Here is a 61,924-nt window from a genome sequence, read left to right on the forward strand (position 1 = left end):
CTCCCCTTTAATCTCTGTCTCCCCTCCTTTCCTCTATCCTCCCCTTTAATCTCTGTCTCCCTCCATTCCTCTATCCTCTCTGGCTCCTTTCTCTCCTCTCTCTGGCTCCTTTCTCTCCTCTCTCTGGCTCCTTTCTCTCCTCTCTCTGGCTCCTTTCTCTCCTCTCTCTGGCTCCTTTCTCTCCTCGCTCTGGCTCCTTTCTCTCCTCTCTGGCTCCTTTCTCTCCTCTCTCTGGCTCCTTTCTCTCCTCTCTCTGGCTCCTTTCTCTCCTCTCTCTGGCTCCTTTCTCTCCTCTCTCGGTCTCCTTTCTCGGTCTCCTTTTCTCTGTCTCCTTTCTCTCCTCTCTGTCTCCTTTCTCTCCTCTCTCTGTCTCCTTTCTCTCCTCTCTCTGTCTCCTTTCTCTCCTCTCTCTGTCCCCTTTCTCTCCTCTCTCTGTCTCCTTTCTCTCCTCTCTCTGTCTCCTTTCTCTCCTCTCTTCTCCTTTCTCTCCTCTCTCTGCCCTCCTCTCTCTGTCCCCTTTCTCTCCTCTCTCTGTCTCCTTTCTCTCCTCTCTGTCTCCTTTCTCTCCTCTCTGTCCCTTTCTCTGTCTCCTTTCTCTCCTCTCTGTCTCCTTTCTCTCCTCTCTGTCTCCTTTCTCTCCTCTCTCTGTCTCCTTTCTCTCCTCTCTCTGTCTCCTTTCTCTCCATCTCCTCAGCTATGTAGGCCTGTCTTACCAATTCAATAATATTGGGGCTTGTTCCAACATTGAAGCCGACGCGGTTTCAGGAGACCATTCTGTCGTCATAACGACACATTATTATTTGGTAGATCAGTCAGTTCAGTAACAATTTACCCAAAATGCATCACACAATGGCATGATCTGGAACACAAGCCCTCTTTAAGAGTTGTGGTTAAGACACACACATCACACGCACTTAGCAGCCTTCGATTACCCGGAACACATCACACACACAAACACGTTTCCCTGAAGAGACTAAGATAGAACAGAACAAACAGCCGGTGACAGACCACATGAAAACACAGTTTTGTTCTCTCTCTCTCTCTGCTGTGATGTACAGTTCTCTATCCTCCTCGTCTCTCTCTCTGCTGTGATGTACAGTTCTCTATCCTCCTCGTCTCTCTCTCTCTGCTGTGATGTACAGTTCTCTATCCTCCTCGTCTCTCTCTCTCTGCTGTGATGTACAGTTCTCTATCCTCCTAGTCTCTCTCTCTCTGCTGTGATGTACAGTTCTCTATCCTCCTAGTCTCTCTCTCTGCTGTGATGTACAGTTCTCTATCCTCCTGTCTCTCTCTCTCTCTGCTGTGATGTACAGTTCTCTATCCTCCTCGTCTCTCTCTCTGCTGTGATGTACAGTTCTCTATCCTCCTCGTCTCTCTCTCTCTGCTGTGATGTACAGTTCTCTATCCTCCTAGTCTCTCTCTCTCTGCTGTGATGTACAGTTCTCTATCCTCCTAGTCTCTCTCTCTCTCTACTGTGATGTACAGTTCTCTCTATCCTCCTAGTCTCTCTCTCTCTCTCTGCTGTGATGTACAGTTCTCTATCCTCCTCGTCTCTCTCTCTACTGTGATGTACAGTTCTCTATCCTCCTAGTCTCTCTCTCTGCTGTGATGTACAGTTCTCTATCCTCCTAGTCTCTCTCTCTGCTGTGATGTACAGTTCTCTATCCTCCTCGTCTCTCTCTCTGCTGTGATGTACAGTTCTCTATCCTCCTCGTACAGTTCTCTATCCTCCTCTCTCTCTCTGCTGTGATGTACAGTTCTCTATCCTCCTAGTCTCTCTCTCTCTGCTGTGATGTACAGTTCTCTATCCTCCTAGTCTCTCTCTCTGCTGTGATGTACAGTTCTCTATCCTCCTAGTCTCTCTGCTCTCTGCTGTGATGTACAGTTCTCTATCCTCCTCGTCTCTCTCTCTACTGTGATGTACAGTTCTCTATCCTCCTAGTCTCTCTGCTCTCTGCTGTGATGTACAGTTCTCTATCCTCCTAGTCTCTCTCTCTCTGCTGTGATGTACAGTTCTCTATCCTCCTCGTCTCTCTCTCTGCTGTGATGTACAGTTCTCTATCCTCCTCGTCTCTCTCTCTGCTGTGATGTACAGTTCTCTATCCTCCTCGTCTCTCTCTCTCTGCTGTGATGTACAGTTCTCTATCCTCCTAGTCTCTCTCTCTGCTGTGATGTACAGTTCTCTATCCTCCTAGTCTCTCTCTGCTGTGATGTACAGTTCTCTATCCCTCCTCCCTCTCTCTCTCTCTCTGCTGTGATGTACAGTTCTCTATCCTCCTCGTCTCTCTCTCTGCTGTGATGTACAGTTCTATCCTATCCTCCTCAGTTCTCTATCTCTCTCTGCTCTCTGCTGTGATGTACAGTTCTCTATCCTCCTCGTCTTAATGTATCTTTTCTCTGTGTACGTGTGTGAGAGACAATCCCAGTCTAACAGGTCTCTTCTTGTCACTCTGTAGCTCCGTGGTGGACGTCTCCCTCCCTCCCTCACCTCCTCTCTTTCCTGTCTTCTAGGCCACGCTGCGGAGAAAGAGAGACAGGCAGAGAGATGGAGAGACAGAGACATATTTGCATCTTATTGAAAGAAGTTGAACCAAAACATCCCTTAGAGCTAGCTAGGTATTCTAACCATGTTGACGTCTCTGAAACATCCCTTATAGAGCTAGCTAGGTATTCTAACCAAGCTGTGTCTCTGAAACATCCCTTATAGAGCTAGCTAGGTATTCTAACCAAGTTGACGTCTCTAAAACATCCCTTATAGAGCTAGCTAGGTATTCTAACCAAGTTGACGTCTCTGAAACATCCCTTATAGAGCTAGCTAGGTATTCTAACCAAGTTGACGTCTCTGAAACATCCCTTATAGAGCTAGCTAGGTATTCTAACCAAGTTGACGTCTCTGAAACATCCCTTATAGAGCTAGCTAGGTATTCTAACCATGTTGACGTCTCTGAAACATCCCTTATAGAGCTAGCTAGGTATTCTAACCATGTTGACGTCTCTGAAACATCCCTTATAGAGCTAGCTAGGTATTCTAACCAAGTTGACGTCTCTAAAACATCCCTTATAGAGCTAGCTAGGTATTCTAACCAAGTTGACGTCTCTGAAACATCCCTTATAGAGCTAGCTAGGTATTCTAACCATGTTGACGTCTCTGAAACATCCCTTATAGAGCTAGCTAGGTATTCTAACCAAGTTGACGTCTCTGAAACATCCCTTATAGAGCTAGCTAGGTATTCTAACCATGTTGACGTCTCTGAAACATCCCTTAGAGCTAGCTAGGTATTCTAACCAAGTTGACGTCTCTGAAACATCCCTTATAGAGCTAGCTAGGTATTCTAACCATGTTGACGTCTCTGAAACATCCCTTATAGAGCTAGCTAGGTATTCTAACCAAGTTGACGCCTCTGAAACATCCCTTATAGAGCTAGCTAGGTATTCTAACCAAGTTGACGTCTCTAAAACATCCCTTATAGAGCTAGCTAGGTATTCTAACCAAGTTGACGTCTCTGAAACATCCCTTATAGAGCTAGCTAGGTATTCTAACCAAGCTGTGTCTCTGAAACATCCCTTATAGAGCTAGCTAGGTATTCTAACCAAGTTGACGTCTCTGAAACATCCCTTATAGAGCTAGCTAGGTATTCTAACCAAGCTGTGTCTCTGAAACATCCCTTATAGAGCTAGGTATTCAAAACGTTTCATGTTTGGAATGGTAACTTCAACGTTGAAAACAGAACAAACATGTTTCCCATTGAAAATACCAGAAAGCAAGTTAACAGCACATCTCTTCTGAGGAAACATAACCGATTGGACCAGCGGTTTGTTTACAGCTCTCTCATGTACACACATGAATACACACAGGCGCAAACACACCCACACGCTTCCACACACACTCTTGAGAAACAATCTACATTCACATCTAGAACACAATGTCATTCAAATAACCAACAGGTCAGCAGGTCTAATAACCAACAGGTCAGCAGGTCAAATAACCAACAGGTCTAATAACCAACAGGTCAACAGGTCTAATAACCAACAGGTCAACAGGTCTAATAACCAACAGGTCTAATAACCAACAAGTCTAATAACCAACAGGTGAACAGGTCTAATAACCAACAGGTCAACAGGTCTAATAACCAACAGGTCGAATAACCAACAGGTCTAATAACCAACAGGTCTAATAACCAAGAGGTCAACAGGTCTAATAACCAACAGGTCAACAGGTCTAATAACCAACAGGTCAACATGTCTAATACCCAACAGGTCAACAGGTCTAATAACCAACAGGTCAACAGGTCTAATAACCAACAGGTCAACAGGTCTAATAACCAATAGGTCAACAGGTCTAAAAACCAACAGGTCAACATGTCTAATAACCAACAGGTCAACAGGTCTAATAACCAACAGGTCAACAGGTCTAATAACCAACAGGTCTAATAACCAACAGGTCTAAAATAACCAACAGGTCAGCAGGTCTAACAACCAACAGGTCTAATAACCAACAGGTCAACAGGTCTAATAACCAACAGGTCTAATATAACCAACAGGTCAACAGGTCTAATAACCAACAGGTCTAATAACCAACAGGTCTAATATAACAGGTCAACAGGTCTAATAACCAACAGGTCAACAGGTCTAATAACCAACAGGTCAACAGGTCTAATAACCAACAGGTCTAATAACCAACAGGTCAACAGGTCTAATAACCAACAGGTCAACAGGTCTAATAACCAACAGGTCAACAGGTCAACAGGTCTAATATAACCAACAGGTCTAATAACCAACAGGTCAACAAGTCTAATAACCAACAGGTCAACAAGTCTAATAACCAACAGGTCAACAGGTCTAATAACCAACAGGTCAACAGGTATAATAACCAACAGGTCTAATAACCAACAGGTCAACAAGTCTAATAACCAACAGGTCTAATAACCAACAGGTCAACAAGTCTAATAACCAACAGGTCAACAGGTCTAATAACCAACAGGTCAACAGGTCTAATAACCAACAGGTCTAATAACCAACAGGTCAGCAGGTCTAATAACCAACAGGTCAACAGGTCTAATAACCAACAGGTAACCAACAGGTCTAATAACCAACAGGTCAACAGGTCTAATAACCAACAGGTCTAATAACCAACAGGTCTAATAACCAACGGGTCAACAGGTCTAATAACCAACAGGTCAACAGGTCTAATAACCAACAGGTCAACAGGTCTAATAACCAACAGGTCAAGTCAACAGGTCTAATAACCAACAACAGGTCTAATAACCAACAGGTCAACAGGTCTAATAACCAACAGGTCAACAGGTCTAATAACCAACAGGTCAACAGGTCTAATAACCAACAGGTCAACAGGTCTAATAACCAACAGGTCTAATAACCAACAGGTCAACAGGTCTAATAACCAACAGGTCAACAGGTCTAATAACCAACAGGTCAACAGGTCTAATAACCAACAGGTCTAATAACCAACGGGTCAACAGGTCTAATAACCAACAGGTCAACAGGTCTAATAACCAACAGGTCTAATAACCAACAGGTCTAATAACCAACAGGTCAACAGGTCTAATAACCAACAGGTAACCAATAGGTCAACAGGTCAACAGGTCTAATAACCAACAGGTCAACAGGTCTAATAACCAACAGGTCAACAGGTCTAATAACCAACAGGTCTAATAACCAACAGGTCAACAGGTCTAATAACCAACAGGTCAACAACCAACAGGTCAACAGGTCTAATAACCAACAGGTCAACAGGTCTAATAACCAACAGGTCTAATAACCAACAGGTCTAATAACCAACAGGTCTAATAACCAACAGGTCAACAGGTCTAATAACCAACAGGTCACAGGTCTAATAACCAACAGGTCAACAGGTCTAATAACCAACAGGTCAACAGGTCTAATAACCAACAGGTCAACAGGTCTAATAACCAACAGGTCAACAGGTCTAATAACCAACAGGTCAACAGGTCTAAAAACCAACAGGTCAACATGTCTAATAACCAACAGGTCAACAGGTCTAATAACCAACAGGTCAACAGGTCTAATAACCAACAGGTAACCAACAGGTAACCAACTAATAACCAACAGGTCAACAGGTCTAATAACCAACAGGTCAACAGGTCTAATAACCAACAGGTCAACAGGTCTAATAACCAACAGGTCTAATATAACCAACAGGTCAACAGGCTAACAACCAACAGGTCTAATAACCAACAGGTCTAATATAACCAACAGGTCTAATAACCAACAGGTCAACAGGTCTAATAACCAACAGGTCAACAGGTCTAATAACCAACAGGTCTAATAACCAACAGGTCAACAGGTCTAATAACCAACAGGTCAACAGGTCTAATAACCAACAGGTCAACACCTAACAACCAACAGGTCTACCTAACAACCAACAGGTCTAATAACCAACAGGTAACCAACAGGTCAAAAAACCAACAGGTCAACAGGTCTAATAACCAACAGGTCAACAGGTCTAATAACCAACAGGTCAACAGGTCTAATAAACAGGTCAACAGTCTAATAACCAACAGGTCAACAGGTCTAACAACCAACAGGTCAACAGGTCTAATAACCAACAGGTCAACAGGTCTAATAACCAACAGGTCAACAGGTCTAACACACCACAGTACAACAGGTCTAATAACCAACAGTACTACGAATAACCAACACAGTACTACAGGTTTAACCATCAGGTCCACAGATCTAATAACAACAGGTCAACAGGTACCTAACAACCACAGTACTACAGGTAACACACCACAGGTACTACCTAACCAGCAGTTCAACAGGTCTAATAACCAACAGTCTAACAGGTCAGTACTATGGTTTAACACACCACAGTACTACAGGTTTAACACACCACAGTACTACCTAACACACCACAGTACTACCTAACACACCACAGTACTTAACACACCACAGTACTACCTAACACACCACAGTACTACCTAACACACCACCTAACACACCACAGTACTACCTAACACACCACCACACTACCTAACACACCACAGTTTAACACACCACAGTACTACCTAACACACCACAGTACTACCTAACACACCACAGTACTACCTAACACACCACTACTACCTAACACACCACAGTACTACCTAACACACCACAGTACTACCTAACACACCACAGTACTACCTAACACACCACAGTACTACCTAACACACCACAGTACTACCTAACACACCACAGTACTTAACACACCACAGTACTACCTAACACACCACAACCTAACACACCACAGTACTACACTAACACACCACAGTACTACCTAACACACCACAGTACACAGGTTTAACACACCACAGTACTACCTAACACACCACAGTACTACCTAACACACCACAGTACTACCTAACACACCACAGAACTACCTAACACACCACAGAACTACCTAACACACCACAGAACTACCTAACACACCACAGTACTACAGGTTTAACACACCACAGTACTACCTAACACACCACAGTACTACCTAACACACCACAGTACTACCAGGTACTACCTAACACACCACAGTACTACCTAACACACCACAGTACTAACACACAGGTTTAACACACCACAGTACTACCTAACACACCACAGTACTACCTAACACACCACAGTACTAACACACAGGTTTAACACACCACAGTACAGTACAGTACAGGTTTAACACACCACAGTACTACAGGTTTAACACACCACAGTACTACCTAACACACCACAGTACTACACACCACAGTACTTAACACACCACAGTACTACCTAAACACACCACAGTACTACCTAACACACCACAGTACTACCTAACACACCACAGTACTACCTAACACACCACAGTACTACCAGGTTTAACACACCACAGTACTACCTAACACACCACAGTACTACAGGTTTAACACACCACAGTACTACAGGTTTAACACACCACAGTACTACCTAACACACCACAGTACTACCTAACACACCACAGAACTACCTAACACACCACAGTACTACAGGTTTAACACACCACAGTACTACAGGTTTAACACACCACAGTACTACCTAACACACCACAGTACTACCTAACACACCACAGTACTACTAACAACCACACCACCTAACACACCACAGTACTACCTAACACACCACAGTACTAACACACCACAGTACTTTAACACACCACAGTACTACCTAACACACTACAGTACTACCTAACACACCACAGTACTACCTAAACACACCACAGTACAGTACTACAGGTTTAACACCACAGTACAGTACACCACAGTACTACCTAACACACCACAGTACTACAGGTTTAACACACCACAGTACTACCTAACACCACAGTACTACCTAACACACCACAGTACTACCTAACACACCACAGTACTACCTAACACACCACAGTACTACCTAACACACCACAGTACTACCTAACACACCACAGTACTACAGGTTTAACACACCACAGTACTACTTAACACACCACAGTACTACAGGTTTAACACACCACAGTACTACCTAACACACCACAGTACTACCTAACACACCACAGTACTACCTAAACACCACAACCACCACAGTACTACCTAACACACCACAGTACTACAGGTTTAACACACCACAGTAACACACCACAGTACTACAGGTTTAACACACCACAGTACTACCTAACACACCACAGTACTACCTAACACACCACAGTACTACAGGTTTAACACACCACAGTACTACAGGTTTAACACACCACAGTACTACAGGTTTAACACACCACAGTACTACCTAACACACCACAGTACAGGTTTAACACACCACAGTACTACCTAACACACCACAGTACTACCTAACACACCACAGTACTACCTAACACACCACAGTACTACCTAACACACCACAGTACTACCTAACACACCACAGTACTACCTAACACACCACAGTACTACAGGTTTAACACACCACAGTACTACAGGTTTAACACACCACAGTACTACAGGTTTAACACACCACAGAACTACCTAACACACCACAGTACTACAGGTTTAACACACCACAGTACTACCTAACACACCACAGTACTACCTAACACACCACAGTACTACCTAACACACCACAGTACTACCTAACACACCACAGTACTACAGGTTTAACACACCACAGTACTACCTAACACACCACAGTACTACCTAACACACCACAGTACAACAGGTCCAAGTCAGTAGAATCATTTATTACAGATGTTTAATTCATTTCTTTGTTGGAAATGTAACATTAATTACAGGTTTAAAAGCTGATAGCATTTACAGAGCATACAAACTTACTGAAACACTAGAGCCAGACTTTACTAAGCAGGGAGCATATTTACACTATAGGCTGAGAGAGAGGGGGAGGGGAGAGAGAGGGAGGGGGAGAGAGGGAGGGGGAGGGAGGAGGGGAGGGAGAGAGAGAGAGGGAGGGGGAGGGAGGGAGGGGGAGGGAGGGGGGAGGGGAGGAGGGGGGAGGGAGAGAGAGAAGGGAGAGGGGGAGGGGGAGGGAGAGAGAGGGAGAGAGGGGGGGGGGGGAGAGAGGGAGGGGAGGGAGGGGGAGAGAGAGGGGGGGGGGAGAGGGGGAGGGAGAGAGAGGGAGAGGGAGAGGGGAGAGAGGGGAGAGGGGAGGGAGGGGGAGGGAGAGAGAGGGAGGGGAGAGAGAGGAGGGAGAGGGAGGGGGGGAGGAGGGGAGAGAGAGGAGAGGAGGAGAGGGAGAGAGGAGGGAGAGAGAGGGAGGGAGTGGGAGAGGAGGAGAGAGAGAGAGAGAGTGGGAGAGGAGAGAGAGAGGAGAGAGAGAGAGAGAGAGAGAGAGAGAGAGAGAGAGAGAGAGTGAGAGAGAGAGAGAGAGAGAGAGAGAGAGAGAGAAGGAGAGAGAGAGAGAGAGTGAGTGGGAGAGTGAGAGAGTGAGAGAGAGAGTGAGAGTGTGAGAGTGGGAGAGTGAGAGAGAGAGTGAGTGGGAGAGTGAGAGACAGAGAGACAGAGAGAGAGGAGAGAGAGAGAGAGAAAGGGGAGATGAAGGGAGGACAACAGTTTCAGTGTGATCTTTGCTCCAGTCGTTAAACAGAATCACAACTTATTGATCTGTTTATCTTTTTATTACTGATTACATGTCTCCCCCCCCTCTCCTATCGATTACCTCTTTAGATTCCTGCAGCTAGATAAGGGTCAGCACATCGACAGGTAAGAGGACGACAGGTGAAGTGGCACCTCGACACTGAGGTCAGTTTAGAGTTGGAGCTGAAGACTCTACGCTGATCCTAGATCTGTGCCTAAAGGGAAACGTCTAAATGACATTCAGCCCCACTGCTGGTGCTCACCCACTGAGGCATAGCAGGGAAAAACAACCTACCCACTGATTCAGACTCTCTGATGGTTGAGGACAGGACTGGGGGTTTAGTAACCTAATCCTATCAGGACTGGGAGACTGGGGGTTTAGTAACCTAATCCTATCAGGACTGGGAGGGGGTTTAGTAACCTAATCCTATCAGGACTGGGACTGGGAGGGGGTTTAGTAACCTAATCCTATCAGGACTGGGAGGGTGGGGGGGTTTAGTAACCTAATCCTATCAGGACTGGGAGGGGGGTTTAGTAACCTAACCTATCAGGACTGGGAGGGGGGTTTAGCAACCCTATCAGGACTGGGAGGGTGGGGTGGGGTTTAGTAACCTAATCCTATCAGGACTAACCTAATCCCATCAGGACTGGGACTGGGGGGGTTTAGTAACCTAATCCTATCAGGACTGGGAGGACTGGGGGGTTAGTAACCTAATCCTATCAGGACTGGGACTGGGGGGGGTTAGTAACCTAATCCTATCAGGACTGGGAGGGGGTTTAATAACCTAATCCCATCAGGACTGGGAGGGGGGGGGGTTAGGGGGGTAACCTATTCCCATCAGGACTGGGAGGGGGGGGAAGCCAGAGAGCTGGTCAAAACAACTGGAAAGGGAGGGGTGATTTTAGAGAGGCGGGACTACTCTCCTATCCTATCACACAGGGTGTGGGTGTGTCCTCTTTAATCAGGGTGTTTCTGTGGGTGTGTCCTCTTTAATCAGGGTGTTTCTGTGGGTGTGTCCTCTAATCAGGGTGTTTCTGTGGGTGTGTCCTCTAATCAGGGTGTTTCTGTGGGCGTGTCCTCTTTAATCAGGGTGTTTCTGTGGGCGTGTCCTCTTTAATCAGGGTGTTTCTGTGGGCGTGTCCTCTTTAATCAGGGTGTTTCTGTGGGTGTGTCCTCTTTAATCAGGGTGTTTCTGTGGGCGTGTCCTCTTTCGCAGGTGTGTTTTCCTCTCCCGTGGGTGTGTCCTGACCAGTCTCCTCCCCTTCTGATGCAGCTGAAAGGGGTGTGTCTCCCTCAGAAGAAAGGGGTGTCTCCCCTCAGAAGAAAGGGGTGTGTCTCCCTCAGAAGAAAGGGGCGTGTCTTGCTCAGTGGGCGTTCCCATCTCTGCTTCAGCTGTCTCTTGAATTGTTGTTTCGGTTTCAGTCTCCTCCTCCTCTTCCTCCATCGCCGACCCTTCCACTTCCTCCTTTGGCTCCTCCCCTTCTCTCTTCTCTAGCCCCTCCTCCTCCTCCTCCTCCTCCTCCTCTCTGATAGCCGTATCAGTGCCGAGGTGTGTGTGTGAGCCGAGTGCGTGCAGGTGGTCAGCCGGGGGCAGCAGGGTCAGTGACTCGACGCTCAGAGAGTCTGTGTTGTCGTCGGTCAGTAGAGAGATGTTAGGCTGGGAGGCAGGGGTGAGGCTGGGGGCGAGGACAGACGGGACAGGGGAACAAGACCCGGTTAACTCTCCTCCTCTTCCTCCTGCCTCTCCACCGGAGACCGAAGAAGGAGGGGTGTGCTCCAAGAACGTCTCCTCATCTGAGGAGGAAGAGGGGTTAATGTTAGCTCAACCAGTTAGCTGCAGCTACAGACGACCGCTATCTAAGCCTAGCATCTAGAGCTAACGATCGCTACAGACGGCCGCTATCTAAGCCTAGCATCTAGAGCTAACGATCGCTACCGACGGCCGCTATCTAAGCCTAGCATCTAGAGCTAACGATCGCTACCGACGACCGCTATCTAAGCCTAGCATCTAGAGCTAACGATCGCTACCGACGACCGCTATCTAAGCCTAGCATCTAGAGCTAAGAGCTAAGCCTAGCATCTAGACGATCGCTATCTAAGCTATCTAAGCATCTAGAGCTAACGATCGCTACCGACGACCGCTATCTAAGCCTAGCATCTAGAGCTAACGATCGCTACCGACGACCGCTATCTAAGCCTAGCATCTAGAGCTAACGATAGCTACCGACGAGCCGCTATCTAAGCCTAGCATCTAGAGCTAACGATCGCTACCCGACGCTATCTAAGCTAGCATCTAGAAGCCTAGCATCTAGCAGAGCTAACGATAGCTACCGACGACCGCTATCTAAGCCTAGCATCTAGAGCTAACGATAGCTACCGACGACCGCTATCTAAGCCTAGCATCTAGAGCTAACGATAGCTACCGACGACCGCTATCTAAGCCTAGCATCTAGAGCTAACGATAGCTACCGACGACCGCTATCTAAGCCTAGCATCTAGAGCTAACGATAGCTACCGACGACCGCTATCTAAGCCTAGCATCTAGAGCTAACGATAGCTAGCCTAGCATCTAGAGACGACCGCTATCTAAGCCTAGCATCTAGAGCTAACGATAGCTACAGACGACCGCTATCTAAGCCTAGCATCTCTAGAGCTAACGATAGCTAGAGCTAACGAGCTACAGACGACCGCTATCTAAGCCTAGCATCTAGAGCTAACGATAGCTACAGACGACCGCTATCTAAGCCTAGCATCTAGAGCTAACGATAGCTACAGACGACCGCTATCTAAGCCTAGCATCTAGAGCTAACGTAGCTGACCGCTATCTGTGCATCTAGAGCTAACGATAGCTACAGTTACCTATCTAAGCCTAGCATCTAGAGCTAACGATAGCTACAGACGACCGCTATCTAAGCCTAGCATCTAGAGCTAACGATAGCTACAGGGCTATCTAAGCCTAGCATCTAGAGTACTGGTGTGTGTGTGTGCTATTACCTAGCATCTAGGGCTGTTGGCTGATATAGTACTGCATCTAGAGTGTGTGTGTGTTACCTGTAGGGCTGTTGGCTGATATAGTACTGAGTGTGTGTGTGTGTGTTACCTGTAGGGCTGTTGGCTGATATAGTACTGGTGTGTGTGTGTGTTACCTGTAGGGCTGTTGGCTGATATAGTAGTTACCTGTAGGGCTGTTGGCTGATATAGTACTGTGTGTGTGTGTGTGTTACCTGTAGGGCTGTTGGCTGATATAGTACTGTGTGTGTGTGTGTGTTACCTGTAGGGCTGTTGGCTGATATAGTACTGGTGTGTGTGTGTGTTACCTGTAGGGCTGTTGGCTGATATAGTACTGGTGTGTGTGTGTGTTACCTGTAGGGCTGTTGGCTGATATAGTACTGGTGTGTGTGTGTGTGTGTTACCTGTAGGGCTGTTGGCTGATATAGTACTGGTGTGTGTGTGTGTGTGTGTTACCTGTAGGGCTGTTGGCTGATATAGTACTGGTGTGTGTGTGTGTGTGTGTGTTACCTGTAGGGCTGTTGGCTGATATAGTACTGTGTGTGTGTGTGTGTGTGTTACCTGTAGGGCTGTTGGCTGATATAGTACTGTGTGTGTGTGTGTGTTACCTGTAGGGCTGTTGGCTGATATAGTACTGGTGTGTGTGTGTGTTACCTGTAGGGCTGTTGGCTGATATAGTACTGTGTGTGTGTGTGTGTGTTACCTGTAGGGCTGTTGGCTGATATAGTACTGGTGTGTGTGTGTGTGTTACCTGTAGGGCTGTTGGCTGATATAGTACTGTGTGTGTGTGTGTTACCTGTAGGGCTGTTGGCTGATATAGTACTGGTGTGTGTGTGTTACCTGTAGGGCTGTTGGCTGATATAGTACTGTGTGTGTGTGTGTGTGTTACCTGTAGGGCTGTTGGCTGATATAGTACTGGTGTGTGTGTGTGTGTTACCTGTAGGGCTGTTGGCTGATATAGTACTGGTGTGTGTGTTACCTGTAGGGCTGTTGGCTGATATAGTACTGGTGTGTGTGTGTGTGTGTGTTACCTGTAGGGCTGTTGGCTGATATCGTACTGGTGTGTGTGTGTGTGTGTGTGTGTGTGTTACCTGTAGGGCTGTTGGCTGATATCGTACTGGTGTGTGTGTGTGTGTGTGTTACCTGTAGGGCTGTTGGCTGATATAGTACTGGTGTGTGTTACCTGTAGGGCTGTTGGCTGATATAGTACTGGTGTGTGTGTGTGTTACCTGTAGGGCTGTTGGCTGATATCGTACTGGTGTGTGTGTGTGTGTGTTACCTGTAGGGCTGTTGGCTGATATCGTACTGGTGTGTGTGTGTGTGTTACCTGTAGGGCTGTTGGCTGATATCGTACTGGTGTGTGTGTGTGTGTGTTACCTGTAGGGCTGTTGGCTGATATCGTACTGGTGTGTGTGTGTGTGTGTTACCTGTAGGGCTGTTGGCTGATATAGTACTGGTGTGTGTGTGTGTGTGTGTGTTACCTGTAGGGCTGTTGGCTGATATCGTATTGGTGTGTGTGTGTGTGTGTGTGTGTGTGTGTGTGTGTGTGTGTGTGTGTTACCTGTAGGGCTGTTGGCTGATATCGTACTGGTGTGTGTGTGTGTGTGTTACCTGTAGGGCTGTTGGCTGATATCGTACTGGCTGTAACAGAGTCACATCGTCCGGTGCTGCCTGAGGAGGGTGGGGAGGGGGAGGAGAGGGGTGACGGGCTGTGCTGAGAGACACAGTGGGCCACCTGCAAACCCTGCAACACAACACACACACACACACACACACACACACACACACACACACACACACATACGTGTAATTGTGTAATATTTTTTCAGAATAACAATTAGATTGTGTTGGTATGTCAATAAACACACGGATGCAGGACACACTGAGGTAAACAGAACAACACATTCCTGAGTGCTAGACACTTAAGTCTCTCTGTCTCTGTCCCAGTCTCTCTCTGGGTGCTAGACACTTAAGTCTCTCTGTCTCTGTCCCAGTCTCTCTCTCTCCTCTCTCTGTCTCTCTCTCTGTCCCAGTCTCTCTCTCTCCCTCTCTCTGTCTCTGTCCCAGTCTCTCTCTCCCTCTCCCAGTCTCTCTCTCCCTCTCTCTGTCTCTGGGTGCCCAGTCTCTGTCCCAGTCTCTCTGCCTCTCCCAGTGCTAGACACTTAAGTCTCTGCCTCTGTCCCAGTCTCTCTCTGGGTGCTAGACACTTAAGTCTCTCTGTCTCTGTCCCAGTCTCTCTCTGGGTGCTAGACTCTTAAGTCTCTCTGTCTCTGTCCCAGTCTCTCTGTCTCTGTCCCAGTCTCTCTCTCTGTCCCAGTCTCTCTCTCCCTCTCTCTGTCTCTGTCCCAGTCTCTCTCTCTCCCTCTCTCTGTCTCTGTCCCAGTCTCTCTCTCCCTCTCCCAGTCTCTCTCTCTCTCTCTCTCTCTGGGTGCTAGACACTTAAGTCTCTCCCAGTCTCTCTGCCTCTGTCTGTCTGTCCCAGTCTCTCTGCCTCTGTCCCAGTCTCCCTGTCCCAGTCTCTCTGTCTCTGTCCCAGTCTCTCTGGGTGCTCTCTGTCCCAGTCTCTCTCTGTCTCTCTCTGCTCTGTCCCAGTCTCTCTGTCTCTCTCCTCTCTGTCTCTGTCTCTCTGTCCCAGTCTCTCTGTCTCTGTCTCTCTCTCTCTGTCTCTCTCTCTGTCCCAGTCTCTCTCTCTGGGTGCCCTCACTCTGTCTCTGTCCCAGTCTCTCTCCCAGTCTCTCTGCCTCTGTCCCAGTCTCTGCCTCTGTCTCAGTCTCTCTCTCTCTGTCCCAGTCTCTCTCTGTCCCAGTCTCTCTGTCTCTGTCCCAGTCTCTCTGTCTCTGTCCCAGTCTCTGTCTCTGTCCCAGTCTCTCTGTCTCTGTGGGTGCAGTCACTCTGTCTCTGTCTCTGTCTCTCTCTCTCTGGGTGCTAGACACGTAACAGTCTCTGTCTCTGTCTGTCTCTCTGTCTCTAGACCTCCCTCTCCCTGTCTCTCAGTCTCTGTCCCAGTCTCTCTCTCTGGGTGCTAGACACTAAACAGTCTCTCTGTCTCTCTCTGGGTGCTAGACACTAAACAGTCTCTCTCTCTCTCTCTGGGTGCTAGACACTAAACAGTCTCTCTCTCTCTGGGTGCTAGACACTAAACAGTCTCTCTCTCTCTCTCTCTCTGGGTGCTAGACACTAAACAGTCTCTCTCTCTCTCTCTGGGTGCTAGACACTAAACAGTCTCTCTCTCTCTGGGTGCTAGACACTAAACAGTCTCTCTCTCTCTGGGTGCTAGACACTAAACAGTCTCTCTCTCTCTCTGGGTGCTAGACACTAAACAGTCTCTCTCTCTCTCTGGGTGCTAGACACTAAACAGTCTCTCTCTCTCTCTGGGTGCTAGACACTAAACAGTCTCTCTCTCTCTGGGTGCTAGACACTAAACAGTCTCTCTCTCTCTCTGGGTGCTAGACACTAAACAGTCTCTCTCTCTCTCTCTGGGTGCTAGACACTAAACAGTCTCTCTCTCTCTCTGGGTGCTAGACACTAAACAGTCTCTCTCTCTCTCTGGGTGCTAGACACTAAACAGTCTCTCTCTCTCTGGGTGCTAGACACTAAACAGTCTCTCTCTCTCTCTGGGTGCTAGACACTAAACAGTCTCTCTCTCTCTGGGTGCTAGACACTAAACAGTCTCTCTCTCTCTGGGTGCTAGACACTAAACAGTCTCTCTCTCTCTGGGTGCTAGACACTAAACAGTCTCTCTCTGTGTGTGTGTGCTAGACACTAAACATCCAACCTACAGAACGACATTACCCAGTGTGTGTTACACCCAGCTTTATTCTGAAATCGATTAAATAAAACAGGTTTTTTTTGTTGTTGAAATGTTTGGAAATGTATAAAAAAAAACACAGAAATAGCTGTTTTACATAAGTATTCAGACCCTTTGCGATCAGACTCGAAATTGAACTCAGGTGCTTCCTGTTTCCATTGATCATCCTTGAGATGTTTCTACAACTTGATTGGAGTCCACCTGTGGTAAATTCAACTGATTGGACAGGATTTGGAAAGGCAAGATTGAACTCTGTGGCCTGAATGCCAAGCGTCATGTCTGGAGGAAACCTGGTACCATCCCTACGGTGAAGCATGGTGGTGGCAGCATCATGTCTGGAGGAAACCTGGCACCATCCCTACGGTGAAGCATGGTGGTGGCAGCATCATGTCTGGAGGAAACCTGGTACCATCCCTACGGTGAAGCATGGTGGTGGCAGCATCATGTCTGGAGGAAACCTGGCACCATCCCTACGGTGAAGCATGGTGGTGGCAGCATCATGTCTGAAACCTGGTACCATCCCTACAGTGAAGCATGGTGGTGGCAGCATCATGTCTGGAGGAAACCTGGCACCATCCCTACGGTGAAGCATGGTGGTGGCAGCATCATGTCTGGAGGAAACCTGGTACCATCCCTACGGTGAAGCATGGTGGTGGCAGCATCATGTCTGGAGGAAACCTGGCACCATCCCTATGGTGAAGCATGGTGGTGGCAGCATCATGTCTGGAGGAAACCTGGTACCATCCCTACGGTGAAGCATGGTGGTGGCAGCGTCATGTCTGGAGGAAACCTGGTACCATCCCTACGGTGAAGCATGGTGGTGGCAGCATCATGTCTGGAGGAAACCTGGTACCATCCCTACGGTGAAGCATGGTGGTGGCAGCATCATGTATGGAGGAAACCTGGTACCATCCCTACGGTGAAGCATGGTGGTGGCAGCATCATGTCTGAGGAAACCTGGCACCATCCCTACGGTGAAGCATGGTGGTGGCAGCATCATGTCTGGAGGAAACCTGGCAACATCCCTACGGTGAAGCATGGTGGTGGCAGCATCATGTCTGGAGGAAACCTGGCAACATCCCTATGGTGAAGCATGGTGGTGGCAGCATCATGTCTGGAGGAAACCTGGCACCATCCCTATGGTGAAGCATGGTGGTGGCAGCATCATGCTGTGGGGATGTTTTTTCAGCGGCAGGGACTGGGAGACTAGTCAGGATCGAGGGAAAGATGAACGGAGCAAAGTACAGAGAGATCCTTGATGAAAACCTGTTCCAGAGCCCTCAGGATATCAGACTGGGGCATAGCACACAGCCAAGACAACGCAGGAGTGGCTTCGGAACAAGTCTCTAAATGTCCATGAATGACTCAGCCAGAGTCCGGACTTTAACTTGTTCGAACATCTCTGGAGAGACTTGAGAATAGCCGTGCAGCGACGCACCCCATCCAACCTGACAGAGCTTGAGAGGATCTGCAGAGAAGAATGGGAGAAACTCCCCAAATACAGGTGTGCCAAGCTTGTAGGGTGAAACCCAAGATGACTCAAGGCTGTAATCGCTGCCAAAGGTGCTTCAACAAAGTACTGAGTAAAGGGTCTGAATACTACTGAGTAAAGGGTCTGAATACTACTGAAGGGTCTGAATACTACTGAGTAAAGGGTCTGAATACTACTGAGTAAAGGGTCTGAATACTACTGAGTAAAGGGTCTGAATACTACTGAGTAAAGGGTCTGAATACTACTGAGTAAAGGGTCTGAATACTACTGAGTGAAGGGTCTGAATACTACTGAGTAAAGGGTCTGAATACTACTGAGTAAAGGGTCTGAATACTACTGAGTAAAGGGTCTGAATACTAAACTGAGTAAAGGGTCTGAATACTACTGAGTAAAGGGTCTGAATACTACTGAGTGAGTAAAGGGTCTGAATACTACTGAGTGAAGGGTCTGAATACTACTGAGTGAAGGGTCTGAATACTACTGAGTGAAGGGTCTGAATACTACTGAGTAAAGGGTCTGAATACTACTGAGTAAAGGGTCTGAATACTACTGAGTAAAGGGTCTGAATACTACTGAGTAAAGGGTCTGAATACTACTGAGTAAAGGGTCTGAATACTACTGAGTAAAGGGTCTGAATACTACTGAGTAAAGGGTCTGAATACTACTGAGTAAAGGGTCTGAATACTACTGAGTAAAGGGTCTGAATACTACTGAGTAAAGGGTCTGAATACTACTGAGTAAAGGGTCTGAATACTACTGAGTAAAGGGTCTGAATACTACTGAGTAAAGGGTCTGAATACTACTGAGTAAAGGGTCTGAATACTACTGAGTAAAGGGTCTGAATACTACTGAGTAAAGGGTCTGAATACTACTGAGTAAAGGGTCTGAATACTACTGAGTAAAGGGTCTGAATACTACTGAGTAAAGGGTCTGAATACTACTGAGTAAAGGGTCTGAATACTTATGTAACTGTGATATTTCAGATATTTTTATTGATTATACATTTGCAAAAATTAAAATGTTTTTTCCTTCATCATTATGGGGTATTGTGATGTCATTATGGGGTATTGTGATGTCATTATGGGGTATTGTGATGTCATTACGGGGTATTGTGATGTCATTATGGGGTATTGTGATGTCATTATGGGGTATTGTGATGTGTGTAGGTTGATGAGGGGGGAAAAAAACGATTGAATCCATTTTAGAATAAGGCTGTAACGTAACAAGATGTGGAGAAGGAGTCTGAATACACTGTCCAGCCTACACAGATTAAGAGGAAATTCCACCACTTAGTTACATAGCAACCAACCCCATTCTAGGACACTAAAACTCCTTCTGTTACAGCTGAAATGATACCAACCCCATTCTAGGACACTAAACTCCTTCTGTTACAGCTGAAATGATACCAACCCCATTCTAGGACACTAAAACTCCTTCTGTTACAGCTGAAATGATACCAACCCCATTCTAGGACACTAAAACTCCTTCTGTTACAGCTGAAATGATACCAACCCCATTCTAGGACACTAAAACTCCTTCTGTTACAGCTGAAATGATACCAACCCCATTCTAGGACACTAAAACTCCTTCTGTTACAGCTGAAATGATACCAACCCCATTCTAGGACACTAAAACTCCTTCTGTTACAGCTGAAATGATACCAACCCCATTCTAGGACACTAAAACTCCTTCTGTTACAGCTGAAATGATACCAACCCCATTCTAGGACACACTAAACCCCTTCTGTTACAGCTGAAATGATACCAACCCCATTCTAGGACACTAAAACTCCTTCTGTTAAAGCTGAAATGATACCAACCCCATTCTAGGACACTAAAACTCCTTCTGTTACAGCTGAAATGATACCAACCCCATTCTAGGACACTAAAACTCCTTCTGTTACAGCTGAAATGATACCAACCCCATTCTAGGACACTAAAACTCCTTCTGTTACAGCTGAAATGATACCAACCCCATTCTAGGACACTAAAACTCCTTCTGTTACAGCTGAAATGATACCGACACACTAAACCCCTTCTGTTACAGCTGAAATGATACCAACCCCATTCTAGGACACTAAAACTCCTTCTGTTACAGCTGAAATGATACCAACCCCATTCTAGGACACTAAAACTCCTTCTGTTACAGCTGAAATGATACCAACCCCATTCTAGGACACTAAAACTCCTTCTGTTACAGCTGAAATGATACCAACCCCATTCTAGGACACTAAACCCCTTCTGTTACAGCTGAAATGATACCAACCCCATTCTAGGACACTAAAACTCCTTCTGTTACAGCTGAAATGATACCAACCCCATTCTAGGACACTAAAACTCCTTCTGTTACAGCTGAAATGATACCGACCCCATTCTAGGACACTAAAACTCCTTCTGTTACAGCTGAAATGATACCGACCCCATTATAGGACACTAAAACTCCTTCTGTTACAGCTGAAATGATACCAACCCCATTCTAGGACACTAAAACCCCTTCTGTTACAGCTGAAATGATACCAACCCCATTCTAGGACACTAAAACTCCTTCTGTTACAGCTGAAATGATACCAACCCCATTCTAGGACACTAAAACCCCTTCTGTTAAAGCTGAAATGATACCGACACACTAAACCCCTTCTGTTACAGCTGAAATGATACCAACCCCATTCTAGGACACTAAAACTCCTTCTGTTAAAGCTGAAATGATACCAACCCCATTCTAGGACACTAAAACTCCTTCTGTTACAGCTGAAATGATACCAACCCCATTCTAGGACACTAAAACTCCTTCTGTTACAGCTGAAATGATACCAACCCCATTCTAGGACACACTAAACCCCTTCTGTTACAGCTGAAATGATACCAACCCCATTCTAGGACACTAAAACTCCTTCTGTTACAGCTGAAATGATACCAACCCCATTCTAGGACACTAAAACTCCTTCTGTTACAGCTGAAATGATACCAACCCCATTCTAGGACACTAAAACTCCTTCTGTTACAGCTGAAATGATACCAACCCCATTCTAGGACACTAAAACTCCTTCTGTTACAGCTGAAATGATACCAACCCCATTCTAGGACACTAAACCCCTTCTGTTACAGCTGAAATGATACCAACCCCATTCTAGGACACTAAAACTCCTTCTGTTACAGCTGAAATGATACCAACCCCATTCTAGGACACTAAAACTCCTTCTGTTACAGCTGAAATGATACCGACCCCATTCTAGGACACTAAAACTCCTTCTGTTACAGCTGAAATGATACCGACCCCATTATAGGACACTAAAACTCCTTCTGTTACAGCTGAAATGAAACCAACCCCATTCTAGGACACTAAAACCCCTTCTGTTACAGCTGAAATGATACCAACCCCATTCTAGGACACTAAAACTCCTTCTGTTACAGCTGAAATGATACCAACCCCATTCTAGGACACTAAAACCCCTTCTGTTAAAGCTGAAATGATACCGACACACTAAACCCCTTCTGTTACAGCTGAAATGATACCAACCCCATTCTAGGACACGAAAACTCCTTCTGTTACAGCTGAAATGATACCAACCCCATTCTAGGACACTAAACCCCTTCTGTTAAAGCTGAAATGATACCGACACACTAAACTCCTTCTGTTACAGCTGAAATGATACCAACCCCATTCTAGGACACTAAACCCCTTCTGTTACAGCTGAAATGATACCGACACACTAAACTCCTTCTGTTACAGCTGAAATGATACCAACCCCATTCTAGGACACTAAACCCCTTCTGTTACAGCTGAAATGATACCAACCCCATTCTAGGACACACTAAACCCCTTCTGTTAAAGCTGAAATGATACCGACACACTAAACTCCTTCTGTTAAAGCTGAAATGATACCAACCCCATTCTAGGACACTAAACCCCTTCTGTTACAGCTGAAATGATACCAACCCCATTCTAGGACACTAAACCCCTTCTGTTAAAGCTGAAATGATACCGACCCCATTCTAGGACACACTAAACCCCTTCTGTTAAAGCTGAAATGATACCAACCCCATTCTAGGACACTAAACTCCTTCTGTTACAGCTGAAATGATACCAACCCCATTCTAGGACACTAAACCCCTTCTGTTAAAGCTGAAATGATACCAACCCCATTCTAGGACACTAAACCCCTTCTGTTAAAGCTGAAATGATACCAACCCCATTCTAGGATACTAAACCTCTTCTGTTAAAGCTGAAATGATACCAACCCCATTCTAGGACACTAAACCCCTTCTGTTACAGCTGAAATGATACCGACACACTAAACCCCTTCTGTTAAAGCTGAAATGATACCAACCCCATTCTAGGACACTAAACCCCTTCTGTTACAGCTGAAATGATACCAACCCCATTCTAGGACACTAAACCCCTTCTGTTACAGCTGAAATGATACCGACACACTAAACCCCTTCTGTTAAAGCTGAAATGATACCAACCCCATTCTAGGACACTAAACCCCTTCTGTTACAGCTGAAATGATACCAACCCCATTCTAGGACACTAAACCCCTTCTGTTAAAGCTGAAATGATACCAACCCCATTCTAGGACACTAAACCCCTTCTGTTACAGCTGAAATGATACCAACCCCATTCTAGGACACTAAACCCCTTCTGTTAAAGCTGAAATGATACCAACCCCATTCTAGGACACACTAAACCCCTTCTGTTACAGCTGAAATGATACCAACCCCATTCTAGGACACACTAAACCCCTTCTGTTACAGCTGAAATGATACCAACCCCATTCTAGGACACACTAAACCCCTTCTGTTACAGCTGAAATGATACCAACCCCATTCTAGGACACTAAACCCCTTCTGTTAAAGCTGAAATGATACCAACCCCATTCTAGGACACACTAAACTCCTTCTGTTAAAGCTGAAATGATACCAACCCCATTCTAGGACACTAAACCCCTTCTGTTACAGCTGAAATGATACCAACCCCATTCTAGGACACTAAACCCCTTCTGTTAAAGCTGAAATGATACCGACCCCATTCTAGGACACTAAACCCCTTCTGTTACAGCTGAAATGATACCAACCCCATTCTAGGACACTAAACCCCTTCTGTTACAGCTGAAATGATACCGACACACTAAACCCCTTCTGTTAAAGCTGAAATGATACCAACCCCATTCTAGGACACTAAACCCCTTCTGTTACAGCTGAAATGATACCAACCCCATTCTAGGACACTAAACCCCTTCTGTTACAGCTGAAATGATACCAACCCCATTCTAGGACACTAAACCCCTTCTGTTACAGCTGAAATGATACCAACCCCATTCTAGGACACTAAAACTCCTTCTGTTACAGCTGAAATGATACCAACCCCATTCTAGGACACTAAAACTCCTTCTGTTACAGCTGAAATGATACCAACCCCATTCTAGGACACTAAAACTCCTTCTGTTACAGCTGAAATGATACCAACCCCATTCTAGGACACTAAAACTCCTTCTGTTACAGCTGAAATGATACCAACCCCATTCTAGGACACTAAAACTCCTTCTGTTACAGCTGAAATGATACCAACCCCATTCTAGGACACTAAAACTCCTTCTGTTACAGCTGAAATGATACCAACCCCATTCTAGGACACTAAACCCCTTCTGTTACAGCTGAAATGATACCAACCCCATTCTAGGACACTAAAACTCCTTCTGTTACAGCTGAAATGATACCAACCCCATTCTAGGACACTAAAACTCCTTCTGTTACAGCTGAAATGATACCGACCCCATTCTAGGACACTAAAACTCCTTCTGTTACAGCTGAAATGATACCGACCCCATTATAGGACACTAAAACTCCTTCTGTTACAGCTGAAATGATACCAACCCCATTCTAGGACACTAAAACCCCTTCTGTTACAGCTGAAATGATACCAACCCCATTCTAGGACACTAAAACTCCTTCTGTTACAGCTGAAATGATACCAACCCCATTCTAGGACACTAAAACCCCTTCTGTTAAAGCTGAAATGATACCGACACACTAAACCCCTTCTGTTACAGCTGAAATGATACCAACCCCATTCTAGGACACTAAAACTCCTTCTGTTAAAGCTGAAATGATACCAACCCCATTCTAGGACACTAAAACTCCTTCTGTTACAGCTGAAATGATACCAACCCCATTCTAGGACACTAAAACTCCTTCTGTTACAGCTGAAATGATACCAACCCCATTCTAGGACACTAAAACTCCTTCTGTTACAGCTGAAATGATACCAACCCCATTCTAGGACACACTAAACCCCTTCTGTTACAGCTGAAATGATACCAACCCCATTCTAGGACACTAAAACTCCTTCTGTTACAGCTGAAATGATACCAACCCCATTCTAGGACACTAAAACTCCTTCTGTTACAGCTGAAATGATACCAACCCCATTCTAGGACACTAAAACTCCTTCTGTTACAGCTGAAATGATACCAACCCCATTCTAGGACACTAAAACTCCTTCTGTTACAGCTGAAATGATACCAACCCCATTCTAGGACACTAAACCCCTTCTGTTACAGCTGAAATGATACCAACCCCATTCTAGGACACTAAAACTCCTTCTGTTACAGCTGAAATGATACCAACCCCATTCTAGGACACTAAAACTCCTTCTGTTACAGCTGAAATGATACCGACCCCATTCTAGGACACTAAAACTCCTTCTGTTACAGCTGAAATGATACCGACCCCATTATAGGACACTAAAACTCCTTCTGTTACAGCTGAAATGATACCAACCCCATTCTAGGACACTAAAACCCCTTCTGTTACAGCTGAAATGATACCAACCCCATTCTAGGACACTAAAACTCCTTCTGTTACAGCTGAAATGATACCAACCCCATTCTAGGACACTAAAACCCCTTCTGTTAAAGCTGAAATGATACCGACACACTAAACCCCTTCTGTTACAGCTGAAATGATACCAACCCCATTCTAGGACACGAAAACTCCTTCTGTTACAGCTGAAATGATACCAACCCCATTCTAGGACACTAAACCCCTTCTGTTAAAGCTGAAATGATACCGACACACTAAACTCCTTCTGTTACAGCTGAAATGATACCAACCCCATTCTAGGACACTAAACCCCTTCTGTTACAGCTGAAATGATACCGACACACTAAACTCCTTCTGTTACAGCTGAAATGATACCAACCCCATTCTAGGACACTAAACCCCTTCTGTTACAGCTGAAATGATACCAACCCCATTCTAGGACACACTAAACCCCTTCTGTTAAAGCTGAAATGATACCGACACACTAAACTCCTTCTGTTAAAGCTGAAATGATACCAACCCCATTCTAGGACACTAAACCCCTTCTGTTACAGCTGAAATGATACCAACCCCATTCTAGGACACTAAACCCCTTCTGTTAAAGCTGAAATGATACCGACCCCATTCTAGGACACACTAAACCCCTTCTGTTAAAGCTGAAATGATACCAACCCCATTCTAGGACACTAAACTCCTTCTGTTACAGCTGAAATGATACCAACCCCATTCTAGGACACTAAACCCCTTCTGTTAAAGCTGAAATGATACCAACCCCATTCTAGGACACTAAACCCCTTCTGTTAAAGCTGAAATGATACCAACCCCATTCTAGGATACTAAACCTCTTCTGTTAAAGCTGAAATAATACCAACCCCATTCTAGGACACTAAACCCCTTCTGTTACAGCTGAAATGATACCGACACACTAAACCCCTTCTGTTAAAGCTGAAATGATACCAACCCCATTCTAGGACACTAAACCCCTTCTGTTACAGCTGAAATGATACCAACCCCATTCTAGGACACTAAACCCCTTCTGTTACAGCTGAAATGATACCGACACACTAAACCCCTTCTGTTAAAGCTGAAATGATACCAACCCCATTCTAGGACACTAAACCCCTTCTGTTACAGCTGAAATGATACCAACCCCATTCTAGGACACTAAACCCCTTCTGTTAAAGCTGAAATGATACCAACCCCATTCTAGGACACTAAACCCCTTCTGTTACAGCTGAAATGATACCAACCCCATTCTAGGACACTAAACCCCTTCTGTTAAAGCTGAAATGATACCAACCCCATTCTAGGACACACTAAACCCCTTCTGTTACAGCTGAAATGATACCAACCCCATTCTAGGACACACTAAACCCCTTCTGTTACAGCTGAAATGATACCAACCCCATTCTAGGACACACTAAACCCCTTCTGTTACAGCTGAAATGATACCAACCCCATTCTAGGACACTAAACCCCTTCTGTTAAAGCTGAAATGATACCAACCCCATTCTAGGACACACTAAACTCCTTCTGTTAAAGCTGAAATGATACCAACCCCATTCTAGGACACTAAACCCCTTCTGTTACAGCTGAAATGATACCAACCCCATTCTAGGACACTAAACCCCTTCTGTTAAAGCTGAAATGATACCGACCCCATTCTAGGACACTAAACCCCTTCTGTTACAGCTGAAATGATACCAACCCCATTCTAGGACACTAAACCCCTTCTGTTACAGCTGAAATGATACCGACACACTAAACCCCTTCTGTTAAAGCTGAAATGATACCAACCCCATTCTAGGACACTAAACCCCTTCTGTTACAGCTGAAATGATACCAACCCCATTCTAGGACACTAAACCCCTTCTGTTACAGCTGAAATGATACCAACCCCATTCTAGGACACTAAACCCCTTCTGTTACAGCTGAAATGATACCAACCCCATTCTAGGACACTAAACCCCTTCTGTTACAGCTGAAATGATACCAACCCCATTCTAGGACACTAAACCCCTTCTGTTACAGCTGAAATGATACCAACCCCATTCTAGGACACTAAACCCCTTCTGTTACAGCTGAAATGATACCGACACACTAAACCCCTTCTGTTAAAGCTGAAATGATACCAACCCCATTCTAGGACACACTAAACCCCTTCTGTTAAAGCTGAAATGATACCAACCCCATTCTAGGACACTAAACCCCTTCTGTTACAGCTGAAATGATACCAACCCCATTCTAGGACACTAAACCCCTTCTGTTAAAGCTGAAATGATACCAACCCCATTCTAGGACACTAAACCCCTTCTGTTACAGCTGAAATGATACCAACCCCATTCTAGGACACTAAACCCCTTCTGTTAAAGCTGAAATGATACCAACCCCATTCTAGGACACTAAACTCCTTCTGTTACAGCTGAAATGATACCAACCCCATTCTAGGACACACTAAACTCCTTCTGTTAAAGCTGAAATGATACCAACCCAATTCTAGGACACTAAACTCCTTCTGTTACAGCTGAAATGATACCAACCCCATTCTAGGACACTAAAACTCCTTCTGTTAAAGCTGAAATGATACCAACCCCATTCTAGGACACTAAACCCCTTCTGTTACAGCTGAAATGATACCAACCCCATTCTAGGACACACTAAACCTCTTCGAGCTGAACATACACCTGGTGTGTTTGTTGGGGTTCGTTTCCTTGTTCCTTGTCAATCAATGGCTCATTGGTGAAATTAGCATTTAGACAATATCTTTAAGTAAATAATTTAATCATCATTTATAAACGCAATTGAAGACAACAGGAACATAACGCAACGTTTCCCAGTAAGTTCCAAAAAATAGAAAAAGCTCTCAAGTTGCTTTTATTAAACCCGAAGTCCAGCCCTTGTGATGTCACTGCATACCTCATTACCTTCTACTCATCAGACCAAGCCCATGCATACACAGCTATATAAAGTTGACTTATAGTGGAATGTCTGATGTCTCTTATCTCTTACACTCCCCTGTAGAGTTCTGTCTTCACAGTGACACAGAGAGTTTCTTTATAAGAGGCAGAGAGACTGGAAAACAACAGTGCAACAATATTAAACCTCTATAATGAATATATATATATATATTGTTAATCTGTAGTCTAGGACCCTATAAATATAAGGGGGAGGGGTCTTATAACCCCTCCCCTTCTATTAATACAACATAAGCATAATCAATTATTCTAATAAATCAAACATTTGGTTCAGCCCCTATCATGACCCCTAGGTGAACCCCTGACATGCTTCTGTACATTATTGTGTGTAACAGGAAGTGAATGTACAGTAGGTAGGTGTGTAACAGGAAGTGAATGTACAGTAGGTAGGGGTGTAACAGGAAGTGAATGTACAGTAGGTAGGTGTGTAACAGGAAGTGAATGTACAGTAGGTGTGTAACAGGAAGTGTGTATTACCTGGAACTTTGTCAACGGAGGCGAACACAGATCTCTGTGCGGTGGGGTCGTTGGGCGCTCGACGCGATTGGTCGTAGAAGCGGAAAGGGAGTTGACCTCCGGCAGCAGTGTTTCCTGTCTGGCCGAAGCCCAGAACCTCTGACGAACTGGGCTGGACAGGAAGGTCTAGTAACGCTAGAACACATAGAGATGTTAGAGAGGGAGGTGTGTCCTCTGAGTGGCTTTCTCTCTCTGTCTCTCTCTCTCCTGGTGTGTCTCCCTGTCAAATCTCTCTCTCTATGGGTGTCTCCCTGTCTCTCTCTCCAGTATGTCTCAATCTTTCTCTCTCCCCCTCCACCTCGCTCTCTCTGTCTCCGAGTCTCTCTCTCTCCACCTGCTATCCTCTGTGTCTCTCTCCCTACCTGCTATCCTCTGTGTCTCTCTCTCTCTCTACCTGCTATCCTCTGTGTCTCTCTCTCTCTCTACCTGCTATCCTCTGTGTCTCTCTCTCTCTCTACCTGCTATCCTCTGTGTCTCTCTCTCTCTCTACCTGCTATCCTCTGTGTCTCTCTCTCTCTCTACCTGCTATCCTCTGTGTCCTCTCTCTCTCTCTCTCTCTACCTGCTATCCTCTGTGTCTCTCTCTCTCTCTACCTGCTATCCTCTGTGTCTCTCTCTCTCTACCTGCTATCCTCTGTCTCTCTCTCTACCTGCTATCCTCTGTGTCTCTCTCTCTACCTGCTATCCTCTGTGTGTCTCTCCTACCTGCTATCCTCTGTGTCTCTCTCTACCTGCTATCCTCTGTGTCTCTCTCTCTCTACCTGCTATCCTCTGTCTCTCTCTCTCTACCTGCTATCCTCTGTGTCTCTCTCTCTACCTGCTATCCTCTGTGTGTCTCTCCCTACCTGCTATCCTCTGTGTCTCTCTCTACCTGCTATCCTCTGTGTCTCTCTCTCTACCTGCTATCCTCTGTGTCTCTCTCTCTACCTGCTATACCTGCTCTGTCTCTCTCTCTCTACCTGCTATCCTCTGTCTCTCTCTCTACCTGCTATCCTCTCTCTCTCTCTCTCTACCTGCTATCCTCTGTGTCTCTCTCTTTACCTGCTATCCTCTGTGTCTCTCTCTACCTGCTATCCCCTGTGTCTCTCTCTACCTGCTATCCCCTGTGTCTCTCTCTACCTGCTATCCTCTGTGTCTCTCTCTCTACCTGCTATCCTCTGTGTCTCTCTCTCTACCTGCTATCCTCTGTGTCTCTCTCTCTACCTGCTATCCTCTGTGTCTCTCTCTCTACCTGCTATCCTCTGTGTCTCTCTCTCTCTACCTGCTATCCTCTGTGTCTCTCTCTTTACCTGCTATCCTCTGTGTCTCTCTCTCTACCTGCTATCCTCTGTCTCTCTCTACCTGCTATCCTCTCTCTCTCTCTACCTGCTATCTCTCTCTCTCTTTACCTGCTATCCTCTGTGCCTCTCTCTTTACCTGCTATCCTCTGTGTCTCTCTCTACCTGCTATCCTCTGTGTCTCTCTCTACCTGCTATCCTGTGTCTCTCTCTCTACCTGCTATCCTCTGTCTCTCTCTCTACCTGCTATCCTCTGTGTCTCTCTCTACCTGCTATCCTGTGTCTCTCTCTCTACCTGCTATCCTCTGTGTCTCTCTCTCTACCTGCTATCCTCTGTGTCTCTCTCTACCTGCTATCCTCTCTCTCTCTCTACCTGCTATCCTCTGTCTCTCTCTCTACCTGCTATTCTCTCTCTCTCTCTACCTGCTATCCTCTGTGTCTCTCTCTTTACCTGCTATCCTCTGTGTCTCTCTCTACCTGCTATCCCGGTGTCTCTCCCTACCTGCTATCCTCTGTGTCTCTCTCTACCTGCTATCCTCTGTGTCTCTCTCTCTACCTGCTATCCTCTGTGTCTCTCTCTCTACCTGCTATCCTCTGTCTCTCTCTCTCTACCTGCTATCCTCTGTCTCTCTCTCTCTACCTGCTATCCTCTGTCTCTCTCTCTACCTGCTATCCTCTCTCTCTCTCTACCTGCTATCCTCTCTCTCTCTCTACCTGCTATCCTCTGTGTCTCTCTCTTTACCTGCTATCCTCTGTGTCTCTCTCTACCTGCTATCCCGGTGTCTCTCCCTACCTGCTATCCTCTGTGTCTCTCTCTCTACCTGCTATCCTCTGTGTATCTCTCTACCTGCTATCCTCTGTGTCTCTCTCTCTACCTGCTATCCTCTGTGTCTCTCTCTCTACCTGCTATCCTCTGTCTCTCTCTCTCTCTACCTGCTATCCTCTGTCTCTCTCTCTACCTGCTATCCTCTCTCTCTCTCTCTACCTGCTATCCTCTCTCTCTCTCTACCTGCTATCCTCTGTGTCTCTCTCTTTACCTGCTATCCTCTGTGTCTCTCTCTTTACCTGCTATCCTCTGTGTCTCTCCCTACCTGCTATCCTCTGTGTCTCTCTCTACCTGCTATCCTGTGTCTCTCTCTCTACCTGCTATCCTCTGTGTGTCTCTCTCTACCTGCTATCCTCTGTGTGTCTCTCTCTACCTGCTATCCTCTGTGTCTCTCTCTACCTGCTATCCTCTGTCTCTCTCTCTACCTGCTATCCTCTGTGTCTCTCTCTACCTGCTATCCTCTGTCTCTCTCTCCCCGTGTCTCTGTCTCTCTCTCTACCTGCTATCCTCTGTGTCTCTCTCTCTACCTGCTATCCTCTGTGTCTCTCTCTACCTGCTATCCTCTGTGTCTCTCTCTACCTGCTATCCTCTGTGTCTCTCTCTACCTGCTATCCTCTGTGTCTCTCTCTCTACCTGCTATCCCCTGTCTCTCTCTCTACCTGCTATCCTCTGTGTCTCTCTCTCTACCTGCTATCCTCTGTGCCTCTCTACCTGCTATCCTCTGTGTCTTCATACGTCTGGCCTGTATCCTGCCCTTGGCCAGGCGTTGCTTAGCGATGATGCAGCGGATGTGGTCGGCGAATATGAAGTTTGCCTGCAGGATGGGGAGGGGCTTGGCGTGGGGGTTGGACGAGGGTTTGTGGATGATAATGTTTAAAGCTCTGCTGTCATCCTCTACCCCAGACACCTGCATGTCCTGGGGGGGGAAGAGAGAGAGAGAGAGACGGTGTTACAGTCTTGTAATGCCAGGTGCAATGGAGAGAGAGAGAGAGATAGTTAAAACACTGTATATATATAATATGCTTGTTTATTTTATCTTTTGTACTTTAACCATTTGTACATTGTTACAACACTGTATATATATATATATATATAATATGACATATGTAATGTCTTTATTGTTTTGAAACTTCTGTATGTGTAATGTTTACTGTTCATTTTGATTGTTTTTCACTTCATATATTATCTACCTCACTTGCTTTGGCAATGTTAACAAATGTTTCCCATGCCAGACGGGGAGGGAGGGAGAGAGAGACGGGGAGGGAGGGAGAGAGAGACGGGGAGGGAGGGAGAGAGAGACGGGGAGGGAGGGAGAGAGAGACGGGGAGGGAGGGAGAGAGAGACGGGGAGGGAGGGAGAGAGAGACGGGGAGGGAGGGAGAGAGAGACGGGAGGGAGGGAGGGAGAGACGGGGGAGGGAGAGAGAGACGGGGAGGGAGGGGAGAGAGAGAGACGGGGAGGGAGGGAGGGAGAGACGGGGAGGGGAGAGAGACGGGGAGGGAGGGAGAGACGGGGAGGGAGGGAGGGAGAGACGGGGAGGGATGGAGAGAGAGACGGGGAGGGAGGGAGAGAGACGGGGAGGGAGGGAGAGAGAGACGGGGAGGGAGGGAGAGAGAGACGGGGAGGGAGGGAGGGAGAGACGGGGAGGGAGGGAGAGAGAGACGGGGAGGGAGGGAGAGAGAGACGGGGAGGGAGGGAGAGAGAGACGGGGAGGGAGGGAGAGAGAGGGGGGAGGGAGGGAGAGAGACGGGGGGAGGAGGGAGAGAGACGGGGAGGGAGGGAGAGAGAGACGGGGAGGGAGGGAGAGAGAGACGGGGAGGGAGGGAGAGAGACGGGGAGGGAGGGAGAGAGAGACGGGGAGGGAGGGAGAGAGAGACGGGGAGGGAGGGAGAGAGAGACGGGGAGGGAGGGAGAGAGAGACGGGGAGGGAGGGAGAGACGGGGAGGGAGAGAGAGACGGGGGGAGGGAGGGAGAGACGGGGAGGGAGAGAGAGACGGGGAGGGAGGGAGAGAGAGAGAGACGGGGAGGGAGGGAGGGAGAGACGGGGAGGGAGAGAGAGAGAGACGGGGAGGGAGGGAGGGAGAGACGGGGAGGGAGAGAGAGAGAGACGGGGAGGGAGGGAGAGAGAGACGGGGAGGGAGAGAGAGACGGGGAGGGAGGGGAGAGAGATGGGGAGGGAGGGAGAGAGAGACGGGGAGGGAGAGAGAGAGAGAGGGGAGGGAGGGAGAGAGAGACGGGGAGGGAGGGAGAGAGAGACGGGGAGGGAGGGAGAGAGAGACGGGGAGGGAGGGAGAGAGAGACGGGGAGGGAGAGAGAGAGAGACGGGGAGGAGAGAGAGACGGGGAGGGAGAGAGAGACGGGGAGGGAGAGAGAGAGACGGGGAGGGATGGAGAGAGACGGGGAGGGAGGGAGAGAGAGACGGGGAGGGAGAGAGAGAGAGACGGGGAGGGAGAGAGAGAGAGACGGGGAGGAGAGAGAGAGAGACGGGGAGGGAGAGAGAGAGAGACGGGGAGGGAGAGAGAGAGAGACGGGGAGGGAGAGAGAGAGAGACGGGGGGGAGGGAGGGAGAGAGAGACGGGGAGGGAGGGAGAGAGAGACGGGGAGGGAGGGAGAGAGAGACGGGGAGGGAGAGAGAGAGAGACGGGGGGGAGGGAGAGAGAGAGAGACGGGGAGGGATGGGAGAGAGAGACGGGGAGGGAGGGAGAGAGAGACGGGGAGGGAGGGAGAGAGAGACGGGGAGGGAGGGAGAGAGAGACGGGGAGGGAGAGAGAGACGGGGAGGGAGAGAGAGACGGGGAGGGAGAGAGAGACGGGGAGGGAGGGAGAGAGAGACGGGGAGGGAGGGAGAGAGAGATGGGGAGGGAGGGAGAGAGAGACGGGGGGAGGGAGAGAGAGACGGGGAGGGAGGGAGAGAGAGACGGGGAGGGGAGAGAGAGACGGGGAGGGAGAGAGAGACGGGGAGGGAGGGAGAGAGAGACGGGGAGGGAGGGAGAGAGAGATGGGGAGGGAGGGAGAGAGAGATGGGGAGGGAGACAGAGATGGGGAGGGAGGGGAGAGAGAGACGGGGAGGGAGGGGAGAGAGAGATGGGGAGGGAGGGAGAGAGAGAGAGCGGGGGGGGGAGGGAGAGAGAGAGAGACGGGGGAGGGAGGGAGAGAGAGACGGGGAGGGAGGGAGAGAGAGACAGGGAGGGAGAACACCTAGTAGTCTTACCTGTAACAGACCAGCGAACTTGACCACTCCCCAGCCCAACCGTTTAGTTTCAGGTTCAACCAGACTCATCTGGTAAACATCCACCGCCAGGAACCGTTGAGCCTGACCTCCTTCCTTACTGACCACCATACAGGCTATCAGATCACTGTTATCTACAGAGAGAGAGACCACAACACAACCATACAGGCTATCAGATCACTGTTATCTACAGAGAGACCACAACACAACCACACAGGCTATCAGATCACTGTTATCTACAGAGAGACCACAACACAACCACACAGGCTATCAGATCACTGTTATCTACAGAGAGACCACAACACAACCACACAGGCTATCAGATCACTGTTATCTACAGAGAGACCACAACACAACCACACAGGCTATCAGATCACTGTTATCTACAGAGAGACCACAACACAACCACACAGGCTATCAGATCACTGTTATCTACAGAGAGAGAGACCACAACACAACCATACAGGCTATCAGATCACTGTTATCTACAGAGAGACCACAACACAACCACACAGGCTATCAGATCACTGTTATCTACAGAGAGAGAGACCACAACACAACCACACAGGCTATCAGATCACTGTTATCTACAGAGAGAGACCACAACACAACCATACAGGCTATCAGATCACTGTTATCTACAGAGAGACCACAACACAACCACACAGGCTATCAGATCACTGTTATCTACAGAGAGACCACAACACAACCACACAGGCTATCAGATCACTGTTATCTACAGAGAGAGAGACCACAACACAACCATACAGGCTATCAGATCACTGTTATCTACAGAGAGACCACAACACAACCATACAGGCTATCAGATCACTGTTATCTACAGAGAGACCACAACACAACCATACAGGCTATCAGATCACTGTTATCTACAGAGAAAGAGAGACCACAACACAACCACACAGGCTATCAGATCACTGTTATCTACAGAGAGACCACAACACAACCATACAGGCTATCAGATCACTGTTATCTACAGAGAGACCACAACACAACCACACAGGCTATCAGATCACTGTTATCTACAGAGAGACCACAACACAACCACACAGGCTATCAGATCACTGTTATCTACAGAGAAAGAGAGAGACCACAACACAACCACACAGGCTATCAGATCACTGTTATCTACAGAGAGACCACAACACAACCACACAGGCTATCAGATCACTGTTATCTACAGAGAGACCACAACACAACCATACAGGCTATCAGATCACTGTTATCTACAGAGAGACCACAACACAACCACACAGGCTATCTACAGAGAGACCACAACACAACCATACAGGCTATCAGATCACTGTTATCTACAGAGAGACCACAACACAACCATACAGGCTATCAGATCACTGTTATCTACAGAGAGACCACAACACAACCATACAGGCTATCAGATCACTGTTATCTACAGAGAGACCACAACACAACCATACAGGCTATCAGATCACTGTTATCTACAGAGAGACCACAACACAACCATACAGGCTATCAGATCACTGTTATCTACAGAGAAAGAGAGACCACAACACAACCACACAGGCTATCAGATCACTGTTATCTACAGAGAGACCACAACACAACCACAAAGGCTATCAGATCACTGTTATCTACAGAGAGAGAGACCACAACACAACCACACAGGCTATCAGATCACTGTTATCTACAGAGAGACCACAACACAACCACACAGGCTATCAGATCACTGTTATCTACAGAGAAAGAGAGACCACAACAACCACACAGGCTATCAGATCACTGTTATCTACAGAGAGACCACAACACAACCACACAGGCTATCAGATCACTGTTATCTACAGAGAGAGAGACCACAACACAACCACACAGGCTATCAGATCACTGTTATCTACAGAGAGACCACAACACAACCACACAGGCTATCTACAGAGAGACCACAACACAACCACACAGGCTATCAGATCACTGTTATCTACAGAGAGACCACAACACAACCACACAGGCTATCAGATCACTGTTATCTACAGAGAGACCACAACACAAACATACAGGCTATCAGATCACTGTTAACTACAGAGAGACCACAACACAACCACACAGGCTATCAGATCACTGTTATCTACAGAGAGAGAGACCACAACACAACCATACAGGCTATCAGATCACTGTTATCTACAGAGAGAGAGACCACAACACAACCACACAGGCTATCAGATCACTGTTATCTACAGAGAGACCACAACACAACCACACAGGCTATCAGATCACTGTTATCTACAGAGAGACCACAACACAACCATACAGGCTATCAGATCACTGTTATCTACAGAGAGACCACAACACAACCACACAGGCTATCAGATCACTGTTATCTACAGAGAGACCACAACACAACCACACAGGCTATCAGATCACTTATCTACAGAGAGACCACAACACAACCATACAGGCTATCAGATCACTGTTATCTACAGAGAGACCACAACACAACCATACAGGCTATCAGATCACTGTTATCTACAGAGAGACCACAACACAACCACACAGGCTATCAGATCACTGTTATCTACAGAGAGACCACAACACAACCACACAGGCTATCAGATCACTGTTATCTACAGAGAGACCACAACACAACCATACAGGCTATCAGATCACTGTTATCTACAGAGAGACCACAACACAACCACACAGGCTATCAGATCACTGTTATCTACAGAGAGACCACAACACAACCACACAGGCTATCAGATCACTGTTATCTACAGAGAGAGAGAGAGACCACAACAACCACACAGGCTATCAGATCACTGTTATCTACAGAGAGACCACAACACAACCACACAGGCTATCAGATCACTGTTATCTACAGAGAGACCACAACACAACCACACAGGCTATCAGATCACTGTTATCTACAGAGAGAGAGAGAGACCACAACACAACCACACAGGCTATCTACAGAGAGACCACAACACAACCACACAGGCTATCAGATCACTGTTATCTACAGAGAGAGAGAGACCACAACACAACCATACAGGCTATCAGATCACTGTTATCTACAGAGAGAGAGACCACAACACAACCACACAGGCTATCAGATCACTGTTATCTACAGAGAAAGAGAGAGACCACAACAACCACAACCCAACATAACCACAACGTTCTCACTAGGATTGTGATTACGTAGCTTGTCCCGCTGCATTATAATGAACGCACAGACAGGAAGTCTCTTTCTGGATCAGGAAGTCTGCTAAATGACACAACACGTCTGACTCACCAACCTTACAGACTAATCAGGATAATGTTTCCGAACAAAACACATAAAACAACCACGTATCTGCTAAATGAGGAGTATTAATCCACCACGTTAGACAGTAGAGACTAATATTATAATGAGTATTAATCCACCACGTTAGACAGTAGAGACTAATATTATAATGAGGAGTATTAATCCACCACGTTAGACAGTAGAGACTAATATTATAATGAGTATTAATCCACCACGTTAGACAGTAGAGACTAATATTATAATGAGGAGTATTAATCCACCACGTTAGACAGTAGAGACTAATATTATAATGAGGAGTATTAATCCACCACATTAGACAGTAGAGACTAATATTATAATGAGGAGTATTAATCCACCACGTTAGACAGTAGAGACTAATATTATAATGAGGAGTATTAATCCACCACGTTAGACAGTAGAGACTAATATTATAATGAGGAGTATTAATCCACCACGTTAGACAGTAGAGACTAATATTATAATGAGGAGTATTAATCCACCACGTTAGACAGTAGAGACTAATATTATAATGAGGAGTATTAATCCACCACGTTAGACAGTAGAGACATCTTTATAATGAGGAGTATCAATCCACCACGTTAGACAGTAGAGACTAATATTATAATGAGGAGTATTAATCCACCACGTTAGACAGAGACTAATATTATAATGAGGAGTATTAATCCACCACGTTAGACAGTAGAGACTAATATTATAATGAGGAGTATTAATCCACCACGTTAGACAGTAGAGACTAATATTATAATGAGGAGTATTAATCCACCACGTTAGACAGTAGAGACTAATATTATAATGAGGAGTATTAATCCACCACGTTAGACAGTAGAGACTAATATTATAATGGGGAGTATTAATCCACCACGTTAGACAGTAGAGACTAATATTATAATGAGGAGTATTAATCCACCACAGTAGAGTTAGACACGTTAGAGACTAATATTATAATGAGAGTATTAATCCACCACGTTAGACAGTAGAGACTAATATTATAATGAGGAGTATTAATCCACCACGTTAGACAGTAGAGACTAATATTATAATGAGGAGTATTAATCCACCACGTTAGACAGTAGAGACTAATATTATAATGAGGAGTATTAATCCACCACGTTAGACAGTAGAGACTAATATTATAATGAGGAGTATTAATCCACCACGTTAGACAGTAGAGACTAATATTATAATGAGGAGTATTAATCCACCACGTTAGACAGTAGAGACTAATATTATAATGAGGAGTATTAATCCACCACATTAGACAGTAGAGACTAATATTATAATGAGGAGTATTAATCCACCACGTTAGACAGTAGAGACTAATATTATAATGAGGAGTATTAATCCACCACAGACAGTAGAGACTAATATTATAATGAGGAGTATTAATCCACCACGTTAGACAGTAGAGACTAATATTATAATGAGGAGTATTAATCCACCACAGACAGTAGAGACTAATATTATAATGAGGAGTATTAATCCACCACATTAGACAGTAGAGACTAATATTATAATGAGGAGTATTAATCCACCACGTTAGACAGTAGAGACTAATATTATAATGAGGAGTATTAATCCACCACGTTAGACAGTAGAGACTAATATTATGAGTATTAATCCACCACAGACAGTAGAGACTAATATTATAATGAGGAGTATTAATCCACCACGTTAGACAGTAGAGACTAATATTATAATGAGGAGTATTAATCCACCACGTTAGACAGTAGAGACTAATATTATAATGAGGAGACTAATATTATAATGAGTTAGACAAAGTGTTAATCCACCACCACCACGTTAGACAGTAGAGACTAATATTATAATGAGGAGTATTAATCCACCACGTTAGACAGTAGAGACTAATATTATAATGAGGAGTATTAATCCACCACGTTAGACAGTAGAGACTAATATTATGAGTATCAATCCACCACGTTAGACAGTAGAGACTAATATTATGAGTATTAATCCACCACGTTAGACAGTAGAGACTAATATTATAATGAGGAGTATTAATCCACCACGTTAGACAGTAGAGACTAATATTATGAGTATTAATCCACCACAGACAGTAGAGACTAATATTATAATGAGGAGTATTAATCCACCACGTTAGACAGTAGAGACTAATATTATAATGAGGAGTATTAATCCACCACGTTAGACAGTAGAGACTAATATTATAATGAGGAGTATTAATCCACCACAGACAGTAGAGACTAATATTATAATGAGGAGTATTAATCCACCACGTTAGACAGTAGAGACTAATATTATAATGAGGAGTATTAATCCACCACAGACAGTAGAGACTAATATTATAATGAGTATTAATCCACCACGTTAGACAGTAGAGACTAATATTATAATGAGGAGTATTAATCCACCACGTTAGACAGTAGAGACTAATATTATAATGAGTATTAATCCACCACGTTAGACAGTAGAGACTAATATTATAATGAGGAGTATTAATCCACCACGTTAGACAGTAGAGACTAATATTATAATGAGGAGTATTAATCCACCACGTTAGACAGTAGAGACTAATATTATAATGAGGAGTATTAATCCACCACGTTAGACAGTAGAGACTAATATTATAATGAGGAGTATTAATCCACCACGTTAGACAGTAGAGACTAATATTATGAGTATTAATCCACCACAGACAGTAGAGACTAATATTATAATGAGGAGTATTAATCCACCACGTTAGACAGTAGAGACTAATATTATGAGTATCAATCCACCACGTTAGACAGTAGAGACTAATATTATGAGTATTAATCCACCACGTTAGACAGTAGAGACTAATATTATAATGAGGAGTATTAATCCACCACGTTAGACAGTAGAGACTAATATTATAATGAGGAGTATTAATCCACCACATTAGACAGTAGAGACTAATATTATAATGAGGAGTATTAATCCACCACAGACAGTAGAGACTAATATTATAATGAGGAGTATTAATCCACCACGTTAGACAGTAGAGACTAATATTATAATGAGGAGTATTAATCCACCACGTTAGACAGTAGAGACTAATATTATGAGTATTAATCCACCACAGACAGTAGAGACTAATATTATAATGAGGAGTATTAATCCACCACGTTAGACAGTAGAGACTAATATTATGAGTATCAATCCACCACGTTAGACAGTAGAGACTAATATTATGAGTATTAATCCACCACGTTAGACAGTAGAGACTAATATTATGAGTATTAATCCACCACGTTAGACAGTAGAGACTAATATTATGAGTATTGATCCACCACGTTAGACAGTAGAGACTAATATTATAATGAGGAGTATTAATCCACCACGTTAGACAGTAGAGACTAATATTATAATGAGGAGTATTAATCCACCACGTTAGACAGTAGAGACTAATATTATAATGAGGAGTATTAATCCACCACGTTAGACAGTAGAGACTAATATTATAATGAGGAGTATTAATCCACCACGTTAGACAGTAGAGACTAATATTATAATGAGGAGTATTAATCCACCACATTAGACAGTAGAGACTAATATTATAATGAGGAGTATTAATCCACCACGTTAGACAGTAGAGACTAATATTATAATGAGGAGTATTAATCCACCACGTTAGACAGTAGAGACTAATATTATAATGAGGAGTATTAATCCACCACGTTAGACAGTAGAGACTAATATTATAATGAGGAGTATTAATCCACCACGTTAGACAGTAGAGACTAATATTATAATGAGGAGTATTAATCCACCACGTTAGACAGTAGAGACTAATATTATGAGTATTAATCCACCACGTTAGACAGTAGAGACATGTCTTTATAATAATTAATAAAATATAATTAATATAATTTATACTTATTTGCAAATAAATTCATAAAAAATCTTACAATGTGATTTTCTGGATTTGTTTTCTCATTTTGTCTGTCATAGTTGAAGTGTACCTATGATGAAAATTACAGGCCTCTCTCATCTTTTTAAGTGGGAGAACTTGCACAATTGGTGGCTGACTAAATACTTTTTTACCCCATTTTACGTGGACGTCATTGACGAGGTCTGAGAAATATTCCGTATTTAATATAAAATGTCATTAAATGATTAAGCCGTGACATGTCGTTGACAGAGATAACTGAGGAACGAGGTTCCAGACTGACCTTTAGCCGACACAGCCCTGTGGCGTGATATGTCGTTGTCAGAGATAACTGAGGAACGAGGTTCCAGACTGACCTTTAGCCGTCACAGCCCTGTGGCGTGATATGTCGTTGTCAGAGATAACTGAGGAACGAGGTTCCAGACTGACCTTTAGCCGACACAGCCCTGTGGCGTGATATGTCGTTGTCAGAGATAACTGAGGAACGAGGTTCCACACTGACCTTTAGCCGTCACAGCCCTGTGGCGTGTGGTTGGAAATCACCTGTTTATACTTGGCTATCTACTTTCCCTTCCTCGTCAATAAAACAATGAGATCAACCTCACTATCAGATAGAGACTTAATTAACCATCCCTCCTCCTGGTCTCTATCAGATAGAGACTTAATCAACCATCCCTCCCCCAGGTCTCTATCAGATAGAGACTTAATCAACCATCCCTCCCCCAGGTCTCTATCAGATAGAGACTTAATTAACCATCCCTCCCCACAGGTCTCTATCAGATAGAGACTTAATTAACCATCCCTCCCCACAGGTCTCTATCAGATAGAGACTTAATTAACCATCCCTCCCCCAGGTCTCTATCAGATAGAGACTTAATTAACCATCCCTCCCCCAGGTCTCTATCAGATAGACTTAATAAACCATCCCTCCCCCAGGTCTCTCTCTGTATCAGAAGGGAAGTGATCAGTGTTCATCTCATTTCACACAAAACACACACACACACACACACACACACACACACACACACACACACACACACACCTCTGCTCTAAAAGTGTATCAGAGTTGAGTCAGATGTTTCCACTGTGGGCCTGAACCCCTTCTGTCTGTTCCAAGAATATTACTGTAACAAACACACACAGACTTACTGAGGTGTAGAACACGGTCAGTCTCAATGAGGTATAGAACACGGTCAGTCTCAATGAGGTGTAGAACACGGTCAGTCTCAATGAGGTGTAGAACACGGTCAGTCTCAATGAGGTGTAGAACACGGTCAGTCTCAATGAGGTGTAGAACCCGGTCAGTCTCAATGAGGTGTAGAACACGGTCAGTCTCAATGAGGTGTAGAACACGGTCAGTCTCAATGAGGTGTAGAACACGGTCAGTCTCAATGAGGTGTAGAACACGGTCAGTCTCAATGAGGTGTAGAACACGGTCAGTCTCAATGAGGTGTAGAACACGGTCAGTCTCAATGAGTTGTAGAACACGGTCAGTCTCAATGAGGTGTAGAACACGGTCAGTCTCAATGAGGTGTAGAACACGGTCAGTCTCAATGAGGTGTAGAACACGGTCAGTCTCAATGAGGTGTAGAACACGGTCAGTCTCAATGAGGTGTAGAACACGGTCAGTCTCAATGAGGTGTAGAACACGGTCAGTCTCAATGAGGTGTAGAACACGGTCAGTCTCAATGAGTTGTAGAACACGGTCAGTCTCAATGAGGTGTAGAACACGGTCAGTCTCAATGAGGTGTAGAACACGGTCAGTCTCAATGAGGTGTAGAACACGGTCAGTCTCAATGAGGTGTAGAACACGGTCAGTCTCGATGAGGTGTCAATGAGGTGTAGAACCCGGTCAGTCTCAATGAGGTGTAGGACCCGGTCAGTCTCAATGAGGTGTAGGACCCGGTCAGTCTCGATGAGGTGTAGAACACGGTCAGTCTCAATGAGGTGTAGAACCCGGTCAGTCTCAATGAGGTGTAGAACCCGGTCAGTCTCAATGAGGTGTAGAACCCGGTCAGTCTCAATGAGGTGTAGAACCCGGTCAGTCTCAATGAGGTGTAGAACCCGGTCAGTCTCAATGAGGTGTAGAACCCGGTCAGTCTCAATGAGGTGTAGAACACGGTCAGTCTCAATGAGGTGTAGAACCCGGTCAGTCTCAATGAGGTGTAGAACACGGTCAGTCTCGATGAGGTGTAGAACACGGTCAGTCTCAATGAGGTGTAGAACACGGTCAGTCTCAATGAGGTGTAGAACCCGGTCAGTCTCAATGAGGTCCAGAACCCGGTCAGTCTTGAGGTCTAGAACACAGTCAGTCTTGAGGTCTAGAACACAGTCAGTCTTGATGAGGTCAGGTCAAGAGCATGGTCAGTCAGAACACACACACACACACAGTCTTACTTAGGTCCAGAACATCGTCGGTCTTGATGAGGTCTTCAGAGCGAGTGAGAGGAAGCTGCGTCTCTGGTTCTCCCTGCAGCTGAAGAGATAGTGATCTCAGCATGAAGAACACACGGATGGCCTGCAGAGGGAGAACAACACCGGTCACCAACATACGACACACAGAGTGGCTGGTTCAGTGTGTCTCACTTGGTACAGAACATCCCTCCCCAGGTCAGTAGGTGGTACAGAACATCCCTCCCCAGGTCAGTAGGTGGTACAGAACATCCCTCCCCAGGTCAGTAGGTGGTACAGAACATCCCTCCCCAGGTCAGTAGGTGGTACAGAACATCCCTCCCCAGGTCAGTAGGTGGTACAGAACATCCCTCCCCAGGTCAGTAGGTGTGTCTCAGTGTGTGTGTCTCAGTGTGTGTGTGTGTTACCCGTCTGGTCTTCTCTACTCCTCCACAGGGCAGTAGGTGTGTCTCAGTGTGTGTGTGTGTGTGTTACCCGTCTGGTCTTCTCTACTCCTCCACAGGGCAGTAGGTGTGTCTCAGTGTGTGTGTGTGTGTGTTACCCGTCTGGTCTTCTCTACTCCTCCACAGGGCAGTCTCTTAACGAAGTCTATTCCAGTCAGAGGAGTACCAGTAGGAGGAAGTAGAACGGACGCGTCCATCATGAGGTACTCCACGTTCAGGGGCTTACTCTGGAAAGACATTACATACATTATCAGGGGCTTACTCTGGAGACACATTACATACATTATCAGGTACTCCACGTTCAGGGGCTTACTCTGGAGACACATTAAATACATTATCAGGGCTTACTCTGGAGACACATTACATACATTATCAGGTACTCCACGTTCAGGGGCTTACTCTGGAGACACATTAAATACATTATCAGGGCTTACTCTGGAGACACATTAAATACATTATCAGGTACTCCACGTGCAGGGGCTTACTCTGGAGACACATTACATACATTATCAGGTACTCCACGTTCAGGGGCTTACTCTGGAGAGACATTAAATACATTATCAGGGCTTACTCTGGAGACACATTAAATACATTATCAGGGGCTTACTCTGGAGACACATTACATACATTATCAGGGGCTTACTCTGGAGACACATTAAATACATTATCAGGGGCTTACTCTGGAGACACAGTAAATACATTATCAGGGGCTTACTCTGAAGAGACATTAAATACATTATCAGGGGCTTACTCTGGAGAGACACATTAAATACATTATCAGGGGCTTACTCTGGAGACACATTACATACATTATCAGGGGCTTACTCTGGAGAGACAGTAAATACATGATCAGGGGCTTACTCTGAAGAGACATTAAATACATTATCATGGGCTTACTCTGGAGAGACACATTAAATACATTATCAGGTACCCCACGTTCAGGGGGCTTACTCTGGAGACACATTAAATACATTATCAGGTACCCCACGTCCAGGGGTTACTCTAAGTAAACCTTTGCTTAACTTTATTGGGATAGGGGGCAGTATTCGGAGCTTTGGATGACTGAGGTGCCCAAAGTAACCTGCCTGCTACTCAGGCCTAGAAGCTAGGATATGCATATAGATGGTAGATTTGGATAGAAAACACTCTAAAGTTTCCAAAACTGTTAAAATAATGTCTGTGAGTATAACATAACTGATATGGCAGGTGAAAACCTGAGGAAAATCCAACCAGGAAGTGCTATTATTTTGAAAGGCTGTTTTTCCATTGAAAGCCTATCCACCATACAAAGACTTAGGATCCAGTTCACGAGCTCTGTGGCTTCTTCTACATGTGGCCAGTTGTTAGGCATTGTTTCAGGCTTTTACTCTGAAAAATGAGGGAGATACAGAGCTTTCAATGAGAGGAGAGTGGAGATTTCCAGACATGAGTCCTGCGTGTAATCGGGACCTCGCCTTTCTTGTTTCTCCTTTTCTATTGACGAAGCTTTTGTCCGGTTGAAATATGATCGATCATTTATGACAAAAACAATCTGAGGATTGATTATAAACATCGTTTGACATGTTTCTACGAACTTTTATGGTACTTATTTGATTTTTTCATCAGCCTGCTGTGATTGTGCTTTGTGCCAATGGTTTACTGAACAAAACGCACCATGAAAAAAAAACTGAGGTTTTTGGATATAAAGAGGGACTTTATCGAACAAAACTAACATTTATTGTGTAACATGGAGTCTTGTGAGTGCAACCATATGAAGATCATCAAAGGTAATTGATAGATTTTATCTCTATTTCTGACTTGTGTAACTCCTCTACTTGGCTGGTTTCTGTTTGTAATGATTTGTCTGCTGGGCGCTCTTCTCAGATAATCCCATGCTTTCGCCGTAATGCCTTTTTGAAATCTGACACAGCGGTTGGATTAACAAAAAGTTAAATCTTTTGGTTACTAGCGTTGGACTAGTAACCAGAAGGTTGCAAGTTCAAACCCCGAGCTGACACGGTACAAATCTGTCGTTCTGCCCCTGAACAAGGCAGTTAACCCACTGTTCCTAGGCCGTCATTGAAAATAAGAATTTGTTCTTAACTGAATTGCCTAGTTAAATAAAGGTCAAATAAAATAAATAACACTTGAATGATTATTTTGAGTGTTTTTGAATTTTGGCGCTCTGCAATTTCACTGGCTGTTGTCGAAAGCAGTTTTAACAGGCCACATAATAACTTGCTTCGTTTGGTTTAGTCTGTTATTCAACAGACACTGGGAAATGAATCCAACTTTTAGCAGGACAATAACCTAAAACACCAAGACCAAACTTACACTGGGACTGATTACCAAGACAACAGTGAGGATAACCTGGGAGATGAATTCACCTTTCAGCAGGACAATAACCTAAAACACCAAGGCCAAACTTACACTGGGGCTGATTACCAAGACGACAGCGAATGTTCCTGATTGGCTGAGTTAAAGTTCTGACTTAAATCTACTTGTAAATGTACGGCGAGACCTGGAAATGGTTGTCTAGCAACGGATCAACAACCAATCTGACAGAGTTTGAATCATTTAGATAATAATAAATAATTCTTGAGAGACTTACCCAGAAACACTCACAGCTCTTAGAGAATTACCCAGAAACACTCACAGCTCTTAGAGAATTACCCAGAAACACTCACAGCTCTTAGAGAATTACCCAGAAACACTCACAGCTCTTAGAGAATTACCCAGAAACACTCACAGCTAAGTCAAATATCAATACCACCAACTACCACTTAAATACAAGGCAGTCCAAGCCTGGGATATACCTTCATTACCAACCCACTTCCAGAAACATCAACAACATCAGCTTATTCACCACAAGAAAACACACACACACGTACCCACGGATACACGCACATACAGGCAGCACAGGCACACGTGCGTCATAACAACACAAAGACAACATATATATCACGTGTGTCTGAGACAGGTGGACTAACCGTCATGCTCCTGTACTCATCTTCAAACATGTCCAGGAAGATCTCCTCCCCTGAGAGAGAGAGAGACAGAGGGACAAAGAGAGAGAGAGACAGAGACAGAGAGAGAGAGAGAGAGAGACAGAGACAGAGAGACAGAGAGACAGAGGGACAGAGAGACAGACAGACAGAGAGACAGAGAGAGACAGAGAAACATCATATGACCATATTAGAGAGACATTTCCCTCAGATTACACAGATCCACAAAGAATTCGAAAACAAATCCAATTTTTATAAACTCCCATATCTACTGGGTGAAATACCACAGTGTGCCATCACAGCAGCAAGATTTGTGACCTGTTGCCACGAGAAAAGGGCAACCAGTGAAGAACAAACACCATTGTAAATACAACCATATTTATGCTTATTTATTTTATCTTGTGTCCTTTAACCATTTGTACATTGTTAAAACACTGTATATATATAATATGACATTTTGATTGTCTTTATTGTTTTGAAACTTCTCTATGTGTCTACTGTTATTTTTTATTTCACTTTATATATTATCTACCTCACTTGCTTTGGCAATGTTAACACATGTTTCCCATGCCAATAAAGCCCTTGAATTGAATGAGAGAGAGAGAGAGAGAGACAAAGAGAGAGAGAGAGAGAGACAAAGAGAGAGAGAGAGACAAAGAGAGAGAGAGAGACAAAAGAGAGAGAGAGAGACAAAGAGAGAGAGAGAGGGACAAAGAGAGAGAAAGAGAGAGAGAGGGACAAAGAGAGAGAGACAAGAGAGAGAGACAAGAGAGAGAGAGACAGAGAGAGAGAGAGAGAGAGAGACAGAGAGAGAGACAGAGAGAGAGACAGAGAGAGAGACAGAGAGAGACAGAGAGAGACAGAGAGAGACAGAGAGAGACAGAGAGAGACAGAGAGAGACAGACAGACAGACAGAGAGAGAGAGAGAGAGATACAGAGAGAGACAAAAATGAGTTAGATTTAGTTGAAACTAAAAAGGGAAAGTGAATCGTGTCACTAGTCATCTTCAAAATCCTCTGAAACATGGTGACTAGACTCCTCTTTACTAGACTCCTCTTTAAATCCTCTGAAACATGGTGACTAGACTCCTCTTTACTAGACTCTTTAAATCATCTGAAACATGGTGACTAGACTCCTCTTTAAATCTTTAAATCATCTGATAACATGGTGACTAGACTCCTCTTTAAATCATCTGAAACATGGTGACTAGACTCCTCTTTACTAGACTCCACTTTAAATCATCTGAAACACGGTGACTAGACTCCTCTTTACTAGACTCCTCTTTAAATCATCTGAAACATGGTGACTCCTCTTTAAAGCCTCTGAAAGATGGTGACTAGACTCCTCTTTAAATCATCTGAAACATGGTGACTAGACTCCTCTTTACTAGACTCCTCTTTAAATCATCTGAAACATGGTGACTCCTCTTTAAAGCCTCTGAAAGATGGTGACTAGACTCCTCTTTAAATCATCTGAAACATGGTGACTAGACTCCTCTTTACTAGACTCCTCTTTAAATCATCTGAAACATGGTGACTAGACTCCTCTTTACTAGACTCCACTTTAAATCATCTGAAACATGGTGACTAGACTCCTCTTTACGAGACTCCTCTTTAAATCATCTGAAACATGGTGACTAGACTCCTCTTTACTAGACTCTCTTTAAATCATCTGAAACATGGTGACTAGACTCCTCTTTAAATCATCTGAAACATGGTGACTAGACTCCTCTTTACTAAACTCCTCTTTAAATCATCTGAAACATGGTGACTAGACTCCTCTTTACGAGACTCCTCTTTAAATCATCTGAAACATGGTGACTAGACTCCTCTTTACTAGACTCATCTTTAAATCATCTGAAACATGGTGACTAGACTCCTCTTTAAATCATCTGAAACATGGTGACTAGAATCCTCTTTAAATCATCTGAAACATGGTGACTAGACTCCTCTTTAAATCATCTGAAACATGGTGACTAGACTCCTCTTTACTAGACTCCTCTGAAACATGGTGACGCCTCTTTAAATCATCTGTAACATGGTGACTAGACTCCTCTTTAAATCATCTGAAACATGGTGACTAGACTCCTCTTTACTAGACTCCTCTTTAAATCATCTGAAACATGGGGACTAGACTCCTCTTTAAATCATCTGAAACATGGTGACTAGACTCCTCTTTACTAGACTCCTCTTTAAATCATCTGAAACATGGTGACTCCTCTTTAAATCATCTGAAACATGGTGACTAGACTCCTCTTTACTAGACTCCTCTTTAAATCATCTGAAACATGGGGACTCCTCTTAAAATCATCTGAAACATGGTGACTAGACTCCTCTTTAAATCATCTGAAACATGGTGACTCCTCTTTACTAGACTCCACTTTAAATCATCTGAAACATGGTGACTAGACTCCTCTTTACTAGACTCCTCTTTAAATCATCTGAAACATGGTGACTAGACTCCTCTTTACATGGTGAGACTCCTCTTTAAATCATCTGAAACATGGTGACTAGACTCCTCTTTAAATCATCTGAAACATGGCGACTAGACTCCTCTTTACTAGACTCCTCTTTAAATCATCTGTAACATGGTGACGACTCCTCTTTAAATCATCTGAAACATGGTGACTAGACTCCTCTTTAAATCATCTGAAACATGGTGACTAGACTCTTTAAATCTCTTTACTAGACTCCTCTTTAAATCATCTGAAACATGGGGACTCCTCTTAAAATCATCTGAAACATGGTGACTAGACTCCTCTTTACTAGACTCATCTTTAAATCATCTGAAACATGGTGACTAGACTTAAATCATCTTTGACTAGACTCCACTCTTTAAATCATCTGAAACATGGTGACTAGACTCCTCTTTAAATCATCTGAAACATGGTGACTAGACTCCTCTTTCATCTGAAACATGGTGACTCCTCTACGAGAAAATCATCTGAAACATGGTGACTAGACTCCTCTTTACTAGACTCCTCTTTAAATCATCTGAAACATGGTGACTAGACTCCTCTTTACTAGACTCCACCTTAAATCATCTGAAACATGGTGACTAGACTCCTCTTTAAATCATCTGAAACATGGTGACTAGACTCCTCTTTAAATCATCTGAAACATGGTGACTAGACTCCTCTTTAAATCATCTGAAACATGGTGACTAGACTCCTCTTTAAATCATCTGAAACATGGTGACTAGACTCCTCTTTAAATCATCTGAAACATGGTGACTCCTCTTTAAGACTCCTCTTTAAATCATCTGAAACATGGTGACTAGACTCTCTTTACTAGACTCCTCTTTAAATCATCTGAAACATGGTGACTAGACTCCTCTTTAAATCATCTGAAACATGGTGACTAGACTCCTCTTTACTAGACTCCTCTTTAAATCATCTGAAACATGGTGACTAGACTCCTCTTTAAATCATCTGAAACATGGTGACTAGACTCCTCTTTACTAGACTCCTCTTTAAATCATCTGAAACATGGTGACTAGACTCCTCTTTACTAGACTCCTCTTTAAATCATCTGAAACATGGTGACTCCTCTTTAAATCATCTGAAACATGGTGACTAGACTCCTCTTTACTAGACTCCTCTTTAAATCATCTGAAACATGGTGACTCCTCTTTAAATCATCTGAAACATGGTGACTAGACTCCTCTTTAAATCATCTGAAACATGGTGACTAGACTCCTCTTTAAATCATCTGAAACATGGTGACTCCTCTTTACGAAACAGACTCCTCTTTAAATCATCTGAAACATGGTGACTAGACTCCTCTTTAAATCATCTGAAACATGGTGACTAGACTCCTCTTTAAATCATCTGAAACATGGTGACTCCTCTTTACGAGACTCCTCTTTAAATCATCTGAAACATGGTGACTAGACTCCTCTTTACTAGACTCCTCTTTAAATCATCTGAAACATGGTGACTAGACTCCTCTTTAAATCATCTGAAACATGGTGACTAGACTCCTCTTTAAATCATCTGAAACATGGTGACTAGACTCCTCTTTACTAGACTCCTCTTTAAATCATCTGAAACATGGTGACTAGACTCCTCTTTAAATCATCTGAAACATGGTGACTAGACTCCTCTTTAAATCATCTGAAACATGGTGACTAGACTCCTCTTTAAATCATCTGAAACATGGTGACTAGACTCCTCTTTAAATCATCTGAAACATGGTGACTAGACTCCTCTTTAAATCATCTGAAACATGGTGACTAGACTCCTCTTTAAATCATCTGAAACATGGTGACTAGACTCCTCTTTAAATCATCTGAAACATGGTGACTAGACTCCTCTTTAAACCCCTCTTTAAATGCCTCTAACCACTAGGCTACCTGCCTCTAACCACTAGGCTACCTGCCACCCCTCACTAAACCTGTCATCTAACCATGGCTACCTGCCTCTAACCACTAGACTACCTGCCTCTAACCACTAGGCTACCTGCCTCTAACCACTAGGCTACCTGCCTCTAACCACTAGACTCCTGCCTCTAACCACTAGGCTACCTGCCTCTAACCACTAGGCTACCTGCCTCTAACCATGGCCTCTAACCACTAGGCTACCTGCCTCTAACCACTAGGCTACCTGCCTCTAACCACTAAGGCTACTTGCCTCTAACCACTAGGCTACCTGCCTCTAAACCACTAGGCTACCTGCCTCTAAACCACTAGGCTACCTGCCTCTAACCACTAGGCTACTTTGCCTCTAACCACTAGGCTACTTGCCTCTAACCACTAGGCTACTTGCCTCTAACCACTAGACTACCTGCCTCTAACCACTAGGCTACCTGCCTCTAACCACTAGGCTACTTGCCTCTAACCACTAGGCTACTTGCCTCTAACCACTAGGCTACCTGCCTCTAACCACTAGGCTACCTGCCTCTAACCACTAGGCTACCTGCCTCTAACCACTAGGCTACCTGCCTCTAACCACTAGGCTACCTGCCTCTAACCACTAGGCTACCTGCCTCTAACCACTAGGCTACCTGCCTCTAACCACTAGGCTACCTGCCTCTAACCACTAGGCTACCTGCCTCTAACCACTAGGCTACCTGCCTCTAACCACTAGGCTACCTGCCTCTAACCACTAGGCTACCTGCCTCTAACCACTAGGCTACCTGTCTCTAACCACTAGACTACCTGCCTCTAACCACTAGGCTACCTGTCTCTAACCACTAGGCTACCTGCCTCTAACCACTAGGCTACCTGTCTCTAACCACAGACTACCTGCCACCCCTCACTAGACTACCTGCCTCTAACCACTAGACTACCTGTCTCTAACCACTAGGCTACCTGCCTCTAAAACAGTCCATGTGTTTTGTAGAAGAGCAGTGCCATGTTCATGTGTTTTCCTACATTATCAGGACCACAATGTCCTCACAAGTCTCCAGAATGTCTTCACAAGGTCGGGAAAACAATGTTTTTTTGGGGGGTTCTTATTCTTCACAAGGTCGGGAAAACAATGTTTTTGGGGGGGGTTCTTATTCTTCACAAGGTCGGGAAAACAATGTTTTTTTTTTTTGGGGGGGTTCTTATTCTTCACAAGGTCGGGAAAACAATGTTTTTTTTGGGGGGTTCTTATTCTTCACAAGGTCGGGAAAACAATGTTTTTTTTGGGGGGGGTTCTTATTCTTCACAAGGTCGGGAAAACAATGTTTTTTATGGGGGGTTCTTATTCTTCACAAGGTCAGGAAAATAATGTTTATGCTTCAATATGAGAGAGGAAAAAACTTGCCTTATAGAAACGCCGTAGGAGATGCAGACTCTCTTCTCTGGCTCCCTGAAACACACAGAATACACATCACACCTACTGAACAACACACATCACACCTCCTCAACAACACACATCACACCTACTGAACACACTCCCTGAAACACACATCACACCTCCTCAACAACACACATCACACCTCCTCCTCAACAACACACATCACACCTCCTCAACAACACATCACACCTACTGAACACACTCCTCAACAACACACATCACACCTACTGAACACACTCCTCAACAACACACATCACACCTACTGAACAACACACATCACACCTCCTCAACAACACACACCACACCTCCTCAACAACACACACCACACCTCCTCAACAACACACATCACACCTCCTCAACAACACACACCACACCTCCTCAACAACACACACCACACCTCCTCAACAACACACATCACACCTCCTCAACAACACACATCACTCCTCCTCAACAACACACATCACACCTACTGAACACACTCCTCAAGAATACACATCACACCTACTGAACACACTCCTCAACAACACACATCACACCTACTGAACACACTCCTCAACAACACACATCACACCTACTGAACACACTCCTCAACAACACACATCACACCTACTGAACAACACACATCACACCTCCTCAACAACACACATCACACCTCCTCAACAACACAGACCAAAGAGCTAACACACCGGTAACTGCCAGAATAAAGGAAACACCAACAGTGTCTTAAGGCCCGGGCCACAAACCACCAGGTAACTGCTCAATAAGGCGTTGGGGCACCAGGTAACTGGCAGAATAAAGGAAACACCAACATTGTGTTTTAATAAGGTGTTGGGCCACCAACCACCAGGTAACTGGCAGAATAAAGGAAACACCAACATAGTGTCTCAATAAAGGTGTTGGGCCACCAGGTAACTGGCAGAATAAAGGAAACACCAACATAGTGTCTTAATAAGGCGTTGGGCCACCAGGTAACTGCCAGAATAAAGGAAACACCAACATAGTGTCTCAATAAGGTGTTGGGCCACCAGGTAACTGGCAGAATAAAGGAAACACCAACATAGTGTTTTAATAAGGCGTTGGGCCACCAGGTAACTGCCAGAATAAAGGAAACACCAACATAGTGTCTCAATAAGGTGTTGGGCCACCAGGTAACTGGCAGAATAAAGGAAACACCAACATAGTGTTTTAATAAGGCGTTGGGCCACCAGGTAACTGCCAGAATAAAGGAAACACCAACATAGTGTCTTACTAAGGCGTTGGGCCACCAACCACTAGGTAACTGCCAGAATAAAGGAAACACCAACATAGTGTCTTACTAAGGCGTTGGGCCACCAGGTAACTGCCAGAATAAAGGAAATACCAACATAGTGTCTTAATAAGGCGTTGGGCCACCAGGTAACTGGCAGAATAAAGGAAACACCAACATAGTGTCTTAATAAGGTGTTGGGCCACCAACCACCAGGTCACTGCCAGAATAAAGGAAACACCAACATGGTGTCTTAATAAGGCGTTGGGCCACCAACCACCAGGTAACTGGCAGAATAAAGGAAACATCAACATAGTGTCTTAATAAGGTGTTGGGCCACCAGGTAACTGGCAGAATAAAGGAAACACCAACATAGTGTCTTAATAAGGCGTTGGGCCACCAGGTAACTGGCAGAATAAAGGAAACACCAACATAGTGTCTTAATAAGGCGTTGGGCCACCAGGTAACTGGCAGAATAAAGGAAACACCAACATAGTGTCTTAATAAGGCGTTGGGCCACCAACCACCAGGTAACTGGCAGAATAAAGGAAACACCAACATAGTGTCTTAATAGGGCGTTGGGCCACCAGGTAACTGCCAGAATAAAGGAAACACCAACATAGTGTCTTAATAAGGCGTTGGGCCACCAGGTAACTGGCAGAATAAAGGAAACACCAACATAGTGTCTTAATAAGGCGTTGGGCCACCAGGTAACTGGCAGAATAAAGGAAACACCAACATAGTGTCTTAATAAGGCGTTGGGCCACCAGGTAACTGCCAGAATAAAGGAAACACCAACATAGTGTCTTAATGTGTTGGGCCACCAGGTAACTGGCAGAATAAAGGAAACACCAACATAGTGTCTTAATAAGGCGTTGGGCCACCAGGTAACTGGCAGAATAAAGGAAACACCAACATAGTGTCTTAATAAGGCGTTGGGCCACCAGGTAACTGGCAGAATAAAGGAAACACCAACATAGTGTCTTAATAAGGTGTTGGGCCACCAGGTAACTGGCAGAATAAAGGAAACACCAACATAGTGTCTTAATAAGGCGTTGGGCCACCAACCACCAGGTCACTGCCAGAATAAAGGAAATGACTCATTTAACAAGAGGAGGAGGAGGAGGAAGTAGAAGAGGAAAGGGTGAGTGATACAAAGAACACAATGTTATACAGAGAGAGAGAGAGGAGGGCTGGGGACCAGAGAGAGAGAGGAGGGCTGGGGACCAGAGAGAGAGAGAGGAGGGCTGGGGACCAGAGAGAGAGAGAGGAGGGCTGGGGACCAGAGACAGAGAGAGAGAGGAGGGCTGGGGACCAGAGAGAGAGAGAGAGAGGGCTGGGGACCAGAGAGAGAGGAGGGCTGGGGACCAGAGAGAGAGAGAGAGGAGGGCTGGGGACCAGAGAGAGAGAGAGGAGGGCTGGGGACCAGAGAGAGAGAGAGGAGGGCTGGGGACCAGAGAGAGAGAGGAGGGCTGGGGACCAGAGAGAGAGAGGAGGGCTGGGGACCAGAGAGAGAGAGAGGAGGGCTGGGGACCAGAGAGAGAGAGAGGAGGGCTGGGGACCAGAGAGAGAGAGAGGAGGGCTGGGGACCAGAGAGAGAGAGAGAGGAGGGCTGGGGACCAGAGAGAGAGGAGGGCTGGGGACCAGAGAGAGAGAGAGGAGGGCTGGGGACCAGAGAGAGAGAGGAGGGCTGGGGACCAGAGAGAGAGAGAGAGGAGGGCTGGGGACCAGAGAGAGAGAGAGGAGGGCTGGGGACCAGAGAGAGAGAGGAGGGCTGGGGACCAGAGAGAGAGAGAGGAGGGCTGGGGACCAGAGAGAGAGAGAGGAGGGCTGGGGACCAGAGAGAGAGGAGGGCTGGGGACCAGAGAGAGAGAGAGGAGGGCTGGGGACCAGAGAGAGAGAGAGGAGGGCTGGGGACCAGAGAGAGAGAGAGAGGAGGGCTGGGGACCAGAGAGAGAGAGAGAGGAGGGCTGGGGACCAGAGAGAGAGGAGGGCTGGGGACCAGAGAGAGAGAGGAGGGCTGGGGACCAGAGAGAGAGAGGAGGGCTGGGGACCAGAGAGAGAGAGAGGAGGGCTGGGGACCAGAGAGAGAGAGAGGAGGGCTGGGGACCAGAGAGAGAGAGGAGGGCTGGGGACCAGAGAGAGAGAGAGGAGGGCTGGGGACCAGAGAGAGAGAGAGGAGGGCTGGGGACCAGAGAGAGAGGAGGGCTGGGGACCAGAGAGAGAGAGAGAGGAGGGCTGGGGACCAGAGAGAGAGAGAGAGGAGGGCTGGGGACCAGAGAGAGAGAGAGGAGGGCTGGGGACCAGAGAGAGAGAGGAGGGCTGGGGACCAGAGAGAGAGAGGAGGGCTGGGGACCAGAGAGAGAGGAGGGCTGGGTGTCAGGACCAAAGGGAGGGACTTACCTCTAGACAGGCCAGGTGTACGTCCTTGATGATGCAGTGAGCAGGAGAGGAGGAAGAGGAGGAGGAGGAGGAGGAGGGACGGACGTTTCAACAGCAGACAGCTCAGCTCCAGAGTAGCCAGGCGTACCTTACCATCTACACACACACACACACACAATATCACACGTTATGGTTTGAGGGTGCGTGCTGATCATTGTGTGTGTGTGTGTGTGTGATAATGTGTGTGTGTGTGATAATGTGTGTGTGTGTGTGTGTGTGTGTGTGTGTGTGATAATGTGTGTGTGTGTGATAATGTGTGTGTGTGTGATAATGTGTGTGTGTTTGTGTGTGTGATAATATGTGTGTGTGATAATGTGTGTGTGTGTGTGTGATAATGTGTAGGTGTGTGTGTGTGTGTGTGATAATGTGTGTGTGTGTGTGTGTGTGTGTGTGATAATGTGTGTGTGTGTGTGTGTGATGTGTGTGTGTGTGTGTGTGTGTGATAATGTGTGTGTGTGTGTGTGTGATAATGTGTGTGTGTGTGTGTGTGATAATGTGTGTGTGTGTGTGTGTGTGTGTGATAATGTGTGTGTGTGTGTGTGATAATGTGTGTGTGTGTGTGTGTGTGTGATAATGTGTGTGTGTGTGTGATAATGTGTGTGTGTGTGTGTGATAATGTGTGTGATAATGTGTGTGTGTGTGTGTGTGTGTGTGTGTGTGTGATAATGTGTGTGTGTGTGATAAAAGTGAATGTGTGTGTGATAATGTGTGTGTGTGATAATGTGTGTGTGTGTGTGATTATGTGTGTGTGTGTGTGTGATTATGTGTGTGTGTGATTATGTGTGCGTGTGTGATAATGTGTAGGTGTGTGTGTGTGTGAGTGATAATGTGTGTGTGTGTGTGTGTGGGTGATAATGTGTGTGTGTGTGTGGGTGATAATGTGTGTGTGTGTGTGGGTGATAATGTGTGTGTGTGTGTGTGATAATGTGTGTGTGTGTGATAATGTGTGTGTGTGTGTGTGTGTGTGATAATGTGTAGGTGTGTGTGATAATGTGTAGGTGTGTGTGATAATGTATGTGTGTGATAATGTGTGTGTGTGTGATAATGTGTGTGTGTGTGTGTGATAATGTGTGTGTGTGTGTGTGTGTGATAATGTGTGTGTGTGTGTGTGTGATAATGTGTGTGATAATGTGTGTGTGATAATGTGTGTGCGTGTGTGTGTGTGTGATAATGTGTGTGTGATAATGTGTGTGTGTGTGTGATAATGTGTGTGTGTGTGTGTGTGTGTGTGATAATGTGATAGTGTGTGTGATAGTGTGTGTGTGATAATGTGATAGTGTGATTGTGTGTGATAGTGTGTGTGTGTGATAATGTGTGTGTGTGTGATAATGTGTGTGTGTGTGTGATAGTGTGATAGAGTGTGTGTGTGTGTGATAATTTGTGTGTGTTACCTGGTTGTGCGGCCACGTTCATCACTCGTATGAGTCTCTCCACCAACACCTGGCTGTAACAGCTCCTCTCCTGGTCTGGGACTGGTAACTGCAGCCTCTCCAACAACTCACGGTTGATCCCTGAACAAACACTTGCATTTAGAACCAGTTACACGAGTTCCTATCGGTTAACAGAACATCTCTACAGAACATCATGATCCACTAGTCTGTCAACGGAACATCATGATCCACTAGTCTGTTATCTGAACATCTCTACAGAACATCATGATCCACTAGTCTGTCAACGGAACATCATGATCCACTAGTCTGTTATCTGAACATCTCTACAGAACATCATGATCCACTAGTCTGTTATCTGAACATCATGATCCACTAGTCTGTTATCTGAACATCTCTACAGAACATCATGATCCACTAGTCTGTTATCTGAACATCATGATCCACTAGTCTGTTATCTGAACATCTCTACAGAACATCATGGTCCACTAGTCTGTTATCTGAACATCATGATCCACTAGTCTGTTATCTGAACATCATGATCCACTAGTCTGTTATCTGAACATCTCTACAGAACATCATGATCCACTAGTCTGTTATCTGAACATCATGATCCACTAGTCTGTTATCTGAACATCTCTACAGAACATCATGATCCACTAGTCTGTTAACGGAACATAATGATCCACTAGTCTGTTATCTGAACATCATGATCCACTAGTCTGTTATCTGAACATCTCTACAGAACATCATGATCCACTAGTCTGTTATCTGAACATCATGATCCACTAGTCTGTTATCTGAACATCTCTACAGAACATCATGATCCACTAGTCTGTGAACTCAACATCTCTACAGAACATCATGATCCACTAGTCTGTTATCTGAACTCAACATCTCTACAGAACATCATTCTCTACAGAACATCATGATCCACTAGTCTGTTATCTGAACTCAACATCTCTACAGAACATCATTCTCTACAGAACATCATGATCCACTAGTCTGTTATCTGAACATCTCTACAGAACATCATGATCCACTAGTCTGTTATCTGAACATCATGATCCACTAGTCTGTTATCTGAACATCTCTACAGAACATCATGATCCACTAGTCTGTTAACGGAACATAATGATCCACTAGTCTGTTATCTGAACATCATGATCCACTAGTCTGTTATCTGAACATCTCTACAGAACATCATGATCCACTAGTCTGTTATCTGAACATCATGATCCACTAGTCTGTTATCTGAACATCTCTACAGAACATCATGATCCACTAGTCTGTTATCTGAACTCAACATCTCTACAGAACATCATGATCCACTAGTCTGTTATCTGAACTCAACATCTCTACAGAACATCATTCTCTACAGAACATCATGATCCACTAGTCTGTTATCTGAACTCAACATCTCTACAGAACATCATTCTCTACAGAACATCATGATCCACTAGTCTGTTATCTGAACATCTCTACAGAACATCATGATCCACTAGTCTGTTATCTGAACATCATGATCCACTAGTCTGTTATCTGAACATCATGATCCACTAGTCTGTTATCTGAACATCTCTACAGAACATCATGATCCACTAACCTACCGGAGCTAACCTACCGGAGCTAACCTACAGGAGCTAACCTACAGGAGCTAACCTACAGGAGCTAACCTACCGGAGCTAACGAACAAGCTAACCTACCGGAGCTAACGAACAGGAGCTAACGAACAGGAGCTAACAAACAGGAGCTAACGAACAGGAGCTAACGAACAGGAGCTAACCTACCGGAGCTAACGAACAGGAGCTAACGAACAGGAGCTAACTAACAGGAGCTAACGAACAGGAGCTAACGAACAGGAGCTAACCTACAGGAGCTAACGGAACAGGAGCTAACCTACCGGGCTAACGGAGAACAGGAGCTAACCTACCGGAGCTAACGAACAGGAGCTAACCTACAGGAGCTAACCTACAGGAGCTAACCTACAGGAGGTAACCTACCGGAGCTAACGAACAGGAGCTAACGAACAGGAGCTAACGAACCGGAGCTAACGAACAGGGCTAACCACCGGAGCTAACGAACAGGAGCTAACGAACAGGAGCTAACCTACCGGAGCTAAACCGGAGCTAACCTACCGGAGCTAACCTACCGGAGCTAACCTACAGGAGCTAACCTACCGGGCTAACGAACCGGAGCTAACCTACCGGAGCTAACCTACCGGAGCTAACCTACCGGAGCTAACCTACCGGAGCTAACGAACAGGAGCTAACCTACCGGAGCTAACCTACCAGAGCTAACGAACCGGAGCTAACCTACCGGAGCTAACCTACCGGAGCTAACTCATCTATTGTTGAACAGAACAGATGGTGTAGATGCTCCTCTCACCTTTGCTGTGTGACACAGCGTAGAGGAGACAGAGTACAAACAGAGCATGGTAATCGTCTTCACTACAATCTAGAGCACTGTACACCATGTCTAGGAACGGTCTAGAGGAGAGAGAGAGACAGACAGGAGACAGACTTTAACCATTTGTACATTGTTACAACACTGTGTATATATATATATATACACAATATGACATTTGTAATGTCTTTATTGTTTTGAAACTTCTGTATGTATAATGTTACTGTTAATTTTTATTGTTTATTTAATTTTTGTATATTATCTACCTCACTTGCTTTGGCAATGAGGATGAGAGAGAGAGAGAGACAGGGAGAGAGAGAGACAGAGAAGGAGGGATAATTATTCACGCAGAAAACCGACTTCCAAAGAAAACTAAATGGTGTATTTTGAGCAGGACAGAGATAGAATATTTCCAAGCAAATGGAGTTGCGTCAGATGACAGTGATCGATGAGCAGTGGATTAGGTGATGGTTCCACTGAATCCACATACAGCAGGAGCTCCTTCCAGTGAAGTCAACAAACAGATGTGAAACTGATTAGTCTTCCTCTTCCATTCGTATCTTATGACCATAAGAGAATGTATGGGCTTCACACACACACACACACACACACACACACACACACACACACACATACACACACACACACACACACAGCGAGAGAGAGAAAACGAGGCTGTCCATGTTTGCAAATAGTTACATGTAAGACGTCATTAGGAATCTGAGCTTGGTACTTTAGTTAGGCCTTTCCACCCCAGACAGAGTAGACCTACCTTTCCACCCCCTACCTTTCCACCCCAGACAGAGTAGACCTACCTTTCTACCCCCTACCTTTCCACCCCCTACCTTTCCACCCCAGACAGAGTAGACCTACCTTTCCACCCCAGACAGAGTAGGCCCTACCTTTCCACCCCAGACAGAGTAGACCTACCTTTCCACCCCAGACAGAGTAGACCTACCTTTCCACCCCCTACCTTTCCACCCCAGACAGAGTAGACCTACCTTTCTACCCCCTACCTTTCCACCCCCTACCTTTCCACCCCAGACAGAGTAGGACCTACATTTCTACCCCCTACCTTTCCACCTTTCCACCCCAGACAGAGTAGACCTACCTACCTTTCCACCCCCTACCTTTCCCTACATTCCACCCCCTACCTTTCCACCCCAGACAGAGTAGACCTACCTTTCCACCCCCTACCTTTCCACCCCAGACAGAGACCTAGACTACCTTTCCACAGACAGAGTAGACCTACCTTTCTACCCCCTACCTTTCCACCCCAGACAGAGTAGACCTGCCTTTACCCCCCCTTTCCACCCCAGACAGAGTAGACCTACCTTTCTACCCCCTACCTTTCCACCCAGACAGAGTAGACCTACCTTTCCACCCCCTACCTTTCCACCCCAGACAGAGTAGGGTCTACATTTCCACCCCAGACAGAGTAGGGCCTACATTTCCACCCCCAGACAGAGTAGGGCCTACCTTTCCACCCCAGACAGAGTAGGGCCTACCTTTCCACCCCAGACAGAGTAGACCTACCTTTCTAGGCCTACCTTTCCACCCCCCCTACCTTTCCACCCCAGACAGAG

General features: G+C 45.3%; 2 protein-coding genes across 2 annotated transcripts; both read right to left on the minus strand.

Annotated features, from left to right (window-relative positions):
- Nucleotides 1-11,021: 11,021 nt before the first annotated feature.
- Nucleotides 11,022-18,199, minus strand: LOC121843821 (protein CLEC16A-like). Its single transcript, XM_042313669.1, has 3 exons — nucleotides 18,164-18,199; nucleotides 14,701-14,833; nucleotides 11,022-11,874 (listed from the first exon to the last, which is right to left on the minus strand). The coding sequence occupies exons 1-3, from the start codon at nucleotides 18,197-18,199 to the stop codon at nucleotides 11,258-11,260; spliced, it is 786 nt and encodes a 261-aa protein (XP_042169603.1). The 3' UTR covers nucleotides 11,022-11,257.
- A 10,288-nt stretch (nucleotides 18,200-28,487) lies between these two features.
- Nucleotides 28,488-60,421, minus strand: LOC121843822 (protein CLEC16A-like; the record flags this gene model as incomplete). The annotated part of the gene is given in 11 exon segments (XM_042313670.1): nucleotides 28,488-28,836; nucleotides 31,515-31,719; nucleotides 34,013-34,164; nucleotides 43,630-43,750; nucleotides 44,186-44,314; nucleotides 47,057-47,107; nucleotides 52,824-52,868; nucleotides 56,506-56,550; nucleotides 56,552-56,640; nucleotides 57,936-58,055; nucleotides 60,321-60,421. Coding segments are annotated over 11 exon segments (1,390 nt in total), but the record flags the coding sequence as incomplete, so codon positions are not given.
- Between the last annotated feature and the right edge of the window lie 1,503 nt (nucleotides 60,422-61,924).

Source organism: Oncorhynchus tshawytscha, unplaced genomic scaffold (genome assembly GCF_018296145.1).
Source record: "Oncorhynchus tshawytscha isolate Ot180627B unplaced genomic scaffold, Otsh_v2.0 Un_contig_14536_pilon_pilon, whole genome shotgun sequence".
In the NCBI taxonomy this organism is placed as follows: domain Eukaryota; kingdom Metazoa; phylum Chordata; class Actinopteri; order Salmoniformes; family Salmonidae; genus Oncorhynchus; species Oncorhynchus tshawytscha.

Bases quoted from the DNA above. Each gene is read 5' to 3' on its own strand.
- LOC121843821 (XM_042313669.1), bottom strand. From the start codon at position 18,199: ATGCCCCAGTCTGATATCCTGAGGGCTCTGGAACAG. The intron at 14,834-18,163 runs GTTTTCATCAAG...GTTGTGTTGCAG, and splicing joins TCCTGAGGGCTCTGGAACAG to GGTTTGCAGGTGGCCCACTG. The intron at 11,875-14,700 runs GTAACACACACA...CTTCCTCCTCAG, and splicing joins ATCAGCCAACAGCCCTACAG to ATGAGGAGACGTTCTTGGAG.